The sequence below is a fragment of the Quercus lobata genome, chromosome 3 (genome assembly GCF_001633185.2).
Source record: "Quercus lobata isolate SW786 chromosome 3, ValleyOak3.0 Primary Assembly, whole genome shotgun sequence".
Lineage (NCBI taxonomy): Eukaryota > Viridiplantae > Streptophyta > Magnoliopsida > Fagales > Fagaceae > Quercus > Quercus lobata.
This window is the reverse complement of record NC_044906.1, coordinates 46,931,220-47,003,308: the sequence shown is the minus strand read 5'-3', so window position 1 is coordinate 47,003,308 and position 72,089 is coordinate 46,931,220. Positions and strand designations below refer to the sequence as shown.

The 72,089-nt window shown below is 36.9% G+C and overlaps 3 protein-coding genes across 4 annotated transcripts; 1 reads left to right on the top strand and 2 right to left on the bottom strand.

The window, feature by feature from the left end:
• Nucleotides 1-2,666: 2,666 nt before the first annotated feature.
• Nucleotides 2,667-5,264, bottom strand: LOC115979483 (probable glycosyltransferase At3g07620). Of its 2 annotated transcripts, XM_031101534.1 has the most exons (3): nt 4,300-5,264; nt 3,225-3,411; nt 3,005-3,127 (listed from the first exon to the last, which is right to left on the bottom strand). In XM_031101534.1, the coding sequence occupies exons 1-3, from the start codon at nt 5,238-5,240 to the stop codon at nt 3,104-3,106; spliced, it is 1,152 nt and encodes a 383-aa protein (XP_030957394.1). In that variant the 5' UTR covers nt 5,241-5,264; the 3' UTR covers nt 3,005-3,103. The 2 variants fall into 2 exon arrangements, with proteins under 2 accessions (XP_030957393.1, XP_030957394.1); XM_031101533.1 differs by having other exon boundaries at nt 2,667-3,411.
• Nucleotides 5,265-35,933: 30,669 nt separating this feature from the next.
• On the top strand, nt 35,934-40,949 carry LOC115981964. The gene is made up of 10 exons (XM_031104413.1): nt 35,934-36,384; nt 36,475-36,544; nt 37,180-37,304; nt 37,713-37,821; nt 37,912-37,975; nt 38,065-38,120; nt 38,549-38,656; nt 39,357-39,506; nt 40,006-40,176; nt 40,332-40,949. Exons 1-10 carry the CDS (start codon nt 36,140-36,142, stop codon nt 40,563-40,565), a joined length of 1,332 nt encoding a protein of 443 aa, XP_030960273.1. The 5' UTR covers nt 35,934-36,139; the 3' UTR covers nt 40,566-40,949.
• Nucleotides 40,950-42,014: 1,065 nt separating this feature from the next.
• On the bottom strand, nt 42,015-49,802 carry LOC115981963 (DNA repair RAD52-like protein 2, chloroplastic). The gene is made up of 4 exons (XM_031104412.1): nt 49,015-49,802; nt 48,874-48,911; nt 48,243-48,334; nt 42,015-42,399 (listed from the first exon to the last, which is right to left on the bottom strand). The coding sequence occupies exons 1-4, from the start codon at nt 49,416-49,418 to the stop codon at nt 42,262-42,264; spliced, it is 672 nt and encodes a 223-aa protein (XP_030960272.1). The 5' UTR covers nt 49,419-49,802; the 3' UTR covers nt 42,015-42,261.
• Nucleotides 49,803-72,089: the final 22,287 nt, after the last annotated feature.

Here is a 72,089-nt window from a genome sequence, read left to right as displayed (position 1 = left end):
TTTTCTTTTTCTATTCATTCTCAACAATTATATTTTTCAACAAAAAGTGTTACATCCACAATATTTTTTGCAATACTTTCACAAGAATCATAACAAAATCTTATATGAAAAGTTGTTACTAGTTCTAATTTGAACTTGTGGGGCCAGAGAATTCATGGCCCAGGCCCACTCTGCATTAGGGCCCAAGGCCTAAGCCAAGAAGAGCTATCGCCGAGGACGCATAATGAAAGCCCAAAAAATGCCCAAGGATATGGCCGAGGACGATCTTATGCTCAGCACCTCACAAAACGCCTGAAGAAAATGACAAACTCAGTACAGGAGCAGGACAAGGGAGAAAACTGCCAACATCGTAATACAGAATCCTGCATCTGACAGGCCCATACTCCAAACCAGGCTATTTAACTTTTCCAACCACCCCCAACCACTCTAGGTATGGATTGACAGGACAAATCTACACCCCAGAAAGTAAAACTTACACGTGGACACAATAAGGGGAAGTGAACACTAGTATAAGATTTTCATATAAGATTTTGTTATGATTCTTGTGAAAGTATTGCAAAAAAAGGCCCAGGCCCACTCTGCATTAGGGCCCAAGGCCTAAGCCAAGAAGAGCTATCGCCGAGGACGCATAATGAAAGCCCAAAAAAGGCCCAAGGATATGGCCGAGGACGATCTTATGCTCAGCACCTCACAAAACGTCTGAAGAAAATGACAAACTCAGTACAGGAGCAGGACAAGGGAGAAAGCTGCCAACATCGTAATACAGAATCCTGCATCTGACAGGCCCATATTCCAAACCAGGCTATTTAACTTTTCCAACCACCCCCAACCACTCTAGGTATGGATTGACAGGACAAATCTACACCCCAGAAAGTAAAACTTACACGTGGACACAATAAGGGGAAGTGAACATTAGTATAAAAGGGAAGGAAAGCGAAGGGGAAAGGGATCCCCCAGAGAGAGGGAAAAATCCTACAGAAGGGAAAAAGGGAAGGATAGTGTGCTCCTCGGATGTAGTCCGAGGACTTAAATCCTACAATCCACAACAATGAAAGGCTGAGCTAGTCAAGCCAAGTCCACACGTATGTAAGCTTCCATAAAAAACCATGACTAAACCGCTGACCTGTGACCAAGGTCCTGCCTTTCGAGCCCACTCTCTACAAATCATATTATTAGGGCCCTTTACTTACGAGCCCAATGTCATTCTTGAGTCGTTAAATAATCGTGTCCCTACAGAACCCATTACTGAAATTATATTTTTACTCATCAATATTAGCTAATTACTTAAAATTTATTATGAAAATATTGTGGTAATATTTTTAAATTGTGATTTCTAGTACTTTGCCTTTTTTTTTTTCCTCCATACGTTTCCTTTTCCTTTTTTTTTTTTTCTCTTATATTTCATCCACCACACACGTGTACATTATTTTGTCCACATCCTCTCCTTTTTCTTTTTCTTTACTTCCACACCTCCACTTTCTAGAAGGCTCTCATTCTTTCATTCTTTCCTCTTTCCTTTTTCCTTTTCCGTTTGTTTCCAGAAGGCTCTCTCAATCCCAAAGCTCTTCGGCTCTCTCAATTTCTTCTCTCTCCTTCTTCGTCTTCCTCTTCTTCTTCCTCTTCTTCTTCCTCTTCTTCTTCTTTCTTTCTGTCTTTCTGTGTGTTTATGGTTGTTTGGCCGTGGGTTTGTGCTATTTGATTTCTGTAGTTTTGGATTGTGGTTTGTGTTTTGGGTAATGATTTTTCTGTGTGTTCTTTGGGTTGATTTCTCACGGAGAGGGCAGAGCAGAGAGACTTACGGAGAGGGCAGAGCAAAGCAGAGAGAAGAGATGGAGGCGTTGTGCAAAGGGAGAGCAGAGATGAGAGATGAGGGGCGTGAGAGAATTGAATAATTGATGGATATTTCCGTAATTCTAATATTGCAACAGTAACCCATCCAAAACGCGCATTGCGCATTTTCATTTATGGACCCTCAGGGGTCCATAAAAACTTCCGCGTTTCTTCTTATTTTTGGTCTATGCCCAAAACGCAACTTTTATCAAAAAGTTGCGTTTTGGGCTTAACCAAACGCAAATTTTGGTTTGGCTTTTTTCAAAAAACCCTTTTTGGGCTCAAAATGTGGAAACAAACGGGCACTAAGAAAGGGAAAAAAAACACACACACACAAATGTGACGTTGGCTGACAACCTACCACAACAATCTTTCTTTTCTAGTGTAAACACGGGAGTTAAAGACAGCGTAAACACTATGCAATATCCATGCCAAACATAACAATAGGGGAAAAAAATCCATCAACAAGACCAATGCCACCTATTACAAATATGATGGATTTACCTTCCATTTGTGACTACTTGGATCACATAGTCATATATGTAGCCATCAACCAATTTGGATTTACACCTGCATCTATGAGCACTTGAATCATATTTGTAGTCATCAAGCAATTTGGATTCACACCTGCATCTATGAACAATTCTCTTGGTTTGATTCTTTCTAAGTCCTAATTTCAAAAGTTCATCGAAGGCTTCCATCCTCCTTTCTGCTCTCCTGCACAATTCTAGAAGCAAGAGGCAATGGTAGTCATATGTCCATTAGTCTCTTCCTGCAAGCCTTTGGAAGGCTTGCGTTCTGTGAAATAAGGATTCAGCTAGTCCATTATTGGATAGTCAAGGGGTAACAATTTTTGGGTATTATTGTCACTTAAAAAGAATGAGAATTCATATTCCCACAGTGGGTTCCAGATACTTATAGCCATTTGGATTAAAAAAGAATCTTGAAAGGTGACCCAAACCAGACTATGTTGAAGTAATCACCAGCATGGAATGCGTTGAAAACATAGAAAGAACCTCTTTTGAGCAAGTAACCACAATGTGAAACTTCATACAGCCCTCCAAGTACTTAACATGTTGAGACAACAGGGAGAATTAGTGGGATAGGCGATGCATGCTTCTTCTCAGCCACAACTGGTAAGCAGTCATATGGAAGGAATCAAAACCCCTTGGTGTTTTATGCCACAAAAAATGTTTCCGAACTTGGCATAGATTTTGGTACATATCTAGGTACATCTGTCTTGTTATTGATAAAAGTCTCTTTTTGATGAAGGCTATTTCTCCTTGGTTGATAATAACTGAAAACTTGCTCCAGTTCAAAACATTAGCAAATGGAAGGTCATAGTAGTTGGAAATAATAACAGGAATGCATCCATAATGTATGGAATCACTTACTCTAGCAGTGTTCACCTCATAACCTTTGACATGGAGGCAATACTTGCTCTTCCTAAAACCTTCTTCATAAGGAAAAGGTGTACATCCAAAGAAAATGTCCATATAAGAATCATTCCCCCATACAGCTATCAGCTCTTTGCGAATACGAGAGTTTTGTATACGTCCAGAAAAGTAAACAAGTTTATGCCTGTATGACAACAAACCAGCAGCGGTTGGTGGTCAAAACAGGAAAAAGTACCTGTAGCAAACTGGATCTAATATTTGCAATGCATCTACAAAATGATAGTTGTATATGCTTCAACAGGACTACAAATATGCATCAGTTCCTAGAGTGAGTTTCATGATATACATTGTCAGTTAAAATGTGGCAAGTAATTGAGCTTGGTATCAAGTCTGTACTTGTTCCTAATTCTTTGGCATGCAAATTGCAACCAATCCCCTTTTTTTAGCTTAGTTCCTATTTTTATTTTAATTGACTGATGTAAGCAGAGCATAAATAAGGGAAGCATATCAATAAGAAACTCATGCTATTTGATCAGTTTTATACACAAACAGAGTTTGGAGGCCAAGCTGTAGCTCATAAAACATCCTTTTCACTCTCAGTTTGAAATCCAAATAGGGAAGGACAGTGTGTTGTGTGTACCATAGTGATCCCCTTAACCTAATAATAATCATAATACCATTATTGGGGATTTTGGTGTAGTGGACTAGTGTTTGTCCTCAAATAGATTTCACGGGGGCCTAAAGCATTAAATAAAAGAGATAAACTAAGGGCTCATTATTGATCTATAATGTTTAATCTGAAGTCTAAACCATGAAATGGATGCATTTCAAATGAAGACGATCCTTTTCTGTCAGAGTCGGCCTTAGCCCTCTCCCTCTCTATTGAACCCATTTCTAGTTATGCTATCCCAAAAGAAAAGAAAAAAATCATAATCATAATCAAAATCAAAACCTTTAACTAAACGGGGTTTGGACCCATTTCTAGTACTAAAATGCTTCCAAGGCGGCAGCAGCAGCAGCAGCAACAACAAAAAGATGAAAATGAAAGAAAGTGGTGAAAAGAAAAGAGTACCTGGCATCCGGGGGAGTGAGAGGTTGATCATTTGAGCGAGGCCAAACCTGCGGGAGTGCCACATCTTTGTGTGTAACATAGTATCTCTGGAAGTAGCTAGAAGAGCAAGTGACCTGTATTGCATTGTTACGTAAATCCAGAAACTTAGAAGCGGCCTCTCGACCAACTGAATGACAGTACACGTAGAAATGGTTTGCACCAGCAGAGGCATTCCAGAATGTGAAGTCTCTGCGAATTCTGGTAATGTATTGAGAGACAAACTCAGAGATTGAAGCTTCGGAGTGAACACGAGGGTCGTTCCTTAGAAGATTGATTGAGAAAGGCAAGAAAAAGAGATGGGCTTGTTGGGGATGGAGTGTTAAGAGGGAACTTTGAAGAAGAGACAGTTTGAACATGTGTTCACTGAAGTAGTTTCCTAGCTTTGGATCAAATGGGTTTTGGTGGGGAAGGAAAATGGGACCAAACTGGGACTGGGTTTGGTTTGTTGCATCAGGATAAACATATATCTTGAAATTGCGCATCATTTCCTTGAAATCTTCAACAAAGAGTTGCCAATTGTGATAGGGACCTGATTCTTCCATTGTTGTGTCCACTGCCTTAATATTTGGCTTTGACTTTATTACTGCTTGAGGAAGTGGTGGTAATGGTGGTGCTAAATCTGCAGTAAAAGAACTTGGTGGGAATGTAGTAGAATGGGATAGAGTTGGATTTCGATTTCTCTCTGGAGGGAATTTGATTTCCGAGAAATGAAGATCGAAGTTGTGGGTACTATCAATGTAGGGAGAACTGGTGAGAAAGGAGAAAATAGTGACAATGAACAAGGCGGCCACCAGGACTGTGAAGAGCAAGAGGCATAGGTGGAGACTGGGAGGACGAGAGTGGTGCTGTTTGGGTTTGGGACATCTCTCTTCTTCTTCTTCTTGTTCTTCAGAAACAATCATTTTGGAACTAAAGCCAAAACAAGCTTGTTCCACTGCCTGGGTGGTGAGTTTATTAATGTTGAAATCGTCGACTTTTTTGTTTTTAGTTTTGTCACTACTCCAAATTAGAATTAACTAGGTATTGAGTTTAGTATTTGTTTAGGAAAAGACGAATAAGAGACTATAAGAAGAAAGACGCCCATTAGTTAATACTGTTTGAAACATGAAGGTTAAGAATTAAGATTAGAGACAAAGGAAGGATAAGAAGCAATAAAGTATTGGCGGTAATTACAAAGGGCAAGGCAAATATAAGCCAATCCAATAATAGTCAGCCGCTATGATTCTTGGATTTATCTCACAAAACAATCACATAATAACTGTTTTAATTATCTCCCTAATTTTTTTTTTTTTTTTTTTAAAAATCTATCTACATTAGAGCATTGCTATTTGGTTACACCCCCAAATTTCTTTTTTACATCCATACATGCATAAAACCAGGTTTATTCAGGTTTTCATTGCTAAAAATTTTAGCATTTTGCTACAACGATATACAACTTATTGTTCACCAAAGGTAAACTTAAATTTCATTATTTTATCTAACTCCTCGCTGTAAACTTAAATTTCATTATTTTATGTAACTCCTCGCTCTCTCTCTCTTCAGTCTTTTGCCTCTTCTCACTCTCTCTCTCTTCTCTCTGTTTCTTTCTCTCTCTCGGTGGTTTTGGTGGTATTGAACTTTGATTTTAGCGGCTGAGGCTTGAATTGGTGGTTGGGGCTTGGGTTTAAATCAATGGTTTCAGTGGCTAGGGCTTGAATCGATGGTTGGGGCTTGAATTGATGGCTGAGGCTTAGATGGTTAATCAATGGTTTTGGTGGTGCTGGGAATTGGTTTCGGTGGCTGGGCTTAGGTTTAAATCAATGGTTTTGGTGGCTAAGGCTTGAATTGGTGACTGGGGCCTGGATGGTCTAATTGGTTTGTTGATTTCAGGGTCTTAATGGTTCCAATTGGTTTTTAATTTTGGTGGTTTTGGTTGTTAGGTTTCTGGAGAGAGAAAGGAATGGGTTGCTGGGCTACCGGAGAGAGAAAGGGATGGAGTGTCAATGAGAGAGAGAGATGAGAGATATTGTTTATAGATTTATATTATTTAATTGTGTATTTTATATTATTTTAATGAGTTGTTTGTTAAAATAAAAACTAGGATGTTGGGTGAGTTGTGAAGTTGTATTGTAAAATAGATAAAATAAATTTTTAGAATGTAAAATAGCAATTTTTTTTAAGAACCTAGATGTGAATGCTCTTATATATTATAAATGGATAAATTGTGAGATCATTGACAACTTAACAAATCTATATATATATATATGTTGATGGTGTCTAAAAATAACCAAACTCCATATTCGTCCATAGAGGTCGTCCTTAGAAGGAATGACAGGGAACTAGCTACTTGTCCTTCGTCCATAGAGGTCTCTGGACAAGATTCTCCCGCTTTTGAACAACCTTCCATCTAGCATTGCTTAGGACGAGCTCAACGATGGTTGTAGAATGAAAAGATAACCGCTATGGCGGTTATGAAGGTGTACTCTAAACTTTCCGGACTCCATAAAGATAGGGGAAGTTATCTAACAGATAACCGTTTCCTGAACCTATAAAAGGGTACGAATCTCCGACAAAAGAGAAGTAAGTACTTTCCAGACACCACCTCCATAAGTTTGGAATTCTTTGTTTCGGAAGAAAAGATTAACTTTATCATCGGAGGATTTGTGATCGGTCAACCCCAGTCTCCTCTGATCTTTCGTTTCTTATCTTTCAGGCCCTCAACATCATCACAATCCGTGCTATTCAGTCTACTGATTTCCTAATAATTATCAGTTGGCACCGTCTGTGGGAAACTGATTTGTGAAACTAAGTTTTACAATTCCTTTCTCAGACAAAAAGATTGCAATGGTTCGAACTAGATCGAGGGCTACCAGCCCAGGCCATCAAGAAAGCAAGGATGCTTCTAGCCATCCCCATCGCGATCGTCAATCTGCACCTGCTATGCAACCATCCTTTGTTCATGTGCAATCCATGGCAGCCACTAAGTTTTACAATTCCTTTCTCAGACAAAAAGATTGTAATGGTTTGGACTAGATCGAGGGCTACCAGCCCAGGCCATCAAGAAAGTAGGGATGCTTCTAGCCATCCCCATCGCGATCGTCAATCTGCACCTGCTATGCAACCATCCTCTGTTCATGTGCAATCCATGGCAGCCGCTATGGCAGAGTTAACTCGCCAAAACCAAGAGCTGACAAGGGAGATTCATCTTAGGAGGCAACGGTATGAAGCATATGGGGAAGAACAAGACTAGAACCAAGGGGATGAAAAAAGCGATATACCCAAAAGTCAATCGAGGGGTACCACATCAAGAAGGGTGCCACACTTTGGAGAGAGAGATTGACCAGATGAGGAAGGTTATGGACAAGATGAGGGAAAACATAAGAAGAACGAATCCTGTAGAGGATCTAGTTCATCGTACAGATTCCCCTTTCACAACTTCCATCAATGGTCACCCCTTACCTCCAAAATTTAAGATGCCTTCTTTGGATTCGTACGATGGGGCGCGTGACCCGTTTGATTACATTGCTACCTTTAAGACTACAATGCACCTTCAGGGGGGTCCTCGTCGAAATTATGTGTAGAGCCTTCCCTACCACCCTTAAAGGTCCGGCACGAGTGTGGTTTAGTAAAATACCCCTGAATTCGGAAAGTTCTTTCGAAGAGTTAAGTAAGTTGTTTGTTAATAACTTCATTAGGGGACAGAGATACAAGCGTTCTTCATCCAGCCTGTTGACAATAGAACAGGGGGAGAATGAAAGTCTGCGATCCTTTATCACTTGTTTCAACAGGGAAGCCTTGACGGTGGATGAGGTGGATGATAAGTTATTATTGGCGGCCTTTTACAACGGGGTTAATTCAGATTTATTCATCCACAAGCTTTATGAGAAGGAGCCCCAATCCATGGCTGAACTCATCCATTCAGCCCAGAACTTTATGAATGCAGAAGACGCGATCATAGCCAAGAAGAAGAAGAGAGCTGAAAGAATGGATGCAAACCCCCCACGCCACTTGGAGCAAGTCTCTCGACCAAAAAAGGGATGCACAAAAGATAAAAAAGACCGGGATGGTAAGAGGGTTGGTCCTTCAGCACAGAGTCAACAATACACGCCACTGAACACACCACTTGAACAGGTCCTTATGCAGATTAAGGACGATCCTTCCTTGAAATGGCCAGAGAAAATGAAGGGAGATCCCAATAAGTGCAATAGGAACAAGTATTGTCGCTTCCACAGAGACCATGGGCACGACACGGACGAATGTTACGATTTAAAACAGCAAATTGAAAATCTTATAAGACAAGGGAAGTTGAGAAATTTCCTTGGATGAGAGCATAAGGATGAGAAGATGAAAGGGAAGGTAGAAGAGATGTCGTGCCCCCCGCTTGGAGAGATCAGAGTTATTATAGGAGGAAGCTTAGTTGGTCAGTTGTCCAAGTCCAAGAAGTCATATCTGAAAGAGGTGCAGAATGTTCAACTCTCTAGACGATCTCTAAGGATGATGACTACGGACGAGCAAGCAATCACATTCACGGACGCGGACGCCGAAAGAGTTCACCACCCCCATGATGATGCTATTGTGATTACTTTGCTAATTGCCGATTATACTACAAGAAGGGTGTTGGTGGACAACAGAAGTTTAGCAGATATTTTATATTACCCTGCCTTTCAGCAGATGAGGCTCAGATGAGACCAACTTCGTCCAGTAAATTCACCATTGGTAGGATTCGGTGGAATGAAGGTGTAGCTTGTAGGCACTGTCACATTACCTGTTGTAGTGGGAGCATACTCACAATAGGTAAGCAAGGACGTGAATTTCTTGGTAGTAGATTGTTCATCATCCTATAATGCCATAATTGGAAGACCAACTTTAAATATTTGGAAAGCAGTTACATCTACTTATCATCTATCAGTCAAATTTCCAACGGAGCATGAAGTAGGACAAGTTCAGGGAGATCAGCTGGCAGCGAGAGAGTGCTACCTGGCCATGTTGGCTATGGACGAGCAAGTTCAAACGATGAATATTGAAGAAAAGAGAATGATGGCTGAGCCCATTGAAGTGTTGGAAGATATTTCTTTAGACGAGAAAAACCCCAAGAGGTCCACCAGGTTTGGAGCAGATTTAGAAGGGAGGATCAAAAAGGACCTCATCTATTTCTTAAGGAAAAGTATTGATGTATTTGCTTGGAGTTATAAGGACATGCCAGGTATAGACCCTAGTGTCATTACCCACCATTTGAATATATATCCTTCCTCTAAACCAGTACAACAGAAGAAAAGGGTGTTTACTCCTGAGAGAGATAATGCTATTAAGGAAGAAGTACAGAAGTTGACCGCAGCGAAGTTCATTCAAGAAGTTTATTATCCAGACTGGCTGGCCAATGTAGTAATGGTCAAGAAGGCAAACGGTAAGTGGAGAATGTGTGTAGACTTTACTAATTTGAATAAGGCTTGCCCCAAGGATAGCTATCCATTGCCTCGCATTGACCAGTTGGTAGACTCCACTGCGGGACACAAGCTGCTTAGCTTTATGGATGCTTTTTCTAGATACAATTAGATAAGGATGAACGACGCAGATCAAGAAAAGACATCCTTTGTCACAAGCCAAGGCTTATTTTATTATAAGGTGATGCCCTTCAGTTTAAAGAACGCTGGGACAACTTATCAGAGGTTGGTTAACCACATGTTTCGCCCACAAATTGGGCGAAATATAGAAGTCTATGTAGATGACATGTTGGTGAAGAGTCAGGACGAGGAAAAGCATCTGGACGACCTACAAGAAACATTTGACACACTTAGGCAGTATAACATGCGGTTGAACCCCAGCAAGTGTGCTTTTGGAGTGTCATCCGGGAAATTCTTGGGGTTCATGGTGTCGCATAGAGGGATTAAGGCAAATCCGGACAAGATCCAGGAAATACTGAACATGGAACCTCCAAGGAATATCAAAGAAGTCCAGTCTCTTACCGGACGAGTTGCTGCCCTGAACAGGTTTATCTCCAATGCTACTGATAAATGTTTGCCATTTTTTAAGGTACTTAAAAAAGCATTTGAGTGGACAGAAGAGTGTCAAAAAGCCTTCCAAGACTTGAAAATTTACCTTACTGCGGCTCCTTTACTAAGTCCGTCCGTGTTGGAAGAGGAGTTGTATTTGTACTTAACAGTTACTCCACATGCCGTTAGTTCAGCATTAATAAGGGAGGAAGGAAGAGTGCAAAAGCCTGTGTACTATACAAGCAGAGCACTAAGGGGAGCGGAAGGACGATATCGGCCAATAGAAAAGCTGGCTTTTGCATTGATAACGGCTTCTAGGAAGCTAAGACATTATTTCCAAGCTCATGTCATCAATGTCATGACCGCTCATCCGCTCAAGAAAGCGATGAACAAGCTAGAGGCTGCAGGACGACTGATCTAATGGGCTATCGAGCTTAGTGAATTTGATATCAGATATCAACCAAGGCATGCAATAAAGGCTCAAGCCCTTACAGATTTCATTGCAGAGTTCACTCCGAGTTACAAAGACTTAAGCAAACAGGAGAATAGAAAGAAATGGGTTGTCCATGTAGATGGATCATCTACACAACATGCAGGAGAAATAGGAGTTGTTTTATTATCCCTAGAAGGAGATAAACTGACGTACAAGGTTCATCTGTAGTATCAAACAACTAACAATGAAACTGAGTATGAAGCCCTTATTAAAGGGTTGGAACTGGTGAGATCTGTAGAGGCAAAATCAGTCCTCGTCTTGGGAGACTCTCAGTTAGTCATAGGCCAAATAAATGGGACATGTGAAGCCAAAGAAGAACGGATGAAGAAGTACCTTGGTAAAGTGGTACGCCTTGTAAATAAGTTCAAGGAAATTGAATTCTTTCAAATCCCTAGAGAAGAAAACATGGAAGTAGATGCTTTAGTAAAAGAAGCCTCAGCAAGTGAAGTAGTGGACGAGTTTGATGAAATTCAATACCTGCCCAGCATAGACTTTCCAGAAGTGCATCAGGCAGAGGGGGAGGACAATTGGATGACTCCAATAATATTATACTTGAAATATGGAACGCTTCCAGAAGGAAAAGACGAGGCCAGGAAGCTCAGAGTCAGATCAACCAGATATGTCCTCATGAATGAGATACTATATAAAAGGGGTTTTTCACAACCTTATCTGAGGTGTTTGGCTCCAGATGAAGCCAATTATGTATTGAGGGAAGTTCATGAGGGAGCATGTGGCAACCATTCAGGAGCCAGGTCACTTGTCCACAAAGTCGTCCGCGCAGGCTACTACTAGCCAAACATGCAAGCCGATGCCAAGGCATATGTCAAGGTCTGTGATCAATGCCAACGATTCAGTAATGTCCCCAAACAACCATCAGAATATCTAACCCTAATGATGGCCCCATGGCCTTTTGCACAATGGGGGTTAGATATTTTGGGTCTATTCCTACTTGGGATGAGGCAGATGAAATTTCTGGTAGTGGGTATTGATTATTTCACCAAATGGGTAGAGCCAGAACCCTTAGCAATTATCACGCAACAGAATGTCAGGAGCTTCATTTGGAAGAACATTGTATGCAGGTTTGGGGTGCCTAGAGTCCTAGTGTTTGACGACAGACGAAAATTTGACAATGCACTTTTCAGGGACTTTTGTGAACATTTCGGAATTCAAAATCATTATTCCTCGCTTGCCCATCCCCAAACAAATGGTCAGGCTGAAGTTGCAAACCAATTCTTGTTGAGAATCATCAAGACTCGGCTTGAGGGGGCAAAGGTAGTATGGCCAAATGAGCTACCAGGTGTTCTATGGGCGTACAGAACGATGGTGAGAACCCCTACGGGGGAAACTCCTTTCAAGTTGGCCTATGGAAGGGAAGTGGTCATACCTGCAGAAGTGCACATGGCCAATCACAAGGTGACGAGATATCAAGATAAGGATAACGAGGAACAACTCCGTTTAAGCCTCGATTTAATAGACGAGGTAAGGGTAGACGCGGAACATAGGACGACAAGGTATAAAAACCTAATGGCTAAGCAGTATGATGCAATGGTGTAGCCGAGGCGATTCAGTATAGGAGACCTCATCCTGAAAAAGGTTTCTTTGGCAACCAAGAACCTGACTCATGGAAAACTGGGGCCTAATTGGGAAGGACCTTACAGAGTTATCAACTATAAAAGGCAAGGATCCTACTACTTGGAGGCCCTGGATAGGAGAAAATTGAAGCATCCCTGGAATGCTGAGCACCTGAGGAGGTACTATTAGTAGAAGTGCTGGTCTGGACGAGTGCTACTATAGACGAGCTTGGAGCTTGTTTATCTACTTATATTCTACTTATGTTTAATGATGCAGCTACTTTATTATTTGTGTTGTGATTATGAAACAAAGTTATGGATATGTTTGTACTTATAAAACTCTGTGAAGGCATTTGCTTCTAAGTATATGCCTCGTTTGTGAACAATATTTATGACATGTACATAATGTTGTGTGAATCTTAGTTTCTATGCTATTTTTCGTGCAAACTAGTTCACAAGACGGCTGAATAGCCCAAGACGAGAAAATTCTCTGGACACGGAGATGTAACGTCAATAAACTTTAAGGGCAAGGCATGCTCGTCCAAGTATCGACGAGAGAAAACCTTCCTTGAACAAAACGGCAAGCCCAGAAAATGTTCGTCCCTAAAACAGACGGGATAAAACATAATGAACGTTCAACATATGAACGAATAAATGCATGGGCAAGTGTTTTGACTTATTGACTAAGACGCATTCTAAAACAATCCAAATTTATGGACGAAGGCAAAGTTGTCTTATCTTCATTAAAGGTGAAAACCAGCTAAGTTTCAAGACGAGTAATGCTGGTAATCACCATTTCACCAAGACGAGTTATACTTGAAATTCAAATACTTCTTAAGGAATTACTTCTATGAACGAGTAGAAATTTGAAACAAGATAACATCACAAATAACTTTCATCCATATTATAATAGAAAAACAAGTCAAACAATTGTTTAAGGGCGGACGACCAACGTCCAAACACCCTTGAAAAGTAAAGCCTATTGTTAATAACTCATCCTAAAACTATGGACGAGATTAGTGTATTTGAATTACAATAACAGGTCCCAAGATCAAAGACCAAACAAAAATTTAAGAAAAACACAAGAATACAAAGAAGATCGAAGTAATAAAAGGTCGTATTCAGGTAGGAAGGGCATCGGTGTTTTGGTCGTCCTGGTGTGGCTGGTTTGTAGCATCGTCCTCTATGTTGACATCTTCTGAACTCGTCTGGAGGAGGGAGCTGGTAGGAGCACCACTAAGATTGAGCTTGATAGAACTGAAGCCAATGTCAGGGAAGTTCTCCATAGCGTCCATCTTGAAGTCTTCAAACCCAGCTGCATAGTTGGTATCCAATAGGTCCGTAAACTACTTGGATGCCTTAAACTCTACAACTGCGTCTTCCTTGGCTTTCTTGAGAAGAGCACTCAGCTCGTTGTTCTTCTTTTGTAAATGGTCAAGACGAGTGTCCTTCTCCACAACATCAGTCTTCAGCTCTTCAATTTGGTTCTGCAACTCCTTTGCCTCTTCATTGGCCTTAGCAACTGTCTCAGCCCACCTTTACTCTCGTCCTTCACTTCCTTGATCCTCCTCTCCAGCAAGACCCTCGTCTTGTCCAGATCAGTTGCTTGCCTAGACGCGGCGATGAACTTGGACATAGTCTAAATCAAAGTTTTTGTTAGAGAAAAAATATGATTACCTTGCTAAAAAGACGAGACAAAAAGAGAAAAAAGAAGGAAAAAGAAAAGTATGCATACCTTGAAAAGGTCATGAACCCCAGGATGCTCAAAGTCCTTCAAAGACATGTTATAGCAAGCAGTCATGTCCGCATCTGTTACAGCCATCCCAAATCTTTCCCAAGCTAGATCCTCATTCCCAATAAGGTGTTGAGGAACCTATTGGGAAGGCTGAGATGAGGAAGACGCCTTGATTGTGGACGGGGCCTACATAGGAGAATCCTTGGGTTCTTAATCATCAAGGATCTGGACGTCCTCAGGTTCATGGATAGAGATAGGCGGTGTAGACTGGACGTTCTTAGGCTTAGACAACTTGTGTTTAACATTTTTCTCCCTGCGCCTACTTGGGAGGTTCCCCAAGTCAACCCCTAAGGACAGGCTCTTTCTTTTGTCACCTACTGATGGATGAGGTTGGAGTGGTACCTCCTACCCAACTGCCTCATTCATAACTTCTTTACCTTTGTTCTCCTTCATTGTAGCTATTCCTGAAAAGAAAGATGTTAAAAAAAAAAAAAAAGTGAGGGAGGGACGACAAGAAAGCTTACATCTGCAGACGGTGAGCTCGTGTGCAAGGGCTTCAGTGGACGGTTTAGGACCTAAACCCTAGGTGGCAAGACATTGGAGACTTACCAAAGAACGAAAAGCCCTGTTAGTATACAGATGAGCCTTTTGAATTCGCTCGATGTAAAACCTGCCTAAGTGAGGTCGTCTAGCACCTATAAAAAAAAAAAAAAAAAAAAAAAAAAAACATTATTAGATAGCCATCTACAAGAATAAATACAATAAAAAGCAAATTCACAACTATAAGCTTACCTTCAGGATGAAGGTTCTCTAACTCTCCTGTGTAGGGAGGAAATGGGTCTTGAGAAACCTCGAGGGGGCGTCCAGCCCAGAAACCTGAGATGAAGAAGAACTCCGTCTTCCAGTTCCTATCCGAGGAAACTATGGACTTAATCAACCTATAATCCTTCCCTCTGGCTGTGAATTGATAAAAGCCAAGGGATTGATTAATTTCAGAAGGCTTATAACAGTAAAGGAACTCATCCACGATAAGAGGACGGTTCCCCTCAAATACCTCCCTCCACAAAATTTGCATGGAGACAATTAACCTCCATGCATTAGGGTTGAGTTGACAAACACCTAAACCTAACTTGGTAAGTAACTCTCTAGCAAAAGCATTCAAAGGTAACTTAAGTCCACCTAAAAGATAGGCTTCATAAATACCTATCCCAAAATGTGGCTGACAGCACCACTCCCCACGAATTGCTAACCTCGGTTTAAGATCATCTGGGATTTGGTACCACTTCTTAAGTAAATCTAGTCTCCTATCATTCGTCTTGGAATCTATTCCTATAGCGCAATTGTACACTACCTCAACCTCGTCCTGAACTGTGGACGAGGAAGCACTCGTACCAGCCTGGGATCCAGACTCGGTCCTTGTCTTAAGTCCTTGGAGAACCTCTAAAGGAACCCCAGGAACACCGGACACGTACTCGTCCGTGGTGTTTCCTCCACTACTACTGTTGCTATTACTACTATCACTAGAGCCACTAAAACTACTTAGGTCATGATATTCGTCTATGGCTTTGTCCACACTATTACTAGACGAGGAAAGAACAGTCTCAGACATTTTTAAGAAAACTTAAAATCTGAGGATGAGAATTAAAGAAATACCTGAATCTAGATGAGGAAATTAAGGACGAGAGGACACTTCTAGACGAAGGGCTAAGATGAGGATGCTCAAGGAAGGAAATTTCAGAAATGTGAAGGGTACTAGAGGAATTCTACTATTTATAGGCCGTAAGCTTAGGTATCTGAAACAACGCAACCAACCAAAAGGCGACACGTGGCATACTCCTCGAAAAAATAACTAGATGCATCAGTTTATCAATGAGATTGTGACACATGGCATGCCTAGTTGCTAGCATTAAAAGAATAGCCTTAAACTTATCCTAGAGATGACCCATGGATAAGGGGGCAACTGATGGTGTCTAAAAATAACCAAACTCCATATTCGTCCATAAAGGTCGTCCATAGAAGGAATGACAGGGAACTAGCTACTCGTCCTTCGTCCATAGAGGTCTCTGGACGAGATTCTCCTGCTTTTGAACAACCTTCCATCCATCATTGCTTAGGACGAGCTCAGCGATGGTTGTAGAATGAAAAGATAACCGCCATGGCAGTTATGAAGGTGTACTCTAAACTTTCCGGACTCCGTACAGATAGGGGAAGTTATCTAACGAATAACCGTTTCCTGAACCTATAAAAGGGCTCGAATCTCCGACAAAAGAGAAGTAAGTACTTTCCAGACACCATCTCCATAAGTTTGGAATTCTTTGTTTCGGAAGAAAAGACTAACTTTATCATCGGAGGATTTGTGACCGGTCAACCCCAGTCTCCTCTGATCTTTCGTTTCTTATCTTTCAGGCCCTCAACATCATCACAATCCGTGCTATTCAGTATACTGATTTCCTAATAATTATCATATATTAATAGCCACAGCTTTGAGAAAATCTAATTAGATTCTTAATTTTGCGTCATGTGTCCCATTTAATTTTTAATTTTGTGTCAAGTGAATAATTAAGTATAAAAATTGAAGAGTCCAAATCCAATTAGGTTTTAAATTAGATTCAATTCAATTCCAATTTTCCGTCACATGTCCATCTAAGTTTTTAATTTTTGTGACAAGTGAATTATTTGGTGCAAAAACCAAAAAGTCTAAAACCAATTAAATTCTAAATCATATATATATATATATATAATATGAGAAACTATTACATATTTTAGAATTGTATGGTTTAAAAAAAGTGAAATCTAATACCATGTATAATTTGAACCTCTCTTAAAAAAAGTATAATTTGAACCGTATAATTGTGATTATTTTTAATTATACTCATGCATATGCACATGATTACACACTAGTACAACAAATCATTAGCTAACAGACTTGTAGTTCAATTAACTTGCTCCTCCTAATATTTTAATGAAAACATTCATATTCAAATTTACACTCACCTAATTATTAAATTATGAAAAAAAACAAACACAATAATAATAATTCTAAGTGTTAGAAATTTATTTATTCTATTAGAGACATAAGAGCATTCACATAAACCTCAATGCATTTTTAGTCAGATTCGGTCTAAAATGCTACTTTGGATAATCTACCATTCACACAACTACATCAATCTCAATATTTGTAGAAATGTCATTTTATACCCGTTATAACCTTTCATCCCAACCCCAATAATGAGCTTGACATACATCAACCAATGGTAATTAAAGAGTTCACAATTGTTTGGAGGTAATCATAACTCAAAAATGCTCAAATTGCTTTGAAAATGATGTTAAAAAATGACCTCTGTTCACTGTTTTGACAATACCTTTTGATCCACAAATAATATTTGGGTAAGGTATGTTTCATTGGAAAGTAAACACCCTAGGCTTTAATTTGAACATAAATTTTATATAAGTTAGATTTAAATTGAGTGTGATATGGCCGTTTGAAGACAGACCTTTAGTTCTATTAGGAATTAGGGTTATGGTGCATGCATACACAACCTCGAACCTGCGTACACAGGTTCATTTCCAGGTCACTTGAACTTGAGTTTTGGGCCCCTAAAGATTGATATGATTATTTATTTAATGTGGTTTAGTATAGTTTTGATCTATTTATGGTTATTTGTTTATGTTGATGCTTTGTTTTATTTGCTTTATGTTATTTTAGCATTTAGGGCTTCTAACATGCTTCTTTATTTTCATGTGTTATACGTTTGTTTGATTAAATCTGCAAAAATGTGAGTTTTATCGTTTCTATGTTAAGGATGCGAACGCATGCTCGAACATGTGCAAGCATACTTTCGAACATGCGTACGCACCTCAAACCCAAATTAGGTCAAAATTCTTGTTTTTATTTAGTTAATTGTTTTTCACTTGTTTTTTTTTCTTCATATGTTTGACTTTGAATACTCTATTTTAGGTTATTTAAATATGTTTAATTGTTTTCTATGTTTATTTTAGTATTTCTGCCATGTTTGGTTTATTTGATATTCTTTTTCCTTATGATTTTATTTGATTGTTAGTTTTCCATATTAATAGTATATGTTTGATTATGGTTTTAATATGTTTCCTTTTATGATATGTGTTATTTCATTTAGTGCATGATGTGTGTTTATATTAGGGATTAGACTCTTTTACTAAACTCTTTATTTAAATATAGCCTATCAACACATAATGGAGGCTGGCCCACAAACCGGGCGGTTTTGGGTACCTAACCCATTTCTAAGTCTTATCCAAACTTCGAACTCATAATCTGGTATGTAGACCTATGCATATAATTAAGTGGCCCAAAAGACCCAATTTGGTTTCTAGACCTAAACCAGGTGGCTACTCCCAAATCTCCATCTCCAATCCATTCGGTTGAGGCATACTTCCCATGTGGGGCATGAATCACACGTGAGTTAGGGCAAGATGATGCACTCACAACTATCACTATTTTATTTAATTATTAATTTCTCACTCTTCATCAATTTCAATCCAAATCCCCACCAATCATAACCGATTCATTGCACTAGCCCAGCCATCTTCACCTTCACAAAATCAGTCATGGAAGACCCCATCATTAAAGAAAGACAACCATGGTAGACCTATGGAAGACCCATCATTACAAGAAGACAACCATAGTAGATCCATAGAAGAACTATGTGACATCAAACTTAGCCATAACACCCATTAGACATCAAAATCAGCTATGGAATACCCATTTGACATCAAACTCGTCCATGGCAGGTGAACCCACCCATCACCTTCACCAATAAACAACTACTACCTCTGACAATCTACAAGTCTACAACCATCGATCTACGATCCATCATGTGACCTCATCAATCTAAAAGCACCACCTTTGCCGATCTACAACCCATTCTATGACCACCACCTCTACTGAGAGAGAGAAGAGAGAGCCTAATGAAGAAATAAAGAAAGTGAGTCAGTAGTGAATAAAATAAAATTTTGGGATAATTACACTTTACCCACCTGTGGTTTGCCTCTAATTCGATGTGCCTACCCGTGGTTTCAATTTTAACACTTTACCCACCTGTGATTCTCACCGTTACTGTGCCGTAACCCACCTCTCCCTCAGCCGTTACTCTAACACAGAATATGTAAAAAACAAAACCCCAAATGGATCAAAACACTTTCATTCCCAAAACTCACTCACTAACATGAAGAACATACACCTAGAAAACTAATACAAATTAAATCAAGCAATACCATCAAAGTACAAACACAGATCTATCAAAATACAACTAAAAACACAAGAGAAATAAGATCAAAAAGTGGTATTGACCTCTCTCTCAATTCACACAAATCTTGAACATGAAGAACATAGACCCAGAAAAATCAAACTCAAACCAACCTCCACAAATATATATATTTTCCTTGTTGTCTCTCTTTCACCACAATGGTTACTAATTTGTTCAAAGAAAAAAAAATTCAAATGGCCGACCACTCACACTTGTTCTTCTTCAACAATCTCTCTCCAAACCCTAAACCCAGCCATGGCCGACCACTCACAACTCATCTCCGCCGCTCCAACACCACCTTAGATGGTGGTTCTCAAGCTTGAACCTCCCTCTCACCGGAATCTCTATCTTAACCCGATCTCAGCCTAAACACCTCCCTCTCTCTTCGATCTTTTGGAACCTAAAAGAATTGAAGCTTCCAAGCTCCTTCACAGCAAACCCCAGCCACCACCATCTCTCCACTTCTCTACCCGATCTTTCTGAACCTAACTCTCAAACTCACTCTTCGATCTTCCACAGTGGTGTGGAGGCCCTGCACAATCAGACCCAGGCTCGATGTAGGAAATCGTTGACCGATTTGGTGGCGGATCTGGTGATTCCGTGGGTTCTGGGTTGTTGTTTAGCTTTGAAATTTTCACTTTACTTCTATTATACCCAGCAAATCAAGTAATTTTTATTCTACTATTCACGATGTTGTGATTTTTTCTGGTGGGTTTGTTATTTGGCTTTGAAACCTTCCTCTCTCATATCTCTATTCCCTTGGTCAAGCTTTGCCGATCCTCCCCTTAGGTGTTGCTTACAGTGGTTTTGTGTGAGTGAGATCTTAGATGTTGAAAATCAAAACTTTGGAAATTAAGTGCTGGAAATTGTTGACCCTCCCTGTTGTCATGTTGTAAATTATGTTATGCTTTGATTTTAATAAATTTCTTAGTATAGGCACAAAAAATAAGTATAAGGAAGAAGACGAAGAACTCTCTCTCTCATGGTTTTGCTTCATTTGATTTGTATTAGTTTTCTGGGTGTATGTTCTTCATGTTTGTGAATGATGAGAAACCAATACCATATTTTAATCTTGTTTTTCTCTTCTTCTTTTTTTGTTTTTCTTGTTTTGGGAGGAGAGAGACATAAAATGGGTGTAAAAAGACTTATTTACCCCTCTTTTTTAACAGAGGTGGGTTACGGATTACTAACGGAGGAAATCACAGGTGGGTAAAGTGTCAAAATTGAAACCATGGGTAGACACATCGAATTAGAGGCAAACCACAGGTGGGTAAAATGTAATTATCCCTAAAATTTTAATATCATATATTGATGAACAGTAGCCTCAACAAATGTATTGAGGGTACTGTTCATTGCTAGGATTTTGGAATAGTTTGTTAAGGTTAATGTTGGTTAGTTTTAAGAAAGTTTAGCCAAAATTTATTGATGCTAATGGGAATGCTCTAAAGGGGTATTCAGTTTGTCGTGATGTGCATCACATCAATGTTATATTATCGTAGTGTGAACATTACAGTCTTTGGTTCATTTAATTGTTTTCAAGATTACAATAATCTAAGATTACAAAATATATCACATTACTTTAATCTCATTACCTTATTAAATGATGGTAATCTCACATTACTCTAATCTAATAATTTATACAATTGACAAAATTGTACCTACTAGTAAATTTTATTCTATTCATGAGAATGACTAAAATACCAAGAAACCTCTAGCAATTTCAATGGGGTATTTTGGTCATTTTAGAGGTTTCGAGGTATTTTTGGTCATTTTGAGGTTTTTGAGGGTATAAGTGGATTTTGGGTATTTTTGGTAATTTTAGAGGTTTCATGGGTATTTTGCTTATTTTAGAAGTTTCTAGTGTATCTTTGAGGTTTTATAGGTAATTCGGTCATTTTGGGTCTTCCAAGAGTATTTTGTGATTCAAGGGTAATCTTGACATTTTCAGGTGTCGAGGCTATTCTCAATCAATTTATTATAATAATAATTTTAATTTGTGTCTAAGAATTTTTATGAATCAAGTATGAGAATGTTACATTCTAAAAAGTCTTTTTTTTTTCTTTTCTTTTTTTTAAGGGACTAATCACTTTGAAATGGGCAAATTACTACTTACCCACCTGTGGTTTGATTGAAATTTAAGTTGCCAACTTGTGATTTAAAATTTGGCACTTTACCCACTTGAGGTATGCTCTGTTAGGGTTCCATAACCCTCCTCTTCACTTCTCCATTATAAACATGAAAAACATAAAAATAAAATAAAGAAAACAAGATCAAAATGAGGCATTTGTAAAAATTTAAAACTTTGGCTCAAGAACTTTAATAGAACACAGAAGTCACTGAAACATGAACTAGAAGTCACTGAAACATGAACTAGTACCATAAAATCAGCCACTTGGGCAACAACAAAAAGGAAAAAGGAAGTCACTAGTCTCTCTGTCCAATTCCCTCAAACTCTCTATGGGTTAAAATGAATTGACCCCTTGCAAATTAATTAATTACCCAAGTTAATTAATTAGATCAGATTACATGCAATAGCGTGGCAGTATAAACAAATCACCAAATTATCTAAATGTAGCGGAAATTAAATTTGACATGGGTGATTTGTTTACGAATGGGGAAAACCACAGACGCAAAACCCCACCAGGTAAATTTCAGGTCACCGCTCCCAAGAATCCACTATTATCAATCATAAGCGGTTACAAGAATAAGAAATCTTACCAAACTTTTTGGCCTATCTTGAAATACCAACTTACAGTTGAATCTTTACCCCAATACCCAATTGGACTTGTATTGTAGTGGCAATCTTCCAGTTCAATGTACGAATCCCAGTACGTGACTAACACCAGCAACTTGAAAAAGATGTTGGCTGCAAAGTTCTTCAATTCATCAACGATGAAGATCAGGAAGCTTTTTGGTTACAAAATCTTATGGCGCAAAGACGCAGTAGCTTCTTCAGAGAGAATAATGAACTAGGTCACTTTTTGCATGTATTCTCCATGTATAACGGCCTTTAAAAATAAGCCTTATATATGTCTAGGGTTGTGAGAAAAGAAACCCTGCACATACATGTCAGCTAGGGCCAAAAATCAGAACTGGAAATTTTGATTTCATAGATCTTGACAGATGCAACTTTTGTCGAGCTTCGTTCATAAACCTCGGTAGACACTATTTCTATCGAGGTATTTGTCGAGCTTTAATGAACAGCTCTTCTTCATTCTTAGTGATTTGCATGGCTTTAATACTTAACTTGAACACTTGTTTCTTGAAGTACTAAACCCATTCTAGATCTACCTAATTACAAGTAAAGTGTGTTTTGTCAAAAGATTAGCCAATTACATAAAATATGTTCCTAACAATCTCCCCCTTTGACAATTCGTGACAAAACCACAACAAACAAATAATCATGAGAGAAGTCTTAAATTACTAAACTCATAACCACTTGTTGTATTACAAAATAAATCTATCCCTACTACAAACTCTTGAAAAAACTTTGTAAGAAGAGAGTTCATGGCATGATAGATTTTCACAACCTGTCTTTCTGAAGCACTTAAACAAAACTCATCAAGGCATCATGTGTGAAACAAAAATAAGGATTGCGTATATAAAAAAACATGTGTATAAAGAGAGCAAAGAAACAACACATGTAGAGGTAGGTGTAGAAAATGAACATACATCATCATATATAAGAAAAATAAAGTACAATGTATGTCATAATAAAAATGGTCATAAGACCAGTGTACAAGAGGCTAATGTTACTAAAAAGAAAGAAAAGTACATATAAACCTCACTACATCCCTCAAAAAGATATACACTCCCCCTATAAAAAAAAAACTATACTACTCTCCTCTTAAAAACAAGACTACTCTTAAACCCAAACTACTCCCCCTTTTTGTCACTAATGACAAAGGGTAAGTCATTGAGAGGTCGCCATCTTGTCATCATCAGAAAAGTTAGCATCATCCTTATCCGCATCATCAGGCAAGGCCTTTGGAGAAGGAGCAAAGCTAGCCATGCGAGCTTGTCTATAGGCAATGTGACTAACTCGGGTGTTCATCTGACACATCTCATCTGTGAGATAGTCAAGACGACCACCAAAGTCAGCCTCCATTCGCTAAAGTTACGCCATGATGGCCTAGAGGGTCATACCACCAGTCGCGGAGGTAGAAGGAATGGAAAAAGATGGAGCAACAAAAGCTACAAGATCGATCGTCTCCACTCACGGTTGCTTCAGTCAAAACTAAGCCTTACTCTGCCGAACAGAACCAACGCTGATGGCACCCATGATGCTGAAGAGAGGAGAGAGAGAGGAATGGGAATGTGAAAGTGCTAAAGGATCCGCATGATAGCCGAAGGAAAGATGAGCTTATCACAAGTAGCAGTATCCTGATACACTTCTATAATAGATGTGATGAAGTGAGAGGGAAAGTCAATAGAAAGATCCTCCATCAAGGAAAGAAGAAAACGAGCATAAGGCTTAGTGATGGAGTTACAGTGACACTGAAGGTCATTACCATGTTCAAAAAGCGAGGGCCTTTAGCAAAGCCCGAGCAAGGGGTGTTTAGAAAACCACCACAAAGAAAAGGTTTCTCACAAAAGTGAGAGATAAGCTCGTTTCTAGACACCGTCCTGAGACGCTCACAACTAGGGTAGTTAGGATGTGCTACCCTAGGAACATGTAGTACCTCGGATATAAGATTTGGGGTAACTACGATACGTGTACCTCTAAATGTTGTAGCAAACTGAGGCACAAAGGTATCAATGGTGTGCTTGTTGGAGTAAAACTCCTAAATGAACACGACCAGACACCTCTTAGGTTTCCCACAGAGGGACTCCTATCCCCGAGTCTGAATGACTTTGGGTAAAGCAGTGTCAGAGAAATCTAATAGAATGACCTGGCATTCCAGATGAACATCACGGTCCTGAAAGTTCTCAAACAAGTCCGTCTTGGCCTTCTCATCACGAAACCGGATATAAGATGGAATAGGGGGATCAGAAGAGGATGACCCGGAACCATGAAAAGGGTTCCGAGCCGGTGTAGATTTTCTCTATTTGGGTGCCATAACACAATCTATCCGAGAGAGAAAGAGAACAGAAAACATAACACAAGTTCAGAATAGGAAAGAAAAGAAAAAACATATGCATGAAAAATGCATTAACATGTGACTTGCATAAAATAAAAGCATCATGGGAAAAACCCAATCCAAACCTATCAGCACTCATAACAATAATTAAGCACACACATAAAACATTGTTACAATGCAATGAGGATGCAATGCATGAGCATATAACAACAGATCAATACAACTCAACCCAAAAATTTCCCAAAAAAAATCTCATAAACCTACAAATTTTCAAAACCCCAAAAACTCAAAAATGCATGAAAAAGATGTGATTGAGAACACTTACCAAGAGATTAAGGCTTGAACAAGGCCGAATCTTGAGTGGGAAGAGTGTTTTAAGTGAGAAGAGATTGTTTGGGTCGAAAGAGAAAGATTTCTATTGACAGAGAGAATAGAAAAAGAAATCTGAATTGCACCTGTCCTTTAAATAGAAAATGCAGCTCGATGGATCAAGAATTCTATCAAGAATCTGTCGAGCACTAAATCTCGATAGAAGTGAATCTGTCGAGGTGCTATCAAGGATCTGTTGATGGTAAAAGAGTGTCTCGATGGATCAAGAATCTGCTGGGAATCTATCAAGTAGACAGAATGCACAGAAATTTGGCTTGATGGATCGAAGAAGCCATCGAGAATGTGTTGAGCAGAAACCTAGAAATCTCAATGGATTGAGAAGCTGTCGAGATCTATTGAGAAAAGAGAAAGAAGGCTCGATAGAAAGAGAATCTATCGAGAAGCTGTCGAGAAGCTGTCGAGCTTGAAGAAAATGAGTTTTCAAGGGAGGAAAAACACATAAAGATGAATGCAACAAGCAAGCTACTCAAACAAAGATCCAATCAACATATTAAGCTCTCAAGACATTTCTTAACATAAAAGCATATAGATCCAAAAACACACACACACATTAAACAAGTCTAACCAATTTTATATTTCAAAAACAAGTTAAGACAGTTTAGTGAGCATATATTAACACATGTATTCCTTGTGATGGCCAAATCACATTGTACCTGCACATGTATCAAAAGTAGCAAAGAGTATGCGTGTTGTGTGTGAAAACATAGCAAGAGTCCACAAGTTTCTCATATTATGATGATTTGAGATATGAGAACATCTAATACACTCACACACAATCATAATTGTTTGATGAAAACTATCACTTTTGACTTTGAGGTACATCATATAACTCTCACATCTCCTAGAAACACACTTACAACCATTTTTAAAAGCATTTTGATTCTTTTTACTTTTATATTCTTTGTATATTTTCTTTTTGAACATATCATGCATGGGCATATAAGAGAGAGAGAAGAAATACCCAATTATGTAAGTCAAAAACATCACAATTTTGCTATGCCGAAGCACACAGATGTTATACATGATTGGCGGGCTTTAGTGATGAGATGGTTATTTATGCCTCTCTTAGGATTTTCTAGTCATTCCCATAAAAAAGAGTGATATGAGATATAAGAGACAATCTTAATCGTACTCATCACAAACACGAGCCACAAAACTCACTTTCTTAGTTGTGCATTGAGATGCTCATCTAAGTTACAAGAGATACAAAGTTTAGAAAACTTTGTTTCAATGGCCATCCAGGGTACACAAGTACCAATATACACAAACACACACCGTTTTTGTATTTTTCTAAGTTTTCAAATTTTTCTTTTTTATGAAAAACAAATAAAGCAAAATTGAAATCAACCAAAAACAAAAACATGAAAGAAAACACACAAAGCATAAAACTAGACTAACTCAAAAGCTTAAAAACAAACCAATAGGACATGCAAGAACAAAAGAGAGAGAAAATGACTTCATCACTTGGAGCCTTTTTCCTTCCACACTTTGGAATTTGAGGAAGGACCTTTTCTAGAATTGAACTTTTGTTTCGGAGGTGAGGGGGAAGAATTGAAATCGTTCAAGTTCGAAAGGAACATGAGGGCCTTAAGAAGATCTCCAAGAGGACTCAAAGATGGTGGAATTTGACCTTGACCACCAAATGATAACACACTATTGCTCTGTTGAGTGGTTAAATACTTATAGCAATTTGGACAAGTGTGTCCTGAAACTCCACAGTGATGACAAAAATGCGGCTTCTTTTGTTGAGACTTTTTATTATTGTCTTTCTTATTCCTAGGGTTTCTAATCTCTTTCTTTTCAACCTTAAGGGGTGCTCCTAGAATAGATTTGCCTTTATCTATGTTCTCACTAGCTGTTACAATTTTAGATTCATTTTTCTCAAAATTAACATTATTAGCAAGTGAGACAACCACAGTTGTACTAGAGGAGGCAATATTAGGAGAAGAGAAATCATACCCCAAACCGGTTTTATCAGAAGCTGCTTTCTGAAAACTCAACATCTCATCGAGCTTTGCACTGGAAGTCCTTTCCAATTGAGCTCTGACTTGAAACAGCTCTGCTTCAAGCTTCTTGGCCCTTTTAGCCAAGAAATTGTTCTCAAATCGCAATACTCCAATGGTTTGATTGGCTTCACATTGCTTAGCTTCTTGGTGGCTAGCCTATACAATTTCTCATACTTTTTAGAAACCTTGTACAATTTTGCATAGGCTATATGGATGTCATCTTGTTCATCCATTTTCTCAAATTTAGATTCCACCGAGTCCTCTTCATCATCTACTATTTCTGTAATCCCTTCAGTAGGATCAACTGTAGTAGTGAAAGTACTCAAGATTCCCTCATCATCATTGTCATCTGACTCAGTCTCAGGCTTAATATCACTCAAGGTAGCAGCAAGAGCCTTGTTTTTTCCAATCGACTTGAGATATGTTGGACATTCTTGTTTCATGTGTCCAAAACCTTGACATTCGAAGCACTTTGATCTGGAGGGAATAGTATACCGACTGCCATCCTTAGCATCTTTCTTCCTTCTGTCTTGACTTTTGAATTGAGAAGAACTAGATTACTTACGGTCCTTGTCAAAACCTTTCACATTGGTATTCTTCATGAACTTCTTGAACTACCTAGTGATGTAGGACTTCTTCTTGGAATCTTCATCATCTGAAGACTCATTAGTTTCATTACTTTTGGCCTTCAGTGCCATGTTCTTACTTTTGGTTCCTTTCCCAAGTCTAGTCAAACCTAATTCATAGGTTTGCAAGTTTCCAATCAACCCTGTCAAAGGAATAGAGTCAATATCCTTTGATTCTTTAATGACAGTGATCTTGGCATGGAATCTTTCAGGCAGAGACCTTAGCACCTTTCTTACAACCTTGGGTTCGGGAATAGTTTCCCTAAGATTAAAGGCTAAGTTGACTATGTCCTTGAGTTTGGTATATAACATATGTTATTTAGAATTGGCTAATCTTTTGACAAAACGCACTATACTTGTAATTAGGTAGATCTATGACGTGTTTAATACTTCAAGGAACAAGAGTTCAAGTCCAAGTATTGAAGCCATGCAAATCTGTCCAGGAATCAAGTGAAGTAGTGATGTTCTTTAAAGCTCGACAGATTGCTCGATAGATGTATCTATCAAGATTTAAAAGGTGAAGCTTGACAGATAATCTCGACAACTGTATCTATCAAGAATTACGAAAATCAGTTTTTCAGATATGTTTTTCATGCATATCCAAGTTATGTATTTAGGTTTTCTTTTCTCACAACCCTAGATATATATAATGATTATTTTTAAGGGTCGTCTCACTTGATTTAAAGGTTTTATGCAAGCATATTGTGACCGGAGACATATGCCCTAATTCATATTTCTCTTGAAGAAGCTGCTGCGTTTGTACGTCGTAGAGTTTTGTAACCAAGAAGCTTCTTAATCTTCATCATGTAGATGAATTGAAGAACTTTGCAGCCAACATCCTTCTCAAGTTGGTGTGTTAGTCACGTACTAGGATCCATGCATCGATTAGTAAGTCACATACTTAGAGCCGTGCATTGAAAGAAAAGATTGTCACTACATTACAAGTCCAATTGTGTATTGGGGTAAGGATTCAACTATAGGTTGGTATAAGGTACTAGAATTCATTTCCTTATAACCGCTTATTTTGATAATAGTGGATTCTCAGGAGTGGTGACCTTAAATTTACCAGATAGGGTTTTTGCTTTGGAGGTTTTATCCATTCGTAAACAAATCACCTTGTCAAATTTATTTTCCGTTGCATTTAGTTATTTGGTGATTTGTTTGTGCTATCACGCATATTGCATGTTAATTGACTTAATTAATTAACTTGGCTAATTAATTGGTTAATTTACCATAAGGGGTCAATACATTCTTTGCCTATCAACTGGTATCAAAGTAGGCACACTCTGATTAGGGTTAATCTTTGCTATGTGATCCGTTTCTTTATATAGCTTCATCGCGATTTCTTTTTCATTTCTCTCCGATTTTTCTCGACATCAAGTCTCTCTTTTCTCTCCCAAACACTTTTCCCTCAACCCCTTCACCTCCCCCACTTGATTTTTGGCCCAAATCTTGTTTTCTTCCTCTGGTATGATCTCTTTTCTCTCATTTATCATGCATTTCATACTTTTATACCTAGGTTTTTGGGTCTTTAAATTTTTTTTAGGGTTTTTCAAAATTGTTGAGTTCTTTGTGAAATTTGTGGGTTGGGTTATGTTTAAATGATCCTATATGCTCATGCATTGCATCACATTTGCATTTTCACAATGTTTCATGCATTTTAGATGTGTGTTTCATATGTTGAAAACTTGTGTGTTGGTAGGTTTGGATTGAGCTGAGCTCATGATGTTTTTATTATTGCATGTCACATGTTCATGCATTTTTCATGCATACATACCATCCTTTTCTTTCTTTTGATATTTTTGTTGATTGGTACTTTTCTGCTTCTCTCTCTCTCTCTCTCTCTCTCTCTCTCTCTCTCGGATAGTCTGCGCATGGCACCCAAGCGCATATCCACTCCGTCCCAAAACCCTCTTCGTTCCAGGGCATCTTCTTCTTCTGATTCTACTCCTCTTCACGTTCGGTTCCATGATGAGAAGGCCCGTCAGGACTTCTCAGAGAATTTTTCTAAATGCGGCATTCATTCGGAATGCCAGGTCATTCTTTTTGACTTCTCCAATACTGATCTACCGACTGTCATTAACAATAGGGGTTGGGAATCCCTTTGTGATATCTCGGTCAACTGTCCCTCCGTGATCATACAAGAGTTTTACTGCAATATGCACGGATTTGATTACTCCATACCTCGTTTTCTCACTTCTGTTTGAGGTATAAGTATTGTAGTCACACTAGAGCTTATCTCTGATGTGCTACACATCTCAAGGGTATTGCATCCTGATTACCCTGGCTGTCCTTGTCTGTGAACTATGTCTAAAGACGAACTCATGTCTCTCTTCTGTGAGACACCTTCATCTTGGGGTGATCGTCAAAACACCCTTTGCTCGGGCTTTGCAAAAGGTTTGAGGTTCCTGAATATGGCGATGACATTTGTTTTACATCCCTTGTCTTACTATAATTCTATTACTAAGCCTTATGCTCGCCTTTTGATATCCCTTCTTGAGGACCTTACCATTGACTTTCCTTGTTACTTCATACTCTCCCTTATAGATGTCTATAAGGATATAGCGACCTGTGATAAGCTTATTTTTCCTTCTGCTATCACGAGGATCATTTACCATGCCTCTATGTCCTATCCAGAGTCCGCTCACTTCACCATCATGGGTGCCATTAGCAGCGCGTCTGTTAGATGGAGTGGGGCCCAGTTTCATCTGAAGCGGCCACGAACCGAGATGGAGACTCCTCCAGCCTCTTCTGCTACATCTACCTCCGCTCCTTCTGCTTCCGCGGGTGGTGTGACCTTTGACGCGATTATGGTGCAGCTTCAATGCATGGATGCTCGCCTTGTTTCACTCACTACTGAGTTGTATCAGGTAAACACCCGTGTCAATCGTATTGCACGACGATAGGTTCACCTTGGTGGCTTCGTAGCGTCTCCATCTCTATCTCCACAAGCTTCAAAGGATAAGGACGATGATGATGGCTCTAGTAATGATGATGTTGATGAGGATGATGGTGCTAGCTCTTCTAGTGACGAGGAGATGATTGCTTCTCAGTGACTTGCCATTTGTCATTCATGACAAAAAGGGGAAGTAGTTTTGGGTATGAGAGTAGTCACATACTTAGGGGGAGAGTTAGCATAGGAAATTTTTTTGTTAGGGGGAGTGTTTATGTTTATTTTTTTATGAGGAATGTAGTGACTTTTTGGATCATATTAAGAACATATGTCATTTAGAATTGACTAATCCTTTGACAAAACGCACTTTACTTGTAATTAGGTAGATCTATGATGTGTTTAATACTTCAAGGAACAAGAGTTCAAGTCCAAGTATTGAAACCATGCAAATCTGTCTAAGAATCAAGTGAAGTAGTGATGTTCTTTAAAGCTTGACAAATAGTTCGATAGATAGCTCAACAGATGTATCTATTGAGATTTAAAAGGTGAAGATCAACAGATAATCTCGATAGCTGTATCTATCGAGAATTACGAAAATCAGTTTTTCAAATTAGTTTTTCACGCATATCCAAGCTATGTGTTTAGGTTTTCTTTTCTCACAACTCTAGATATATATAAGGATTATTTTTAAGGGTCATCTCACTTTATGCAAAGGTTTTATTCAAGCATATTGTGACCAGAGACATATGCCTAGTTCATCTTTCTCTTGAAGAAGCTGCTACATTTGTACATCGTAGGGTTTTGTAACCAAGAAGTTTCTTAATCTTCATCGTGTGGATGAACTTAAGAACTTTACAGTCAACATCCTTCTTAAGTTGATGTGTTAGTCATGTACTGGGATCCGTGCATCGATTGGTTAGTCATGTACTTGGAGTTGTGCTTTGAAAGGAGAGATTGTCACTACATTACAAGTCCAATTGTATATTAGGGTAAGGGTTTAACTGTAGGTTGGTATAAGGTACTGGGATTCCTTTACTTGTAATCACTTGTTTTGATAATAGTAGATTATCGGGAGTGGTGACCTTAAATTCACTAGGTGAGGTTTTTGCCTTGGAGGTTTTCCCCATTCATAAACAAATTACCATGTCAAATTTATTTTCCGATGCATCTAGTTATTTGGTGATTTGTTTGTGCTACCACACGTACTACATGTTAATTAACTTAATTAATAAACTTGGCTAATTAATTTGTTAATTTACCATAAAAGGTCAATACATTCTTGGCCTATCAGTAGTAAGCCTTTGAAGCTTGGAATCTTTAACGACCTTAGTTCCTTCATAGGTCGTCTAGAGAATGGTCCTTGCTTCCTTTGCAGTTTCAGTTGAGGATATTTTCTTAAACTCCCTATTCGTGACCACATTGAAAATGGCGTTCAATGCTCTGCTGTTGAAGTTTAGCGCTTTGATCTTTGCATCATCCCAATCAGCTGGCGTTTCCTTTAGCTTAGTTCAGCCAATCTCCATAGCTTGCCACACTTTCTCATCTAAAGACTGCAAGAAAACTCTTATGTGTACTTTCCAGTATGCATAGTTAGTGTCATTAAATAAAAGAGGTATAATAAGAGACCGTCATCTATCCATGAAAAATAGGCATCAATGGATCATACAACAAAGATTAAAACCTAATCAGAGTGTGCCCGCTCTGATACCACTTGTTGGGTTAAAATGAATTGACCTTTTGCAAATTAATTAATTACCCAAGTTAATTAATTAGATCAAATTACATGTAATAGCGTGGCAGCACAAACAAATCACCAAATTATCTAAATGTAGCAAAAATTAAATTTGACACGGGTGATTTGTTTACAAATGGGGAAAACCACCAAGGCAAAACCCCACCGGGTGAATTTTAGGTCACCGCTCTCAAGAATACATTATTATCAATCACAAGCGGTTACAAGTATAAGGAATCTTACCAAACCCTTTGGACTATCCTGAAATATCAACTTATAGTTGAATCTTTACCCCAATACCCAACTGGACTTGTATTGTAGTGGCAATCTTCTAGTTCAATGCATGAATCCCAGTACGTGACTAACCAATGATGCACGGATCCAAGTACGTGACTAACACCTACAACTTGAAGAAGATGTTGGCTGCAAAGTTCTTCAATTCATCAACGATGAAGATCAGGAAGCTCCTTGGTTACAAAAACCTATGGTGCAAAGACGTAGTAGCTTCTTTAGAGAGAATAATGAACTAGATCACTTTCTGCATGTGTTCTCCATGTATGACGGCCTTAAAAAATAAGTCTTATATATGTTTAGGGTTGTGAGAGAAGAAACCCTACACATACATGTCAGCTAGGGCCAAAAATTAGAACTGGAAATTCTGATTTCATAGATCTCGACAGATTTTGCTTCTATCAAGCTTTTGTCGAGCTTCGTTCATAAACCTCGATAGATATTGTTTCTTTTAAGGTATCTGTTGAGCTTTAATGAACAATTCTTCTTCACTTGTTTCTTGGTCAGATTTGCATGGCTTCAATACTTAACTTAAATACTTGTTTCTTGAAGTACTAAACCCATCCTAAATCTACCCAATTACAAGTAAAGTGCGTTTTGTCAAATGATTAGCCAATTACATAAAATATGTCCCTAACACACACACACACACTCTCTCTCTCTCTCTCTCTCTCTCTCTCTCCATCTTCCATGATCCATGAACTCCACCCAACACCAATTATCAAGATATAACACCAACTAGAGCTACAACCGCACCACCAAACCCACAGCTGGATTTCTCTCTCTATCTCACTCTCCAATCTAGCCTACCATGATTCAAACCCTATATTCATATATTCTTTTATAATGGCTGACTTGGAGGTTGAATCATTGATTGAGGTTTGGGTTTTGAACAAAACCCAAAATTATTTCGTTGAAAATCTCCCTTTTGTTTTTTCCAAAATGTAGATATGGATGTATTGAATGTTTGATAGTGGGTTATTGATTGGTGATGGGTTTTTTGAATTAAGAATTTGGTTAGTGGAAGGTGTTGGATTAAGGCTAAAAGTGGATGATTTTGTTGAGTGTAGTGGTTGTTGGTTGTAGAGGTCAAGGTTGCTTCATGGCAGCTGCAAGGTGGGGGTTAATGTTCACAGTACTGAGATTTTTTTTTTTTTTTTTGGTGGGTTTGTTGTTTTCCTTAGAAAAGTGGAGTTCTTCAAAACTAGGAGTGTTTTATTGTTTTGCAATAAGCATAAGGAATAGAGGTTGAGAGTTGTGGCAATTATGGATTTAGCGTTTTTGGTTCAAGTAATGTTTATGACTTTGTGGTGCTCATTGTAATGGTCACTTGTGTTGCTATTGGTATTAAGCGATTAGGTTCACATGAGACCTTGCCCACTACTGATTATCACATTCAAATGAAAATTTTGACAGGCACCATGACTTGATTTGTTGTCTTCTTTTTAATTTTTCTTGATCTAGCTACTAGGTGGTTGTGTATACAAATGGTCTTTTTATTTATTTATTTATTTATTTTTACCTCTAAATTGTATATAGCTCATAATTGTTAGTTATCTTAGTTCTACTGAAGTTCTTGAGCCAAAATTTTAGAAATTTTTACAAATGCTACTTTTTGATCTTCTTTTCTTTGATTTTTTTTAGAAGTTTTTCATTTTTATAACGGAGAAGTGAGGAGGTGGGTCACGAAACTCTAAAAGAGCATACCTCAAGTGGGTAAAGTGCCAAATTTTAAACCACGGATAAACAACTTAAATTTCGGTCAAACAACATATGAGTAAGTTGTAATTTTCCCTTTTGAAAGGTTTTGTCAATGGAATATAGTGATATCAATACCAATTTATTCTTGAAGTGGAACAAAACCAACCACTACAATTATTGACCTGAAGTTTCTTAAATGGCAATGACAACATTAAAGTTCTATTTAACAAGTAATGCTTAGGATATAAAAAAGTACACAATTTTGTGCTATAACTCGCCATGTGGTGAGTTGTAATTGGTGCAGATGTGTCCCCACATGGTTTACCATCACACTTACACCAATCACAACTCACCACGTGGCGAGTTGTGGTACAAAGTTGTGTACTTTTCTATGTCATGTACATTACTCCTGTTTAACTAGACATAGGCAAAAGTCAATCCCAACAAAAACGGTACCACTCAAGTACCATCATTCTTGGGTTCATGTAAGGAAGCAATTACCTTGTAATTTTTCTCATGGTTTCCATTTTTTTGGAAAAATACCATTTTGATAATAGTTAATTTGTGAGGATCAAATTGGCAACTAATAAAATGTAGAATATAGAAACCAAAATTATATTTTGACCTTTTTTTTTTTTTTACTGACATCTTGTATCTTTATTCACTTAATAAAAAATAAAAAATAAAAACCCTCATTAGTCATTACACAACTCTCCAATTTTTTTAAAAAATATTTTTACTGCTAAATACTTGCAAGTTGTAAATTGTAAACTGCCGTAATTAATTATTATCTTCCTAAATATATACTAGAATAGTAAAAAAGTGTGGGTCTTGTGGCCATAGTTGTCAGAATCGTACGATACACAATACATATCGTACAATGCATATCATATCATGTATAAAAAGTTTCGTGTTGTAAGGGCGTATCGTAAGTGTTCATGAATCATACGATACAATATGTGTATCGTACAAATTGTATCGTACGATATATAGACAAATACTTTAAAATGAGTTTTTTTTTTTTTTTTTGGTTAAAATTTGTACTTTTTTTAATCTAAGAAGTTGTTAGACTTGTTTTTAATGCATAATTATTACGTTACTTAATTTAGCATAATAAAATAACATGTCCATAAGTTGTTTTTTTTGTCTTTCTCCTACAAAATTTGGACTACGTACTTACACTTCATTTTCATATCTACAAATTTCAATTCTATATTATGAATAAAGTATTAACTGTCAATATAATTATTTTTTTTATTTTTGTCATTATTGTTATAAGTCTAAGAAGTTAACTAAAAAGCCAAGAAGAATTTTTTTTTAAATGATTAAAATTAAAGAACATAGTACATGTTGATAATTATGAAGAAAATTTCAATGAAAGAAAAAGTTTGCAAAATGATAAACATGATGATAGTATTGACTTAGATGAAGTTGATTAGTCAATATGACGAATATGTTGAAAAAAAAAATTATTATTTTGAGTAATTTGTAATATATTATTACTTTTAAGTTTAAATAATTTAAATTTGTATATTATAAACACATGCTGATGCTAATTTGATTTATTTAGTTAATTTGTTAAAAATTATTAGCTAAATGATGAATAAATTAATCATTATTTAAATATATTTAAAATTTATTAAGAATATACATTTTATTAAATGTTTATGTATCTGACATAAACCAAAAAAAAAAAAACTATTCACTGTACTGTTAATTTGTCAACGATGCTTTGGCACACAACAAAAAGTTGTGGTCCTGCTCGCAATTCCTCGACCACAGTTTCTTTTAATACTCCTATTATATAGTCTATACTCAATAGACAGTTGATATGAATTGGGGGAAAGAGTTGGGCGCAAAGAGTGTTTAGTTACGTTACTAATACTTACTTGTCTTGTACTGTACAGATACAGATAGATTTTAATTTAATTTAGGGGAAAAGAGAGAGAGAGAGAGAGCGATTGGGTTTTCAATTTGAACTTGTGTTTTTGTCAGCTGTTTTCTTTTCTTTTCTTTGTGGGTGTTTTTGGGATGGCCTCTTGTCTAGGAGTAGGGACCCGGCATCCCCACCTTGTTGAGGCTAATGTTAAAAACCCAAAAACAACAAGTACCAGTATCAACCTCAGCTTCTCCAACAACCGTCATCGCACTTTTCAACTGCTCCTTAATTCCAGAAATCGTTGCAGAGGGCCAACCAGAATCTATTACAATTCTGATGATAAACAATTACCACAACAACAACCAACTGGAATTCAACTTTACTCCGATATTGAGAGGTAGGTGGGTTATGCCTCTTTTTTCTGTTTCTGCAGTTCGAAACTAACTATAAACTTAGTTTTTCTTCTTTTGTGTATGTATATTTGCAGATTACTTACGGAGACCGTAAGGCAATCACAAGCTGGTTGGAGCGGTTTTGGAGATTGGAGTGAAGTGGAGGTATGCTTTGCTGAAATTTTATTTTCAGTTATATGAACAATACAATTAGGTACTCCCACTCCCAGTGTCGTGATTACTAATTTTATGCATCTATATCTTTAGAGGCAGGGCCAAAGTATACTATGCATCACTATTGTTGCACCATTAAATGGAAAGCAATTTTTATGCAGGAATGTTTTGTCTGACTCGTGGTGAACTCCATATCCATATTTCATTGTGCTAAAGGTTTTGGAAAATTTCCCATTAATACTATGCAATTCAAAAACAGATTATAACAAGATCCATTTTTTCTATTCTAATTTTGTGCAATGTTCGCTTCAACACCGGAACTATGCCATAATAGCTCTCTCTCTCTCAAAGGAGTTAGATCAGTTGTGACCATGGCTTAATTGAGTTGGGTTGAGTTTAAAAGAATTAATACATATTAAATATCATAGATTTAAAGGCTTTTTATATATCTTGTACTAGTACAAACCCTACACCCAATTGTGTAGCATTGGTTTGATACCAACTCAAATTGGCAGTCACATTTTTTTTTTCTCTTTATATATATATATATATATATATATATTTTTTTTTTTTTGGAAAGATATTCTCTGTAGCATTGTTAAAGATTTTTCATTATAATATCTCAGGGAGCATGGGTTCTGAAACCAAGAAACTCAACACCCAAGTCAGTTGTACATTTTGTTGGTGGTATATTTGTTGGAGCTGCTCCTCAGCTTACCTACCGTATGTTCCTTGAGCGGCTTTCAGAAAAGTGAGTCACTTTTTTCAGACGCTATTAAAAGATAATCAAACGATTTGGTTGTTAGTTATGCATTTTGATACATGTGTGGTTCTTCTACATGCAGATATCTTTTTCAATTTTTGTTTTGTTTTATACACATTCCATTCCATATTCTCTAAATTTCATATTTTGTGGGATAAAATTTTAATATTGTGCTGAAATCTCTCTCTTGGGCTATTAAGGTCTACTCATATTCTACCTTCTCTCTCTCTCTCTCTCTCTCTCAAATTAAAGTTGGATTTGGCCCTTGGCTGTTTTGTTCTACAGATTGAATGCTTTTTTAATTCTCTAGGCTATCCTTTGCGAGTGGAATCTTGTGGAGTTATGTTAACGAATTAAAAAAAATAAAAATCATAAAACCTTTTCTTTGTGATGTAGGGGTATATTGGTGATTGCAACTCCATATGCCAGTGGATTTGATCACTTCTATATTGCAGATGAGGTCCAGTTCAAATTTGATAGGTGTTGTCGGTTTCTGCAAGAAACAGTGAGTTTGGTTGCTGTTTGCAGAACTAGGCATTTTTTGAACCGTTGAAAATAAATAAATATATAAAAATAACAATTCTTAATAATGCAGATACAAGATCTTCCTACTTTTGGCATTGGACATTCTTTGGGATCTGTCATCCACCTTTTGATTGGTATTACAAAAATCTTCCAATTTGCCTCTATGGTTGCAAATGATTTGGTTTAAAAAATTCATTAGATTGGCAACTTAATTGTTGATCAGGATCAAGATATGCTGTTCAAAGAAGTGGAAATGTGTTAATGGCATTCAACAACAAGGTATTTTGACCTACTTATCAAAAGAAAAAAAAAGAAGAAGGTATTTTGACCTCTGAAATTTTAAGTAATGCATGATTAGTGAGATGATTAAAGGTAAACTTCTCTCTTTGGAGTTTGGACCCAACCAAATGTTCACACCTCACAAGTGAAGTAATGTGATGAGAAAACTTAAAGGGTCGCATATCCACACAAAATATGAGTACTTTTAGAAGTGACAGGTTGACACAATCTTCTCATTCCCTTCCTTTACTAATTTTCTTACATGGTTGGACATGGTTAAGATTAGATCCCATCCTTTTCTCTTATGTTTTTCATCTTCAATTCTCTTCTTTTGGTAGCAAACAAGTTGAACTCTACATATTCTAGTCTGCCTTTGAAAACAGATATGAATCATTTGAAATTGACAAATCTTTCTGTTGATATCACAGGAGGCAAGCTTAGCTGTCCCTTTGTTCTCACCTGTTCTGGTACCAATGGCCCAAAGCATGGGACCGCTACTATCACAAATTGCATCATCACCAACAATCCGCCTTGGGGTTAGTATCCAGTCCTAACATCATTTGGTAATTCATCTTTAGTATTCTTCTCAAATCATGGTTCTTACAACTTGTATTTCAATTCTATTATCAGCATCTCTTCAAATACTTAAAATACCAAAACATATTCATTCTTAATGAATGTAAGGAGGACAATTTAACCATTATTACATTATTTTCAAGCACCATCCATCCTGTTCTTCTCTTTCCTCCTAGCATTCTTCAGCTTTGTACAACTAGTAGCCCAACTTTCAAAGCTGCCCAATGGCATCTTTGTTTTTCCCTCAGTCTTAGCTCATATCTTCAGGTCTTTATAAAGTTTCTTATGTTTTGAAAATCTTCCTTTTAACTTAAGTCTAAGATTCTGATCAACCATTGTTTTGAGGTGGCAGCATAAACGGTAAATGTTTTTGTCCATCATCCTGATTGGATCTATCTAGTCTACTTAAATTTAATGTATGCTCCTCATGAATATTTTGGCTTTTCCCTTAGGTACTTGTGTGCACATCTCTGTCTTGAGTGCATTTTTATGCATGTATTATCTCTTAAGAATTGTTTTTTGGCACTCCTAATAGCTTGTGAAAAAGATGTATAGTGATTTGCAGAAGCACCAAGACATATTTCATTGTTTGGCATTAATGATTCTTAGATAGATGACTGATCTCTTTTTTTTCTTTTCTTTTTTATGAAATACTTGCAGGCAGAGATGACTTTAAAGCAATTAGAAAATCTTAGCCCTCCCATTATGAAGCAAGTTCTTCCTCTAGTTGAGCAACTCCCTCCTTTGTACATGGACTTAGTTAAGGGAAGAGAAGATTTCGTTCCAAAACCTGAAGAAACTCGAAAGCTTGTATGTTAAGCTTTAAACCATTAGTATGTTTCAGTTGAATTTTAGCTTATGTATTCATAGATGTCTTTTCTGTTTCCTTTAGGATTATATAATTTTTTTCACAATTGGTAGACATTAGTTATATTATCAAAGAGTACTTGATTGCCAATCATTATCCACCTGAAGCTCTTCTAGGTCTTCAAGAACCTTGAATACTTTTTTATCCTTATTAGATGGGTGGTAAAAAAAATTGTGATGGTATACGTGACAACTGTTAGTGCTCCAATGGGTAGCATGGTATATGGTAGCAATTATGATTTACGTATGGTGCTTGTGTTAGGGACACATGTCCTTTGGGTGGGCTGATCTCTTGGGAAAACTTTTTATGGCACATTGCTATTTGTGGCATTTCAACATAGTTGGTGCAAATGTCCCTGAGACTTTCTGCACTGCAGTATTCTTTTTAGAAACTTCTATCTAGGTTTGTCAATCCATATACTGATGTTCTGTATTTCTTCAGATAAAGTCATACTATGGGATTTCCAGGAATCTTCTCGTAAAGTTCAAGGATGATTCAATTGATGAAACCTCGACACTAGCACAGGTGCTTAGTTCAGAGTCTGCCATTAGTTCAATGCTGGACATGTCCATACGCTTGTTGCCTGGTGATCATGGGCTTCCTTTGCAACAGGTACATTTTTTTTACCAAATATTTAGTTGCAGTTCCATGGCTAGTCACTTGTGGAAGCAATTAACTTGCATATCCAGAAATCCTAGCTGGCTTTGGGTTTAGTCCATCTCTCAGTGAAAGAGGTAAGCAACTTAAATTATGTGTTGATTTTGCAGGCTCTCCCAGATGTTCCGCCAGCAATGGCAAATGCAGTCAACCGTGGAAGCGAACTTCTGGCAAATTTGACTGTTGGGACTCCATGGGAGACAGTAGCCAAAGAAGTAGGCAACACATTAGGTGTAGACTCGACGATACTTCGTGCAAACATATCAAAGGACGTCGACTTGCTTGTTGATGTGATCACAGCTTGGATGGCTTCCAATTCAGGTCCAAAACTTTTGAGGCCATGATGACTGAACAAAACCAAGCAAAACGCAAAGAGACAAATATTTTTATACACGTCAAGTTCAGGGAAACTGAGACAATGTTAGAGAAACGATGTGGATGTATAGCAACCATCTTGCTCATTTTTCCCTGTTAATGATTCGGTGGCACAAGGAGTGCCCAACTGTCTTATGATAAATGTAAATATGAATTCCACAAATCTGAAGTCACTGTACAAGGATGCTAAGTTGTGACAAAAATAATAGTGTGAGTAAGGGACTAGAATGTTTACTGTCACTGCTGTTGTGTACTTAGATTAGAAAGGGAAAGGACAGGAGTCTCACTCTTCACTTCTTGGTTTGGAGGGAGAGGAGAGTAAAGGAGAATGGTTATCCTCCACATTCTTTGGATATTTTTAAAATTAAGGGGGAGGGGAATAATTAACATTTTCATAGTTTGTAATTTTGTTAATATGGTGAGGGTAAATTTGATAATTCATTTGATCAAGCATATATATGCTCTATTCTCTCTCCAAATCTCTCCAATTTGGGGAATTAAAAATGAGAGGTTAGAAGTAGTTAGAACTCCTCCAAATCCCTCCCCCTCCTCCCTTAAAAAACATCCATCCAACCAAGGTAATTTAACTTACTCTCCCTCTCTTTACTCTCCTTCCATTCAAACAAGCTATTAAAAAATATAATTAACCATGTTTTTTGTGGAGTTTAAAATGAATATATAATGTTTGGAATATCGAACCAAAATAACTTTTCAACAACAAAATTATTAAACCTACCCAAATCTATTGTGCATCAAACTCACCATTTTAAGATTCACAAATGAACAATGCCTTGATAACTCTATTAAAATACTGATGATCAACAAATTATTAAGAAACAATTTTTTATTCTCTCTCTCTCCCTACAGATGAAGGTTGCCGCGAATGATCTAATTTGCCAGATCTACCCTTCTGCAACTTGCATATCCATGGTGCAGACATTTTGCCCTGAAGGACCAAATTTGCTCCGTTGTGAGCGGTGCTCAATGCTCAACACTCTTGGTCTGAAGCCCAAGCTCAAATCTGTTGGGTTTTGATGGTGGATCGGTGAAACTGTCTAGTTGTTGGGTTTGTTTTGGGTATTTATGATTTCTAGTGATGGAGGTTATTTGAGAGATGTGAAATTGGAGAAGGAATGGTGAAAAACAAATAATGTTTGTAGAGAGAGAAAATAATATTTAAATATTAGCTAAACTTAATGAGAATTTTTTTGGACTAAAAATGCGTTGAGTCTTATGTGAATGTTAGAATTCAAAATAATATTAACTCTATTTTTTTTTTTTTTTTTTTTTTCATTTCCAGTTTTTATGCATCATTCTTTCAGGCTCTAAAAATTAGGACTCCGAATAGATCCATGTGGTAGTCACCAAATGTTCAGTTTACTAATAAGTTGTTGCATCATTCTCCCTAAACAAATATGTGAAATAAACATTCTAAATTTCTGAAGAATGTCTTATTTATAAGCAATTTAAGAACTCACTTAACCAAACAAAATGTCATAAAGGCTTGGTTCTCTCCACGATCCAAACTGGATAATCTGTGGATTCTAGCTTCACATCTATTAAATATATGTACATCAACCAGAAGGGTTGATAGTAAGTACTATCACGTTCTCAACAAATGAAATAACATAATTGGAATGTCAACCTCCTTGCCATCTGTAACATCTATTCTTTGTGATAGAGATACAAGCCAAGGCCAAACCGGGCACACGCTCTGCAGAATGCTATTTCCTCTGCTTCAGCAACTGGATCCACAATGTGGCCATCACCAGGTGATACTGTCCCAGTTGATTCACGGTAAGCCTGTATGCCAATCAAAATATTCATAATTAATAATTCATAATAGAGTGACTAATTTTACACTAGTCGTTAACTTACGGCTACCCTCCTCATTAGAAATATAACGAAACACATGACTTTAGTTAATGCAAGCATTAGGCAATGACATAATGCTCAACCAAAGAAACCAGCGCACTGAGTTTTTTTTCTTTAACACTATCTTGCCAATGTCACTCGTATAATTCTGAAACAATGAACCCACAGAGATGCATCATTGGATGCTACATTGACCTTTTTCCAGTCAAGATTACTACCTAGAACTAAGAGTTCTCAGGCAAGGTTCATCATATATGTATATTATGTCTCAGTGATACTAAAAGTAGTCTCTAGAAATGGTGTTTGCCATCAATTTTCATCCAACAGCACCAAATATTCAGCTCAAAGCAAACAGTAAGTATTTCATTATGAAATATGACTTCAATCCAGTGGAAATATGTCTATGAAGAGCATCCATTGCTAACATTGAAAAGAATTCATCATTCCCTGTTCTAAATTTAAATACATATCTGCAGGAAAGCATATAATTCAGACACCCCATATAAAAACCATAACCCAGCTCTGCTCCTTAACTGTCATTTAATATGAATGAAGGCTTCGAAGTAAACCTACTTAAATCCCAATAAATATCCTGCCTTACCTCCAAAATAGACACCTACAGCTCCAAAACAAACTGGGGAATCTAATTTTTAATAAAAGTAAACACAGGAAAGATAATAAATAAATAAAACCCCTTGAAACGTGGACACTGAGTTTAAAGAGAAACTTTTTTTTGAGGTAAGAGATAGATAAAGAGAAACTTTTAAATAAACTGAATTGGTGTGATAAGTGATAGTCAAGGGTTTATGTCTACGGATGAAAGAGGATCTAGAAAATGAGCAGAGTGATAGCTTCAGAAAAGTATTCCGTTCTTGGTCTTTAATCAAGACTAGATAGAGTCATGATGGTCATTAAGCTAGCTTCAATGGTCCTCTAATAAGAATGTTAAGATGGATAAGTAGAAATACAAGGAAATATAGGATTCAAAATGAAAAAATTCACTTAAAGATAGGGGTGGCTCCTATTGATGAAAAGATGAGAAGATTTGGGTGAATAGCTTGAGACAACTTGGCTATATTCAAAAGAGAGCAACTAATGGACTAGTGAAAAAGAATGAGTTGTTTCAAGGTAGAGGAAAACAAAAAACTAATATCAATAGAAGTAATAAAAAATAACACATCCATTAAGGACCATTAAGGAAGTAGCAAAGAGTATGACTTCGGATAGAATAGAATGACTACTACTGATATGATAGAATTGCATAAAAGATTTCATGTGCAGATCCTAACTAAAATGTTGAGAATCCATACCCAACCCCAAAAATTCCAATCCAATGGGCTTCCAACAGACAAATAAATTTGAAAAAAGAATTAAAGGGAATCCTAAAATTTTGGAAAAATCATAAACTAATAATTTGGTTCTTGAAACTTAGGGTGAGTTTGATTTTAGTCACTTAAATTTAAAAGGTTCGATTTTAGTCTCTCAAATTTTTAAAAGATCAGTCAATTTTCCGTTCTTTTTTTTTTTTACTTAATGGATAACGACATGTTGATGCAGCATTTTTTTAATTGAGGTGGCATTCTTTAGAATATATGGCACTATTAACCATTGTTTCTCTCTTCTTCCCCCCCCCCCCCCCCCCGGTTTCTTCTTCTTCTTCTCTCTCTTTCTTACTTTCTTCTCCAGATACCACAATGGTTGACTGTGGACTTTCCCATCCATATTAAACCCCCAAGCCCCAACTTTCCTCCCTCCAAACTCTTCCCTCTCCCCTCTTAATTTTCACAGCACAAAACATGGCCTTAGTTTCCTGGTTTGTAAATTAGGAACACTAACATCAAAGACCAACTGCAAAAGCAAGAAATTAGAATGCTAAAATAGGTGGAAGATTGGCAAAAGAATCAAAGAAATGGAAATTATACAAAAGAGCTATAGACCATAGAAAATAATTGGTGCTAATAATCAGTATCAAGCAGGCGGTGCCCAACCAAGAAAAGGGTAATAAGGAAGAAAAACCATTACTCCAAGGATCAGAAAGTCCTACACAAGCACAGCCACAAGTCCTAGACAGATTTCCCCAAATTGGTATTAGAGTGAAAATCCTAAGATAATAATCTTGCTGAAATTTATTATTCTAGTCCAGAATGGTGACCATCATGGAACTATTTTTGATGTTCAAAGCCTTTTTCTCAAGATTTTGAAGGAAACAATAGAACTTTTGCAAAAAGTGAATGAAAGGGTGTGTTCAGTGGAAGCAAAGCCAGAAGAATTGTCATCTATACAAGAAACTTTAGATAAATTATCAGCTGCAATTTTAGCAAAAGAAAATCTTTCTAGAACAGAAACTGATCAAGAACATAGATATTCTAATCTAGACCTAAGTTTATCCATCACTTCCATGTTGGCAAATATTGCATTCATTACCCTTTTAGGACCTCACGGATTTAGCACTAATAATTCATTGGCACAGCAGCCTCAATCGGGTATGGGTTCATTGCATCAGGTGTCACATTAAAGAGAGAAACTCAGCCTTACAATTCACCATTAATTCAATTTCAAGGACAACCAAAGGAATGCACAAGGGCAATGGAGGCCTCAAAGGAACAAGATGAACATAAAGCTAATCATGGAAAAGTCAAGACCAAGGAAGACAACAATGTTACTACAATTAGTCAATTCAAGAAGGAGGGTGGTTGGTGTTCGAGCTCAATCTCTAGTCCCTATGGAGTCAGTTTTTGGAAAAATATTAGATGGGGGTGGCTCTCTTTGTCTCAGTTTATCTTGTATGAAATTGGAGATAGATCAAAAGTGCAGTTCTGGCTAGACCAGTGGTGTGGAACGACTATTCTTGCTGAATGCTATCCCAAATTATTTAGGATTTGTCGAAACAAGGAGGCAAGTGTGGCTGATCTAATGAGGTACACCAATGGAGTCCTTCATTGGGATATACATTTCTTTAGGGACATGCATGATCAGGAATTGGAAGCTTTTTGGAGTTTCATGGATACCATTTATGGCACTCCTGTAAGGAGGATTGGGGAGGATAAGAGGTGCTAGCTACCTAATAAGAGTAAGGGGATTATGGTTAGTGCGTATTACCATCTTCTAGCTGGCCATAGTGATCAATTTTTCCCTTGGAAGCAGAAGGTTCCTTCTAGAGTGGCTTTCTTTGTATGGACTACTGCCTTGGGGAAAGGTCTGACAATTGATAGTTTTAGGGAAAAAAAGGTATGTATTTTGGATTGGTGTTGTATGTACAAGTGTAATAATGAAACGGTTGACCATCTCTTCCTTCATTGTCCGATTGCTATGGATCAGTGGGCTATGGTTTTTGGTTTATTTGGAGTACGTTAGGTTATGCCAAAATTTGTTGTTGAGCTTCTTGCTTGCTGGCAAGGTCAATTTGGTCTCCATCGTAATGGATATATATGGATTGTTGCCCCTCACTGTTTGATGTGGTGTCTTTGGAAGGAAAGAAATAGTAGGTGCTTTGAAGATAGTGAGTGTTCTATGCCTGATCTCAAGTTATTCTTTTTTAGAACCTTATTGGACTGGTTATTAGTGTGGAGAAACCAACCCTTTTCTTCTATTTTGGATTTACTTGATTTATGTAATGTTTGTATTTGATCTATACACCCCTAAATACTCCCTGTGTACTTGGGTGTTTCTTTTTTGATATCAATAAATCTTTATTACTTATCCAAAAAAAAAAAAATCAAGAAAGGATATTTTATTGAAAAAGTATGTTGAGAATGAAAGATACTTTATCCTTAATTCTTCTGAAGGTGATTGAAGAGTTGGTACAGGTTTCAAGTTCAAGAGTTCTTACACTTCAACACATTAAAACTTGAGTCCAAGCTTTTTTTTTTTTTTACCGGGGGTTGAATGATGCAATTACAAACAATTAATTTGTTGCTACTTCAGAATTCTATTCATTCACGACTTATTTTATTAGGTTAATGATGTAGGAAAACCTAGGCTTCCCACCTAGATTAATCCCATTGTAGACCTTAGGTTTCACCACCTAAGGTTGTTTGGATTCACCACCAAACGTAATGCAAACTTTGCATGAATAATCACCATTGTTTGGGTTTTTATTGTCAATTTATGGTTACTTTTGTGTTCAAGGCCAAAACGATAATTTCTACACCTCTTGCAAATTTAGGGTATTTTGATAATTTAGTTGTGTCTGGAATTTTCTAGGAGGTCCTAACGATCTTAGGTTTATTTTCTTTGACTCAATTATTATTTTGTTTACCTTATAGGTTTTTCGTTTAGTAGTCTAATTAGGATTTGGTTTATTAGTTTTATTAGAAAAAAGTTAAGATTTAGTCTTTCTAAGTGTCATTATACTCAAATAAGAGGCAGATGAGTAATAAAGATTTTTTTTGACAAGTAATAAGTTTATTGATATCAAAAAGGGGAACAACCTCATTAGCAATAAAGATTATTGTGTTTTGAGTATTGAGACACATTGGCTTTTGTGTATTCTTTTCCCCCTTTCTCTTATCTGTTTTCTTCTTCTTCTTTTTCGTTGTGCAGCATCTAAACACCATAAATTTCTCTCTTTTCCATCTACCTTACAGCCCTAAATCAAACCCTTACTCTTAACTATCGCAAACCCTAAAACCTCACGTGGTTTCTCTACCAAATAGTATTAAATAACTCATTAAATCAACCTATAATTCCTACACAACTGCTATTATCTTCTCGTTGCAATTATCTTGTTTTGTTGCTGGAACTTCTTCTTAAATCCTTTGTAAACACCAATTTGCTTGAAAGGTGACATCTTTTGGCTAGTTGATATTAGATCTATACAAAATCAAATTTCTCCTTTCCGCATCAGATCTATACCATTTGATCCCTTAATTAGCCAAATAAATTGCAGTAAAATGAATCCTGGGGAGGTTTACCATGATCCCAGTGATTCTTTTAGATAATTTAGACCATCTATATTCCTATCTCAAATAGCTACAAGACCACCCAAAGCTCCCTGACAAAACATGGAAATATCTTTCCATTTGCACACACTAAAGACTCTTGATTTAGCTCATCTAGAGGACACTCACTTAAAATCCTAAAGAAGCTCTGTTTTTTTTTTTTTTTTTTTTCTGACAAGTCAAAAAGACACATTATACCTGCATTCGAACTTCCTTTGAACCAAGGGTCCAGAAGTTTCAATTCACAACCCCCTCAAAAAAAATTTAGTTGATTAAATTAATTAGAAGATAACTAAACTCTCTAATTTTTTATAACTACCATGTACTTGGGCTCTGCCCATTTTTTTAAAATATATTATTGACTTACTGAGAAAAGAGTCAAGGAAGCATGGAGGCAATTTAGCCAAGTATGTGCCTGATACTTACTGTTCTTTCTCAATAAGCTCATTTTTTTAAGTCAGAAGTGAGAGTGACACATGAAATTACTCAGTTATGTCTTTCAAGCATACAAATGCATATAGCTTCAGCAGCCACAACAATTAGTTTACTTTAATTATCAGGTCAAACCAAATATTATAAACCTTAGATCAATTTTGAACATAACTAAGCATGTGATGACTTCTAGTGGCATGTATGATGGAAGATATATGGCACTGAAGAAGCCAGTAGTTTCCAAACAAACAAGTAGGTCACTTTTAGGTCCTATTAAAAATGGTAAGCGATATAAGTAATGTCATAAATGGATACATTCCTGGTTTTGTTTGATAGTGGCCACGGACAGAACACATAAATACTGGTAAAAATCACACTACAGATAACAAAAAGTCATACCTCTCCATCAGATCCACGTATGGTGACACGATACACCACAGTCACACCTCCATTGTCAGAGAATATAACATCACGTATCTCTCCACACCATCCTGCCAAAAAGGTGTTAACAGCTAAAAAGATCTACAAGTATGTTTATCCAAAACCATAGTCTACAATATATATATATATATATATATATATAGTAGCATAATTTTTCTGATATAGAGAACGTATACTGCATAGGAGTTCATATTATTCATTCCTAAAAGGAAACTTGCAAGAAAATGAAAATTAACAGCACTCTAGCACAAAAATGAAGCTGCAACTAGCAAGAAATTCAGAAGGTCGTGGTGCCTTTCAAACAAAGTACAAGTACAAGAGCCTTGTAACTAATGCGAAGACGTGTCAAATCCCCCCTCCCCCATTGTAGCTATTGAATTATCAAACAATGTACAAGGTATAAATAAAATATCAATATGGTGATTCACATCCAATAGTTGGGAATTGTTAAAAATTGAGGCACATATAATTTACTCCATGTACATAGGTAACATAAACATAAACATAAACATAAACTACCTATCAAAAAGATGAGAAATTGAAACATAAACATAGATAGGAAAGGAAAGGAAAGAAGAAATAGACAAACCAGGGGCATAGAAGCTCAACATCCGATTAGCATGGTACCTATACACATGATCAAATCACGAAATTAAGCAACTTTAAGCATTAGATCAAGAAATAAAGAAATGGGTAATGAAAAAATAAATAAATAAATAAATAAATATACCAGGGGATGAAAGTGGCGAAGGAAGTGTGATCATCATCAGAGGATTTGATGATATTGTCAGGAATCCTCTTGTTGAGGTCTCTGAGGATCTCAACAAGAGGGCGAGTGATGCAAGATGAGTTTGTTGATGTAAATGATTTGTCAAGTGGAACCACATAATTCGAATTCGGCACTGCACCTCCTCCTCCTACTCCACTTTTCTTGCTGCTGCTGCTACTTTCATTGCTGCTGCTACTGCTATTGTTGTTGGTAGCACATAAAATTGGTGTTCTCCTCCTCTGACCTCCAATTCCTACAACAACTAAACAATCATTGCATTTTGAGGTAAAAGACAGCGTTGCCGATTTCGATTTGGTGAGGAAAGGATTGGTAGTAGCAGTAGTAGTAATGCTTTGCACAGCCATTTTTTATTTTGATTTTGATTTTGATTTAGCCCCAAATATCAAATATATTTCTTCTTATTCTCTCTTTTGTTTTGAGTATAATAAATAAAATAAAATAAAAAGTAAACGGGGATCGATCAGATCGGAGCGAGTCAGACTGGTAGATGAATATATAAATTTTTAGTCTAGTTGAACAGTAAACTAAAATAAAAATTAAAAATAGCCAAGTAGGCAAATATACACTTCTACCTACAAATAATAAATATATAAAGTAAGGTCGGAGGCAAAGAAGAAAAATTGGAATTTGCAATTTTAAATAAATATAAAATGATTGGAAATATATATGGGTTGTTAAAATAAAGAACAGGACAACAGCAAAACTAGTTCGGCACACCGCACACCACACGCCACACCTACTACTACTACTGTTCTCTACTAGTTTTTTTTTCTTTTTTTTTTGAGAAAATGTTCTCTACTAGTTTAGTTTGTCTTAAACAGCTGTCCCAACCAAACCATGGAAATGGGATGGGACATATTACATATACGGATACGGATATACCTCGCCACCAATAAATAATAAAACACAAAATACCTAATAATAATTATCACATACATTTTCTCACAATTATCTTAACATATTACAATACGCAATAAGTAGTTAAGAAAAAATAGTGGATAAACATAAAAGTGAAAAATACTAAAAAAATAAAAAGGCTAAGAGCTTTTTAGTAGAAGGATTTATATTTTGAAACAGTATAAAAGCAATTTTCAAAAAATTAAAATTGAAAAATAGTCTTTAAATAATAATTTTTACATTATATGTGTTTGGTTCCTACTTTTAAGAAAATTTCAAAATACTGAAAACAAAAAATAAATGCTTGGAAGACCATTTCTATTTATATATATATATATATATATATATATATTGAAAATTTTGCACAAAGTAACGTATAGAAAGTAGAATCAATAGATTATTTTATATATATATATATATATATTTTTTTTTTTTTTTGAATAATAGTAAAGGAATAGACCTCATGTACTTTTTTTTGTTTTGATAATGATAAGCTTCAAATTTGAAGTGTGATAATTTTTTTATGATAAAGATAAACTCCTTAATTTAAGGAATAGAAAAGTTTGGACAAATTTGTGGAGTCTACTATTTTCAATTTATTTACAACTTTGTCATTAAAAACATTTTCTATATCTTGAAAATATCCTCTCAGTTATTTTCAAAACTATGTTCGGAATAAGGAAAATAAGATACAATTTTTTGAAAACTGGATTTAGAGAATATTATTCAAACAATAGATTCAAGTGTGGGACCCACCATTTTTTGGATTGAAAAACAAAAAACTATATCTAAATATTCTTACCAAACAGGCCCTAAAATGCAAAATTTACTTTCTATGTTTCACTCGAATTCATTTCAATCATCTAATTTTACTTTCATTCATTTTAGTCCTCTAAGACCATGTTTGATATACTATAATAGACATTGTAATATAATAAATATTCATATGGTTTAGTTATTTTGTAGTTTGATTATGGTTTTATTATAGGAAATAATCATTCCTTATGAATAGCTATTTTTTAAAATGAAAAATAATTATTCCTCTCTAAAAGGATTGTAATAGTTTTTCCGTAGTAGCTGTAATAATTTTTAAAATTAATATATTTCAGAATAAACAAACTTTTCATATGCATATAACAAATATGAAAATAGAAAATCATCAAAAAATAATCCATCTCTCAAACTCTCAATCAAATTAAATATATATATATATATATATATATTATTTTTTAGGAAATATGATTATATGAGTAAGATATTTGCTAAAATAAATCTTAAATTTTATTCTAATTTTACAACTCGTAACCAAACTTATGACTATTTTTTATTTTTTTTAAGAAACAAAAAACTTATGAATAGGTTTAATTATGCCATCTTTTCAAGAAAAAAAATTAGTTTTTTCATTACAATACATTTTTTTTTCCAATCAATACATATTACCATTTCTATTATAATCCTCATTTAGTGTTCCAAATGTGCCATAAATTTCAAGTTTATAAAATTAAGGTCTCTCCATCAACTTTTGTTAAATGGTGTAGTTAATTATCTAAATTTTTTTTCTTCAAAAATTTTTAATTAAAAAAAAATTGATGATTGAAAAATATTTTCTAGAATTTTTTTAAATGAATTTTACAGAAATTGATGAAAATATCTTAATTAAACTTGAAATTTAGAAAACTGAAATGAATGAAAGCAAAGTTAGAGAACTGAATAAAATTCTAGTGAAACTTAGAGGATGTGTTTTTCATTTTAGCCAAAATAAAACACCTAATAATATGGGAATTTGTTTTTATGATAAGAATAATATGGGTGTTGTTCACCATGTGCCAATGAAGCGGGTGGGCCTCTAATTCCATGACTATGGTCTTCAACTAAACTAAAGTTCTTTTCTTTCTTTCTTTCAAAACAGTAAACACTTTTTCTTTTTTAGCGAAAATACACTTTTGGTCCTTACATTTTGGGCCGATTTTCAATTTAGTCCCTAAATTGATTTTACTCCTAGGTCAGTCCCTAATTTCAGAAAATCATTTTTATTTTGGTCCCTATCATCAACCTAGTAATAGAAAAATCTGAGGTGGCAAATGGAATGTACTATGTGCACAGTAAATGCTGACATGGCTAATAAAATAATATTAAAAATTTTGATTTGGAATTTTTTAAATACCACGTCAGCATTTGCCACGTCAGCATTTAAAATGCCACATCAGTATATAAATTAATAAAAACAAAAAAAAAATTAATTTCTTAATTTATATTTAAACTAGAAAAATTAAAAACAAAAAAGCTTTATCAATTTTTTAAATTGATAAAAAAAAAATTATAACAATTTTCTAAAATTTTCTTAGCCAACCAGCATAACATCACAAAAATTAAAATTTCCAATTTTTAGACCAAAAAAAAAGGAAAAAAAAAAAAACCAACCTAATACCCTACTAAATAAAAAACCTATTATAAAAAAATAATAATAAAAACAAAAAACCAAACCCATGAACCTAACGAGGTAATTTGCTAGCTAGCATTAGTGAGGGAAAGAATATAATAAGTTGACATGCATTAGAAACAATACTGCAAACTAACATCTCAAGTTTTAAAAGCTCGATTTCCATCTAAATATCGAGTCTTAAAGACTCGAGTTCCACTTGTTGATGTGGAAGTTTAATGCCACATGGATCTTTAGTCTTACAGACTCGAGTTTTAAAAAGCAAAACCAAGTCTTAAAGACTCAATTTATGTTGGCCTAAATATTAATAACACTACCTGAGTCCCCTATCCTCACTCACCCATAACAACGCAGAGACTCTCCCCAGTCCTTAGTACACTCACCCATAACACTCCTCACTGCCTCACTACTCACTCACCCATAACACATACACTTCTCACACCACATTACCTCTGATCTCACACCACATTACCTTTCTCTGTCACTGCTCCTCGCTCTCAACAAATTTACATCTCAGGTAAGGTTTTGGGTTTTATTGTCACTGCAGTTGGGTATTATTTATTGTTGGGTGTGGGTTAAAATACTTTGACTATTTATTTGGTAGATACTTAACATAACTTAGTTAAGATACCATGATATTGTGAATATATACAACTTTGTTTTGTTGGTGTAAATATTTTGAGTATTTATTTGCATGGTTTTTGTTAGCAAAATTTATTTATCATTTCTAGTAATGTTAGGCTCTTATCAAGAATATGTTTTTATCATGATCTTACAAGGAGTTTGGCTTTTTTTTGTATTGGATATGAAATGGATAGTGAAATTCATGCCCTTTGAATGAATTGTAATGAAATGGGTATGTAATTCATGCCCTTTGAATGTGTAATGAAATGGCTTATTTTTTTATTGGGTATGTAAATGTTATGGGTATGTAACTAGATAAAATGTTGTATACTTTTACAAGGATTTTGGCTTTTTTGTATTGGGTATGAAATGGGTAGTCTTATCAAAACTAATTTAAAGAAATTTTTTTGTCTTACGTACGAATGTGTAATGAAGTTCATGCCCTTTGAATGAATTGGAATTTGTACTTTGAGTAGAGAAAATGTTGTATACTTTGACTAGATAAAATGTTTTGTAACTAACATAGTACACTTGACTCTAACAGGTTCACAATGACAGTAATTGATGTAATTCTATACTACGGTGGGCCACTTAACAATGCCAATGCAAATAAGGGATTGCCATTTGAAGGGCTAGGTATAAAGTACTATTATACTCAAATTGATCATAGGTTAAAGACCCTTGATGATTTGAAGATGATAGTTATGGAAAAATTGTGTGTGAATCCTGCTGTGCACAACATACAAATTACTTATCATTCTCCACATGAAGCCCTCAAGCACTGGATTAATTACAAGTATATGGCAATAGAAGCAGACAAACATGTAAAGATCATGTTTGACAAGATGGAGTGAATAACGCAAGTAAGTGTTATTGAGTTGTACATAAAGTTGGAGTTGTGTGTAGAAGTTGGTGTTGAGGATGATGATGATGATGATGACAATGACGAAGACTATGTTGATGAAACTATTATTAATGGTGAAGATTTTGTCGATAGAAATGAGTATGAAGAGAGGATTGAACGAGGGGACTTTAAGAGAGACATTGATGACGATGAAATTGAACCCAATGTTCATGACGATGAGATATTTGACTGTGGTAAAACTGATGCAGATAATGTTATTAGTGTCCAAAATATTACAAACACAATCCCTACCTACACACCTCCTATCTTGTCATTCTCTGCAAATACTTAGGCAAGTATGGTTTATCCTTCAAATATTGAGATACCATTTGTGTCTACTTGGAAAGAGGGGATGAATTTTAGCAAAAGGGCGAATTTTTCCAATAAAGTGGAGGTGAAGCACACATTAACAATTTATGCCCTCAAGGAAAACAAACATTTTGTGATCAATAGGTCAACGAAGGTGAAACTTTTTGCGAAATGCATGGATAAGTCATGCAACTGGTATATCGCGGCATTCATGAAACCCAAACTACATGAACATAGATGGTCACCGTGTATGTGTATACTGATTGAGCAGCGAATTCAGCTCAATCAGTATTAACTATATATTAACTGTATAAGTACCTTCAGCATTAGGCACAAATTCAGCACCATAGCTCACCTCCCAGCCCATTACACGAAGCTCCTAAGTAAGGATACATTTCTGCAATTTACCCTATCTCCAATTATTAAAAGAACAACTCTTTCAATCATCACCAATCATGCATTTGCAAGTCAACATTACATATTAAGAATCTGAAATATAATGACCAGGGTTTTTTTTAGAAGCAAATAGATAATATCATTTCGTATTAACCTTACTACAAACTAATGCATTACCTCTTGTCCGAAGACATCCTTCACTACCAATGAAATAATTCTAGGTGACTTTTGCTCCCCCTATACAAAAAGAAACGTACAAGTTTGTACTTTATACTTGCAAGCACTGAGAAATAGTAAAACTTTAAATTATATTTGAATGATCTTGAACTAATTAGATTAGAGATTTAAACTATTTTCAATCACACATCATCCAGACACATATGCCTAAACAAAATTGGAAGAAGGATTTGTACAAAGAACAAAATTCCTATCACAAAGATCAAAGGAACTCATTTCTACTTTTATTAATAATTTTCAAGATCATGATCTTTGCTTAATATTGAGGGACTATTTAGGTGCACTAAAGTAAGGGTGCATCTTCAAAACTCTTGAGGAAGAATAACCTGTAGTGCTATCTAAATGATTGCAATCAAACAATAATAATTAATTTATCAAAGAAACTTTTTAATTTTACCTTTGTTATGTATACTTTATCAAATTTCTTGCAATCACGTGCTTGTTACTTAGGGCAATATATAATTTGATGGAAATTCTCTTCTGTTTTTTTAATAAATAAAGATTTGATGGAAAGTAAAAGGTTAGTGTTAGGACATATGTGATTCACTTGTTAAGAACATATGTCATTATTTTATGTAATTAGCTAATCCTTTGACAAAACGCATGTTACTTGTAATTGGGTAGATCTAGTATGTGTTTAATACTTTAAGAAACTGTGTTTCAAGATCAAGTGTTAAAGCCATGCAAGTCTATCCAAGAAACAAGCTGAAGAAGTGCTATTCATTAAAACTCAATAGCTAGCCATCTATCGATCTTAAAAGAGCTGTTCAGCTCCGTGGCTCGACAGCAGCTCGACAGATAACATATCTGTTGAGGTTTATGAAAAACAAAATTTCAGTTTTCTTTTGACTCTAATCTGTGATTATGTGTTTGAGCTTTTTTTTCTCACAACCCTAGACATATAAAAGGATTATTTTAAGGGTCGTCAAAGTGTACACAAGTTGCACAAGTGTTAAGCAAAATTTGTTCAAGCAATTTGTGACCGGAGACACAGTTTTGCCCTAGTTCATAATTCTTGTGAAGAAGTTGCTGTGTTTGTGCACCATAGGATTTTGTGACCAAGCATCTTCTTGATCTTCATTATTGGGATGAACTGAAGAACTTTGCAGCTAACAACCTTCTCTAGTTGGTGATTGAAGTCGCATACTGGGATCCGCGCAATTGGTTAATCACGTACTAGGAGCCGTGCATCAAAAGGAGAAATTGTCACTACAGAACAAGTCCAATTGGGTATTGGGGTAAGGGTTCAACTATAGGTTGGTATAAAGTACTGAAATTTCTTTACTTGTAACTGTTTGTTGTGATAGTAGTGGAATTTCGGGAGTAGTGACCTTAAAATTACCTGGTGGGGTTTTTGCCATGTTGGTTTTCCCCATTCATAAACAAATCACCGTGTCAATTTATTTTCTACTGCATACTTAATTTAATTGGTGATTTGTTTGTGCTACCACGCATTTGTATGTTAATTAGATTAATTAATAAACTTGGCTAATTAATCAATTAATTCATCACAAGGGGTCAATACGTTTTTGGCCTATCAAGTGGTATCAGAGCAGGCACACTCTGATTAGGGTTAATCTTTGCTGTGTTGGATCCATTGACCCCTGTTTGTCATGGATAGAGGACAGTCATTAATTATACTTCCTTTATTTGATGGCACTAACTATGCATACTGGAAAGTACGCATGAGAGCTTTCTTGTAGTCTCTAGATGAAAAGATGTGGCAAGCTGTAGAGATTGGCTAGACCAAGCCAAAGGAAGTGTCAGCCGATTGGGATGATGCCAAGATCAAGGCGGCAAACTTCAACAGTAGGGTATTGAATGCTTTATTCAGTGTAGTCACTAATAAGGAGTTTAAGAAGATATCATCTACTGAAACTGCTAAGGAGGCATGGACCATGACAACCTATGAAGGAACTAAGGCTGTTAAGGATTCGAAACTTCAGAGGCTCACTACAAGCTTTGAAGAGATTAAGATGGAGGAGGATGAGTCGTTCGATGAGTTCTATGCCAAGCTCAAGGACATAGTGAACTTAGCTTTCAATCTTGGAGAAACCATTCCTGAACCCAAGATTGTGAGAAAGGTGCTCAAATCTCTACCTGAGAGATTCCATGCCAAGATTACGGCAATTGAGGAATCAAAGGACATTGACAAGATTCCTTTGACAGAACTGATTGGCAATCTATAGACCTACGAGCTAGGGTTAACTAGAATTGGGAAATCAAGTAAAGGCAAGAGCATGGCACTGAAAGCCAAGAGCAGTGACACAGATGACTCTTCAGACAATGAAGATTCTAAGATGAAGTCCTACATCACCAGGCAATTCAAGAAGTTCATGAAGAATGCAAATGGGAAGGGCTTTGACAAAGACCGTAGGCAATCTAGTTCTTCTCAGTTCAAGAGCCAAGACAAAGGGAAGAAGGATGCTAGGGATGGCGGTCAATACATTGTTCCCGCAAGACCTAAGTGCATTGGGTGTCAAGGCTTCGGTCACATGAAATAGGAGTGTCCTACATATCTCAAGAGCATTGGGAAAAGCAAGGCACTTGCTGCTACTTTGAGTGACACCGAGCTTGAGGATGATTCCGACAATGAGGATGACGGAATCCTGAATACCTTCACGACCACTGTCAATCCTACTGAGGGGATTGTTGAAGATGTGGATGAAGAATAGGAATTGGTGGAGTCCAAGTTTGAGAAGATGGATAATCAAGATGATATCCATACAGCCTATAAGAAACTATACAAGCTTTCTAAGAAATATAAGAAACTATACAAGCTTTCTGAGAAATATAAGAAACTTTATAGACTGACCACCAAGAAGCTCAGTGATGTAGAACTTGATCGGAAAGAGCTTTCCACAAAGTTTGATGAAGCTAATCAGACTATTGGAGTATTGAGGTTTGAAAATAATTTCTTGGCTGAGAAGACCAAGAAGCTTGAAGCGGAGCTGTTTCAAGTCAGAGCTCAATTGGAGAGGACTTCAAGTGCGAAGCTTGATGAGATGCTCAGTCTTTAGAAATCTGCTTCTAATCGAACAGGTTAGGGTATGATCTTTCTTCTTCTGATATTGCTTCTACTAGTACTACTGTGTTTGTTCCTCCTAGTAATAATGTTGAAATTGAGAACAATGATGTTAAAACTGATTTAGCTAGTAAGAACGTAGACAAGGGTAAATCTATCTTAGGAGCACCCCCTAAGCAAGATAAGAAGGAAGCTAAAAACCCTAGGGCTAAGAAGGCTAACTCTCAAAAGCCTAAATAAAATAGGGCTAAGAAGGCTAACTCTCAAAAGCCTAAATAAAAGAAGCAACATCTCTATCATCATTGTGGAGTTGCCGGTCATACTCGACCAAATTACTATAAGTGGTTAGCCACTCAACAGAGCAATGGCATGATAGTATCTAGAAGCCAGAATCAGCTTCAATCCTCTCTTGCTCCCCTTGGAGATCTTATTAAAGCCCTCATGTTCCTCTCGAACCTGAACGATTTTAATTCTTCCCCCTCACCACCGGTTCAAGGGTTCACTTAAAGGAAAGGTTCTTCCAAGGCGTGAAAGGAAAAGGACTCCAAGTGATTCTATCACTTTTCTCTTTCTCTCTTCTTGTTTTTGTGTGTGCATTACTTGTGCATTTTGCTTTCAAGTTTTGAGTTAGTCTAGTTTTATACTTTGTTTTGTTTAACATGTTTTTGTTTATTTTCAGTTTTGTTTATTTTGTTTTTCATATAAAAATTAAAAAATCAGAAAAATACATAAATAGTGTGTGTTTGTGTACATTGGTACTTGTGTACCTTGAATGGCCATTGAAACAAAATTTTCTAAACTTTGTATCTCTTGTAACTTAGATGAGCATCTTTATGCTCAACTAAGCAAGTGAGCTTTGTGGCTCGTGTTTGTAATGAGTAAGATTAAGTAATCTCTTGTACTTAACACTCATATCACTCTTTTTGACGGGAAAGACTAAAAAATCCTAAGAGAAATGCATAAATAACTATCTCACCACTGTTACCCACCAATCATGAAATGACATTTGTGTGCTTAGGCATAGCAAAATTGGAATGTCAAAAGTTTAACATAATTGGGTATTTCTTTTCTATCTCTTATATGTCCATGCATGATTTGCTTAAAAAGAAAAAATATGCACAGATAAATAAAAACCAAAAAGATCAAAATGCTTTAAATATGATTGCAAGCGTGTATTCTAGGAGATGTGGGAGTTATAGGATGTACCTCGAAGGTGATAGTCCCCATCAAACAGTTATGATTGTGTGTGAGTTAAAGTGATTTTCTCATATTTCAAATCGTCATAACATGTATACACCTGTGCAATCTTGCGATTTTTTTTCACACACAACACACAATATTCTTTGCCACTCCTGATACATGTGCAGGTACAATGTGATTTGGCCATCACAAGGTTTACATGTGTTAATGTATGCTCACTAAACTATCTTGACTTGTTTTTGAAATATAAAAATTGGTTAGACTTGTTGTGTGTGTGTGTGTGTGTGTTTTGGGATCCATGTGCTTAAAAATTGTTGTTGAGGGATGTTTTTGAGAGTTTAAAATGTTGATTGGATCATTCATTGAGTTGCATGCTTGATTGCATTCATATATGTGTTTTTCCCTTTTTGAAAAACTGTTTTTAAGCAATCTCAACACCTCCTCGACACCTCCTCAACACCTCCTTGACACCTGGCTATTTGTCGAGCTTTTAAGCTGTTTCTTATCGCAATCTCGACACTTCCTCAACAGCTAGGTGGATCAATCAAGAAAGTTCGTGGATCCTCGATAGCTTTTCGACAGCTGGTGGATCGATCGAGCTTCTTGTCTTGTGTCTTTGCCTTGTACCTTGACACCTTCTCGATAGCTTTATCTGTTAACGTTGTTTTTCTCGACACCACCATCTGTAGAGATTTACGGACCTTCTATATAAAGGTCCAGTGCGATCTGGTTCTCATTTCTCTCGATCTCTCTCTTGATAGCTTCGTGTTCTCTCATCCCTAACCTTTCTCACTCACTCCAAACTTCTTCCTCAAGGTTTCTGAAAGCTTTTACAAGTTTTTCTTCACTTGGTAAGCTACAAACCTCTCATTTACATGCATTTTCATGTTTTGAAACCTAGGTTTTAGGGTTTTTGAAAATTTTGGGGTTTTTCAAAATTAATGAGTTATTGTTGAAATTTTGGGAAGGGTTTTTGCTTAAATGAGTTTAAAATCTCATGCATTACATCACACGTGCATTATAACTATATTTTTATGCATTTAGATGTGTGTTATATATGTTAAACTGATTGTGTGCTGATAGGTTTGGATTGGGCTGAGCCCATGATGCAATTTCTTTTGCATATCATATGTTCATGCATTCCCTATACATACGTACTCTCTTTTCAATATACTTGTTATATTTGAATTGCTTTGGGACTTTTCTGATTGTCTCTTTCTCTCCCTCTCTTTTCTGTTTACATTAGTCATGTCTATGGCACCAAAACGTAAGTCTGCTCCGTCCCAGAACCCTTTGCGTTCTAGGGCTTCCACTTCGTCTTCTGATCCTACTCCTTCTCATATTCGGTTCTATGATGAGGATGCCTAAAAGGACTTCTCGAAGAACTTTTCTCAATGAAGTGTTCATTCAGAATGTCGAGTAATTTTGGCGGACTTCTTCGACACTGACCTACCCGATGTCATTCACAGTCGAGGTTGGGAGTCACTATGTGACGTCCCGATCACATGTCCATCCGTGCTGATTCAGGAGTTTTACTCCAACATGCATGGATTTGATTATTCAGTACCTCTCTTTTCTACTTGCGTTCGAAGTACGCGCATTGTTGTCACACCGCAGCTTGTTGCGGATGTGCTTCGTGTTCCAAAGGTAGAGCATCTTGACTACCTTGGATGTGAGCGTCTAAGGACTATGTCCAAAGATGAGATGATTTTTGCATTCTGCGAGTGCCCTTTTGATTGTGGTGATCGTCAGTTTACACCATGTAAGGACTTTGCTAAAGGTCCTAGATTCATGAACATGGTAATGACTTTTATTTTGTACCCACTCTCTCACTACAACTCTATCACAGAGCCTCATGCTTGATTTTTCTTGTCTCTTCTTGAGCATCTCACTATAGATTTTCCTTCACATTTTATTCTTTCTCTTATAGATGTGTATAGGGATACGACTACCTGTGATAAGCTTATCTTCCCTTCGGTTATCACGCGGATTCTATGCCATTTTTCTGTTCATTTTTCCTCTTCCGACCATTTTTCTGTCATGTGTGCCATAGAAACCGCTACCGTTAAACGTAGCGAGGCATAGTTTAAGTCACGGTAGTCAAATTCAGCAGCTCCTCCCTCCCGTTCGGCTCCATCTCGTTCTGCTCCATCCACATCTGCTCCTTCCTCTTCTACGAGCGATGTGTCACTCGGAGACATCATGGTGCAACTACAGCACATGGATGTTTACCTTGATACACTCTCTATAGAGCTGTATCGAGTGAACATTCATGTTGCTCATATTGCACGATGGCAAGCGATCATAGGTGGCTCTGCTCCTGAGGCTTCTCCTCCACCACCTCCTCCAGTGGCTTCTGATTCTGAGGATGAGGATGAGGATGATGGTGATGACGATGATGCTTCTAATGATGATGATGATGATAGAGATGCTAGCTCTATCGATGAGATGTCTACTTGACACTCTTACCCTTTGTCACTCGTGACAAAAATGGGGAGTAGTTTTGGATATGAGAGTAGTCATTCTCAGAGGGAGAGTTAGTGTAGGACATTTTTGTTAGGGAAAGTGTTGATATTTTTGAGGAATGTAGTGAGGATTACTTGTATCTTTTTCTTTTCTCTATTTTAGATACATTTATTCTTGTACATGGGTCTTGTGACCATTCTTTTGACATACATTGTACTTATTTTCTTCATATGATGATGTATGTTTCTTTCACCTATCCTTGCATGTTTTGTTTCTTTTCTTTCTTTATACACATGGTTCTTATTACTTATATGCAATCTATTATTTCTATTTCACACAAAAATGCCTTGATGAGTTTTGTTTAAAGTGTTTCAGAAATACAGGTTGCCAAAGTCTTCTTGTCATAAACTCTCTTCTTGCAAAATTTTTCAAGAGTTTGTGTTAGCATAGATTTTATTGTATTCAACAAGTGAGTATAAGTTGAGTGATTTATAACTTCTCTTATGTGTTCATTTGTTTGTTATGGTTTTGTCGCGGATTGCCAAATGGAGAGATTGTTAGAACATATGTGATTCAATTGTTAGGAACATATGTAACTATTGTAAGGTTGAATTTAATCAACCATGTGTTGGCTATATTCCGTGACAAATTTGCTTGTAATACAGCACTTAGAAACCCTGTATTTAGGTGGGAATCATGTAAAGGTAGTGTGTGAAAGAGTGTGAAGAAATGCTCAAGACTGTGCAGTGAAGCAGGGACTCGCGGCTTGATCTCGCGGGAGGCTCGCGGCTTGCAAGCCGCCAAAAGTTACACACGCGCAGAGCATGCAAGGAAGCTGAACAGTCATGCCAACTGGAGCACTACAGGACAAAAATCCAGACTGGCCATTCAGCTAGCTCGCGGCTTGAACTCGCGACTCAGTCAAGTCGCGAGGTCAAGTCGCCAGCCAGCCCTGTTTTTGGAAAAATCGACTCTTCGCATTCCATTCTCACACCGGTATAAATACCCCTCATTCCCACAAAATAGGGTGGCTATTCAGAAAGAAAAACCCTAAGAGAGGTTTCTTCAAAACACCCACCCAATTAGAGAGAGCTACTCATTCTTAGAGAGAAATCTTTGTAGTCTCTTCTCATTCCCTCTCTCATTGTCATACCTATTGAGAGGAGATTTCTATCCAAACACTACTCACACCCATTTAGAGTGTTGAGTGTTTTTGGAGTTTTGGGAAGCATTGGAAGATGCCAAGGATGGCGGATGCTATGGTCAAGTAGCGGAATCCGTTAAGCTAGAAAAGAAAAAGGTTCGGCGCAACCTCGTTGGAGCAAGAAGCTTGGAGGGCTTAGGTACATCGAGTAGATTAGGCTTGGAGGGTCTATTGCTGTTCATGTATCCCAACTACATTTTCTAGTGGATTATTGACCGCTTGGAGGGCGGCGGAAAGGTTTTACGCCGAGGGTTTCGGTTTCCTCTTCGATAACACATCGTGTGTTGTCCTTGTGTTTGCATCTCTCTTCCCTTTATCTTTGCTTTTTATTTTCTGCTGTGGATGTGATTTATAATTGGCTTAGATTGATTTTCAATTCTGTTTATAGCTTATGTTCATTTTCCGCACACTAGTTGTTTGACATAAAGCTTGAATTGGTTAATTTGTAAATTGGGGGTCTAAACGTTCAAGGGTGTTTATACACATATTTGAACTTTCAATTGGTATCAGAGCGGGTACACTTGTTGTGGTTTAAATACCTAAGTGTGATCCTTGACCCCTTGTGTTTATTTGCCATGGATTGTGCTTTGTATGACTCTTTGCATGATTTGGTTGGTGATGAATGTAACATGCCACGTGTTTGTGAAAATGCCTCTATGAGTGTTAATCCTCATATGTGTGATGACATGTTATTTGAATCTATGGGTGTTGTTGACAAACTCTTGAAGAAAAATGCTAAGAAGTTTCAAAAGAATTTGAGCAAGTTATTTTGTGAAAAGGATGATTTGATTGCTAAGCTCAATGAATCCAACAAATTGGTTGAGAAATATAAAAAACTTGCTAAAATTTCTCTTGAAAAGCTGAAAGAGTTTGAATGTTTGAATATGGACTTGGATGCTAAACTTGTTTTGTCTAACAAACTTGTTTTGTCTAACAAACTTGTTGATGATCTTAAATGTGAAAATGAATCTCTTAAGATGCATGCCAAGTGTTTGATTGCTGAATCTATTATTAAAAATGATGAAAATATTTGTTGCAATCATGTTGTGGTACCCTATTTTGTGTCTAGTGTGTGTTCTACCTTAAAGGACAAATCGGTGTACATTCCTCCACATAAAAGAAATCAAAAGGTGGAGAGAAAGGCTGTTAAGTCAAAGCCTTTGTTTAGGTCTCAACCTAAGATTTTGAATGGATCTAAGTTTGTTCCAACTTGCCACCATTGCGGTGTGATCGGTCATATAAGACCTCAATGCTCCAAGTTGAAAAGGGAACAAACAATGTTGCTAGATCTCTTCCTAAAAAGCCTAGTAGACCTAAACGCATTGTTTGTCACCATTGTGGTGCCTTTGGTCATCTAAGACCTCAATGCTCTAAGTTTCATACTTTTAAAAGAATTAAAAGAAAAGAGAAACTTGAGCTTCATGGAAGTTGTGCTAAAAAGAATAAACTGGTTTTGAGTGAAAATAGCATATTGTTAAAGAAAATGTTTAATGTTCTTAACTCCTTAACTATGTGCATCTCCGGTTCTCATTCTTCCAACCCTCGTCTCACTTCTCTTGAGACACTCATTTCAAACAATCGTTCTGTTTGGATGAGGAAGGGTTCCTATGGTTGAGCTTTTGCTCTTTTGGTCCTTGATCTAATTCTTTCGATCTTTGTAGGACCCTTCATGCATTAAATGTCATATTTTCATGCATTTTGTGCATCTTGCATTTTTTTTGTATGCATTGTTCTATTTTTTATCTTACTTTTATATTTCAGTTTTGTGTGAGTAAAAAATCTAAAATCACATAAAAAGTGAAAAATTCAAAAAGTTTGATCGTATATATTTGAGCACATATCACATGTAAGTTTGGCCTTGTACCTTTGTACAAATGGCTTTGTGCATTTACGAGCTTAGCTTGTTAGTTTTGTACTTATATCTTTGTGGGAAAAATCTTGACATCTTTGTGTGATTGTTGTAAATCGATCTTCAAGCTTGTCATGAATGATTTGTCAATAGTCATGTTGGTTTTGATACATGCGTAGACTTGTGCTTATATCTCTTCCCACTCTTTTATTTTTATTGCTTAAAGAGCTCAATAAATGTAAATCTCAAAATGAAAAGAGATAATGAGCTGCAAAAGCCGTCGCATATACTAGTATTCGACTAGGAAAAAGGGAAAGCGACTTATATGAAAATGTATGATGCCTAAAAAGCCAAAAGCTTGTTCATCAAATTGAAATATCATAAATTTCAGGCATCAATCTCAAAATGAGATGTTTTGATTCAAAATGATCAAATGTTATGAATTGTAAAGAAGCCAAATGAAAAGCTTCAATCTTATGTAATCATTTTCTTGTGGGAGGTCATATATGTTCATTTCTATAATTGAGATAGACCACTTGACTTAGTACTAGTTGTGTATGACTTGATTGAATTGATCATTGAAGTTTCACTCTAGACTAAGGACTATTCCACATTTGATACACACACACAACACACATGCCTAATGTTCAATAAATGTCTTATTCATTTGTTAGATTGTACTTGTCTAAATGTGATGTGTGTGTGCTCAATCATATATGGTTCAATCCAAAAAGATTTTTGATCATTTTATATGTTTTTGGAAGTGATTTTTATCACTCTTTGTGTTCATGTTTAGTGTTTTTTTTGTTTTTCATTGTTTAACCATGTTCTGTATTGAAAAACAGGTTTCAGAGTTTTTCGCGACTCAGCTGGCGACTCGCCAGTCACGAAACCCTAGTCGCGAGTTCATCCAGAAGCTTTTGGCGACTCACTCGCGGCTTGCTGGCGACTCACTCGCGGCTTGCTCGCGACTCACTCGCGACTCGCGAAAATTTTCGCGACTGAAACTCGCGACTCGCGGCTTGCTCGCAACTCACTCGCGACTCGCGAAAATTTTCGTGACTGAACCTCGCAACTCGTCCAGTCGCAAAACGCCCAGAAATAGCTTTTTAAAGGGCTTTTTGTGGGAAACTTGTTTTAAACCTCTCCCATCCTCTCTAAAACTCTTCTTTCAATATTTTTACATCAAAACCCAACCAATTTGAATAGTTTTTCATTCCATTAACATTTCTAAGGTAATTATAAATCCTTTTCATTAATTTTGATCCTTAAATTATGTTTTGGAGAGTTTTGTGCTCTTGGTTGGGATTTTCATCATAGGGGTTGGGAAAACTTAATTTTTGTCAAATTTTTTCATGGGATTGGTTTCTTTTGTTGATTTGCATTGGATGTTGGCCTCTTGTGGCAAAAAGAACATGTATTAAGGGTGGATTTCTTGATGTTCATGCATTGTTTCACATTATTGTTCATAGTGTGCATGCTAGGTGTTTGATAAAATGCCTCTTAGACATTTTCTCGCTTGTTTGGACTCCTATGAGTACCAAACTTTGGGGTTTCTCATGTTTCCTCATTAGGAACATGTTTGGTTCATTGGTTGTGTATTTAACACACCTTGCCCCACTTGTGCATTTTTCATGCATTGGTCATGCATTGCACTTAGCCACCTCTTGCACGCACCTTTGCTACCCTTGTCATGCATTGGTCTTTACCTTATTTCTTCATCCTAGCATGTCATGTTTACCTTATACTTTGTAGCATGTTACTTTGTCTTAGGTTTGAGTTTTATTTTCTCATTCATCTTGCACCCCTCATGCATCATTATAATTGTTCATTCATTCATCTCTTGCCCTCTTTTCTCCGTGACCCTTTGTCTATTCCTGACAAAAAGGGGGAGAGTATACTCTAGAGAGTATACCGGAGTATTTTGTCATTTCTATATGACTCTTGTTATGACTCTTGTGCACATCCTTAGGGGGAGAAATTCTATTTCTTGTGCACATTTGTAGGGGGAGAGATTTTCCATAGTGGAGATGCATATACCAAGGGGGAGAAGACATTGTGTTAACTAGAAAACTTTGTTCTGTTTGTTTTCTTGTTGGCTTTATGGTGCTTTGAGTTATGCTTTGTTGTTCTCATTGCATCATGTTTGTGCTTTGGACATGCATTTATCCCTATGCTATTGTGCTTCTTTGAATGCATGTTCGGATGATCATTTGCTTTGCTATGTGATCTTTGTAGTCATTTCTATATGACTGTTTTGGTGTATGATCAAGTTGCTCACACGTTTCACATCATGTTTACTTGATCGCAATTTACTTGTTACATTATACTTGTCCTTTTATTACTTGCTTTATCTTGAGGGTCTAATGTGTTTTGTGCAAGTATTTCAGGTTACAAGTATATATGTTCCAAGTGCATCACAGCTTCTCATCACTTTGAAGGGGAGAAACTTTAAGCACTTTTAGTTTATATTAAGTTTATATTCAGTATTTTGTGGTTTGTACCCATGTTGCTTTTGTAAGCTTTTAGGGTTTGATATCATCTTCTGTAGGCTTTATGGTCTGTACCATGCTTTATGCAGCCTCTATGTTTTTGTTAAATCAATACCTCTATCCAAATGTCATGCATTTTCTGGTTAAGTACTGTCACTCTTGTGCCCTTGTAGGATTGTTCCTAGATGCATATACTTAGTGTATTGTGCATTGGTTGAGTGTAGAACATGCAAGTGACTTGCATTGAGCTTGTTTACTTGTTTGTTCAAGTGTTCATTCCAAGTGTGAATGAGCATTGTGGTCACTACCTTGTAGTGATTGCTTGGTTGATCAAGCCATGGTTTGCTTCTTAACTCCATCTTTGCTTGATCACATATTGCCTGTTTCATATGCATTTCACGATTTTCTGCATACAATGATCATGGTGTATTGTTGTGTTTCAGGAGATTCATGTTCATATGATTCAAGAGCTGCACAGCTTCCAGATTTAGGTGTGAGTGAGTTTTGCCATTGTTCCCAAACTCATGTTTAAGTCTAGAGTCTGTTTTAGGGTGTTTTGTCACGAAATAGCCAAAGGGGGAGATTGTAAGGTTGAATTTAATCAGCCATGTGTTGGCTATATTCCGTGACAAATTTGCTTGTAATACAGCACTTAGAAACCCTGTATTTAGGTGGGAATCATGTAAGGGTAGTGTGTGAGAGAGTGTGAAGAAATGCTCAAGACTGTGCAGTGAAGCAGGGACTCGCGGCTTGATCTCGCGGAAGGCTCGCGGCTTGCAAGCCGCCAAAAGTTACACACGCGCAGAGCATGCAAGGAAGCTGAACAGTCATGCCAGCTGAAGCACTACAGGACAAAAATCCAGACTGGCCATTCAGCTAGCTCGCGGCTTGAACTCGCGACTCAGTCAAGTCGCGAGGTCAAGTCGCCAGCCAGCCCTGTTTTTGGAAAAACTGACTCTTCGCATTCCATTCTCACACCAGTATAAATACCCCTCATTCCCACAAAATAGGGTGGCTATTCAGAAAGAAAAACCCTAAGAGAGGTTTCTTCAAAACACCCACCCAATTAGAGAGAGCTACTCATTCTTAGAGAGAAATCTTTGTAGTCTCTTCTCATTCCCTCTCTCATTGTCATACCTATTGAAAGGAGATTTCTATCCAAACACTACCCACACCCATTTAGAGTGTTGAGTGTTTTTGGAGTTTTGGGAAGCATTGGAAGATGCCAAGGATGGCGGATGCTATGGTCAAGTAGCGGAATCCGTTAAGCTAGAAAAGAAAAAGGTTCGACACAACCTCGTTAGAGCAAGAAGCTTGGAGGGCTTAGGTACATCGGGTAGATTAGGCTTGGAGGGTCTATTGCTGTTCATGTATCCCAACTACATTTTCTAGTGGATTATTGACCGCTTGGAGGGCGGCGGAGAGGTTTTACGCCGAGGGCTTCGGTTTCCTCTTCGATAACACATCGTGTGTTGTCCTTGTGTTTGCATCTCTCTTCCCTTTATCTTTGCCTTTTATTTTCTGTTGTGGATGTGATTTATAATTGGCTTAGATTGATTTCCAATTTTGTTTATAGCTTATGTTCATTTTCCGCACACTAGTTGTTTGACATAAAGCTTGAATTGGTTAATTTGTAAATTGGGGGTCTAAACGTTCAAGGGTGTTTACACACATATTTGAACTTTCAACTATTTTATGTAATTGGCTAATTCTTTGATAAAACGCATTTTACTTGTAATTGGGTAGATCTAGGATGTGTTTAATACTTTAAGAAACTGTGTTTCAAGATCAAGTGTTAAAACAATGCAAATCTGTCCAAGAAAGAAGCTAAAGAAGTGTTGTTCATTAAAGCTCGACAGCTAGCTATCTATTGAGCTTAAAAAAGCTGTTCAGTCCCGTGAATCGACAGCAGCTTGATAGATAGGGTATCTGTTGAGGTTTATGAAAGACAGAATTTCAGTTCTGTTTTGACCCTAATCCGTGATTATGTGTTTGAGTTTTCTTTTCTCACAACCCTAGACATATAAAAGGATTATTTTAAGGGTCGTAAAAGTGTACACAAGTTGCACAAGTGTTAAGCAAAGTTTGTTCAAGCAATTTGTGACCGGAGACACAATTTTGCCCTAGTTCATCATTCTTGTGAAGAAGTTGCTGTGTTTGTGCACCGTAGGGTTTTGTGACCAAGCATCTTCTTAATCTTCATCGTTGGAATGAACTGAAGAACTTTGCAACCAACAACCTTCTCTAGTTGGTAATTGAAGTCGCGTACTGGGATCCGCGCAATTAGTTAGTCACATACTGGGAGTTGTGCATCAAAAGGAGAAATTGTCACTACAAAACAAGTCCAATTGGGTATTGAGGTAAGGGTTCAACTATAGATTGGTCTAAGGTACTAGGATTCCTTTACTTGTAACCGTTTGTTGTGATAATAATGGAATTTCGAGAGTGGTGACCTTAAAATCACCCGATGGGGTTTTTGCAGTGTTGGTTTTCCCCATTCGTGAACAAATCACCGTGTCAATTTATTTTCCGTTGCATACTTAGTTTAATTGGTGATTTGTTTGTGCTACCACGTGTTTGCATGTTAATTTGATTAATTAATAAACTTGGCTAATTAATCAATTAATTCATCACAAGGGGTCAATACATTTTTGGCCTATCAATTAGATTGGAGGAAAATGGTTGTCCAACTAAGCAAGCTACGCAAAACATTGAAACACTGACTTCATACGTGAGTGGATATCAATATGTCAATCTAAGGGCAACCATAGTTTGCAAGGCATACAATCAAGAAACATCTGGCTCTCACGAAGCTTGAAAAAACAGGCCAATGAACATGTTGGGGCCAGACACTACAGATAAGAGACACTCAATAACTTACATGCATAGTGTTAGTCTTGCCACTACTAGTAACACCATAGGCAAACATTGTACCTGTGTAAAAAGAGCGCAATTATCAACCAACCACCGAGTACATCATGAAATATACAAAATTTTCAAAGTAAACTCATTTACTTCTTAAAATATGAAACGAAATGTTACTGTGATTCAATATAACCCAACCTACCATACATAATTGGCTAAAAATCATAACTCTTTCTAAGTAAGTTAGGCAACATTGGGACCAAAATCTAGTTCCCCAACAATGAGAATTGATCCTATTTCTACAGAAACGTCTGATATTAAATATATGGATCCTACCAACCACTAGCTCAAAGGAGAAACAACTCTGATATTTAGCACCCAAAAAAAAAAAAACACGCAGAAAATCTAATGCTATGCAAATATAACATATAGAAGCTGTAGTTCTATATGCATCCCATTCCAGGTAATGATAACTTTCCAAAGACATACATAACAGATTTCACAGTACATTCTTTTAAATTCAATGACGTCAAGTACTTACAATGAATCCCTTGCATTACACCACTGACAACTTGCTGAGCAGCAACATTGTGAACATGGCATGTTGTTGTTACTGGACAAAACACCCTATCTATAGCACCCAGAAAATAAATTTCCAAAAAATTTCAAAAATTTAGGTACCAAAATATGTTTGTGCCTATTTACACTTTTCAAACTTAGACATTAATTAGAGAGACAAAGTGACTGAGAAATAATAAATGGTTATTTATGGTACTGACCAAAATCATAAGTAATGGATGAATTGTACTTGTTCCGCACTATATAATCCTCATTTGGATATTTTTTTCTTCAAACCCTTTTTTTGTCATTTTATGAAATGAATGTGGTCTAAATGTTAAGCTTAATGTAGTCTTGGCCAGATTCCTTAAGTTGCTAATTCCCATATGAGTCCTCACCTTAGATTGTAGACTAACCAATTTTGCATTTTTTAAGCCTCATGTAATGTTTGGGCGGCGGAGGAGGCTACGAGGCGTCATCCTCAGGCTCATCATCGTGTTGCAAAGACATTAGATGCATAAAATCAATTTTCGGTGTAATAGTAAGAATAATATCAATTGCAAAATATATCATTACATTGTAATTAATGTTATCATACCATAGAGCTGCCTTTGAGTCCTATTTTGTGTCCACTTGTCCCACAAGTGGGTGCTCTTCTAGCACATTGCGGTCTACCTCGTGGGGGTGAAGGCAGGGGGATGCTCGTCCAGTACATCAGTATCTGCTTGTTGCGTGCCAATCCCAACTGGAGGTCCTAAAGGGTCGGTAGAGGATGTGGTAGGAGTGGTCGTGTGAGTGACGTTCGTAGTGGGTGGTTCATGCAGTTCTGTATAGAGGCCAGGAGTCGGGATCATTGTCATGGGTTAGGTATGGGGTGGGTCTATAGGCAAGGTGGGTGCATTAGAGTTGGTGGGTGGGTACGAGGATGTCGCAAGGTGCATAGGAGGGGTCAAATTGAATTCAATACCAAGGTCAAAACTGGGCTGCGAAGGTGGGGTGGGTGAAGGGACCTCGGGTTGAGGAGATGCATGTGATGTGGGTGCAGGGATCTCAAGACTAGTTACAACCCGAGGGGTTGCAGCACGCCGACCACAGCCTCTAATTATGGGTGTTGTGCTTGGGCTTGGGCTTGCAGTAGCATGTCGACCACGACCCCTAATTACGAGTGTTGCGCTTGTTCTAGGGCTTGCAGTAGCTATTGATTTAGTCTCACGCCCATTGTTTGCTTGGCCATTTGCTACAATAACACGGCCAAGCTCATCCACAGCCTTCAGGACATCCACGACGTGCATATGTCCTAGGTTGCCTACAGGAAGCAACTTCAACAATGCTAAGTGGCTTTTAATCTGAACAAAAAAAGTACCACTAGGATCAGATTTGAAATTTATTTATATTAATTACAAAATGTATATATTAGTACTTATTTAGGCAAATGTTATGACTAGAACATATTGCTAATATTCCAAATCCAGTGAAAGAAATCAATTGATTCTACGTTCATACATCTAGTGATCTACTGCACTCTTTACAACATGAAAAAAAAAAAAAA

Bases quoted from the DNA above. Each gene is read 5' to 3' on its own strand.
- LOC115979483 (XM_031101533.1), bottom strand. From the start codon at position 5,240: ATGATTGTTTCTGAAGAACAAGAAGAAGAAGAAGAGAGATGTCCCAAA. The intron at 3,412-4,299 runs GTACTCTTTTCT...GTTGTCATACAG, and splicing joins CTCACTCCCCCGGATGCCAG to GCATAAACTTGTTTACTTTT.
- LOC115981964 (XM_031104413.1), top strand. From the start codon at position 36,140: ATGGCCTCTTGTCTAGGAGTAGGGACCCGGCATCCCCACCTTGTTGAG. The intron at 37,305-37,712 runs GTGAGTCACTTT...TTTGTGATGTAG, and splicing joins CTTGAGCGGCTTTCAGAAAA to GGGTATATTGGTGATTGCAA. The intron at 39,507-40,005 runs GTATGTTAAGCT...GTATTTCTTCAG, and splicing joins CTGAAGAAACTCGAAAGCTT to ATAAAGTCATACTATGGGAT.
- LOC115981963 (XM_031104412.1), bottom strand. From the start codon at position 49,418: ATGGCTGTGCAAAGCATTACTACTACTGCTACTACCAATCCTTTCCTC. The intron at 48,912-49,014 runs GTATATTTATTT...TCATGTGTATAG, and splicing joins TTCGCCACTTTCATCCCCTG to GTACCATGCTAATCGGATGT. The intron at 42,400-48,242 runs GTATGACTTTTT...ATTGGCATACAG, and splicing joins TACGTGGATCTGATGGAGAG to GCTTACCGTGAATCAACTGG.